The sequence below is a fragment of the Abramis brama genome, assembly GCF_963993115.1.
Source record: "Abramis brama genome assembly, chromosome: 22".
Lineage (NCBI taxonomy): Eukaryota > Metazoa > Chordata > Actinopteri > Cypriniformes > Leuciscidae > Abramis > Abramis brama.
In genome coordinates, this window is record NC_139984.1 from 3390294 (window position 1) to 3462382 (window position 72089).

Sequence of the window (72089 nt, forward strand, 5' to 3'; positions counted from 1 at the left end):
GTTACTGCATTCAGAGATCAAATACAGACATTAAAGAATACATGAAAAGAACATTTCAGTAATCACACTGGTAACTTCTATAACAAAGTAAAATCTCCAGAGAAGTCATTCAACTCATTTGATATTTAGAAGGAAAAATATTGATTAATACCTTGATTATAATCACTCATTACATATTGAAGCAGCAGTGGATTCCAATCCCCCCCCTCAGTCCCCAGTTTTAGACCAATGTGGAGTCCGATACCTCCACATCTGGTCTTTCCATAAAGGCTGCTTCAAAATGTTAGGTTTCTGACCCATGCTTTACAGGTTACATAAAACAGACAACATATTTTTCCTTCAAGGACTTAACATGAACAAAATATCCCACACTGTACCTTATTGATCTCCAGAACCTTTGGACATAGCTGTCTTTACATGTCTTACACGGCTGTTATTCATCTTGGCAAATTTGGTATTATCATCCACTAACTGATACAAAACATTTATTATTATTAATGTGATTCATAGAACTGCTGCACTGAATAACATGAATTGTGATATCTGTCATAATCTATACACGAGTTTAATCTGTAAATGTGTACATATTTATTATACATATTTGTGTACATATAAACATATTTATTCTCTGGAAGCCGGGCTAAATAAGCAAGCACTGTTGCTGTATTCCTAGCATGGGCTAGACCCACAGTCACTACTCAGATCCTAAATACAGACATTGTTTATAATCATAAATGCCAAGATATATGCACTAGTTTTTATAAAACTATAATTTCCCATTAAATAAACTAAGATAATCAATTATTTTCACTACCCCCATTATAGACCCTTTAGGTTCAAAACACAATGGTTGTCAGACTCAAAATAAAAAGCCGATCTGACTGGAACAATCTCCCTCCTCTTCTCAGATCAGTCACATCTTTCTGTCTTTATAGGACTATTTTCTCACTTGAAACAACCTGCTCATGTTTCTAAATCAAGGCTTCTACACCAACGCTTATCAATTATGATGTTCATTTTATTTATTTCTGTTATCTGTCAGGGTGGAGGTACATTTTGATTTTCATGTTTGCACTAAAATGCATGTCTTCTGTTTGTTTAATACAGTTGGAGACTGTAGGAGGGAGAATAGGGGAGTGAGCTGTTTGTCTAAGTGATATTTTTTTTGTTTGCTTTAAATGTGTTGTATTTTGTATTGTTGTTTGTATGTTATTGGGACCCCCTAGAAAATGAGATGTTACATCTCAAGGTGCTATCCTTTCAATAAACCTATTAAATTAGCCTTACTTTCCTCATGTACAAAAATGGAAACGTCTTCTGCCAGTGTGCCTGCTTCAGTTATCAGGACCTGAACGCTTCCTCGGCTTTAGCCAATCAATGACTGCACAGTTAAAGGCCAACATAAGAATGAACTGCATAAAGAAAAGTTGGCTGCACAGTACAGAAGGAAAGTTATAAATCTGTAACTGCTAATTATATTTTGTTGGTCAATGCACAACTCCCTCATAATATTATATACTAATTAGACTTAATTAGACATTCACATCAATAACTGAAAGAAGCTGGACTCAAGAATTCTTCAAAATATTAAAACTCAACATATTATTGTCCACGTAATGAAACGACTGGCCGTTAGTAAAGACAGACCTTAATAGTGATATAAGCAATACATGTATGATGTTTTTTTTATATTGTAAGAAAATTAGGTTGACATGCATCTAATGTGCAAATAAATTGTTTGCATCGTTAGGAAAAGAAACAAGTGTTTTCGAAATTCACTTTTAATTTCATCCTTGTAATGAAGTTATTTCCTCTGCTTATGCAACACTAACCAATCATGAAATAAAACGCTTTTATTTATTTATGTATTATTATTATTCAAAGGGACAATAAGTGATTTTTCAGAACCTAAAAAAAAAAAATGCACTCAGGTGATAGTAGAAAAAGAGCATATTTAATGTTTATAGATCCACATGCTGCAAAAAAGCACAATGTTCTCAAAGCACAAGCTATTATTATTATTTTTGAGGGAGGTATGATAGACAGAAGATCAAACACAATGACAAAGGCTCAGAAGTGGTTTCATATACAGATTAAACTCGTGTATAGATTATGAAAGATATCACAATTCATGTTATTCAGTGCAGCAGTTCTATGAATCACATTATGGCTCTTGCTTTTAATTATTCATTAAAACAGTATTTCTGTCTCACTTAAACAGGCTTCACAAGGCTGAGGATTTATTCTATCAAAAATGGTCACAATGTTGAATCAGACTCAAACTCACAGTAACAGAATTATCAGTATCAGTATCAATGATCATGTAAAATGCTGCTGTAGGTTCAAGAGAAACTTAACTTCTGTCCTTACAGAACCACTTTATCTGCCAAAGCAAGTCAACTGAACTAAGCCCTAAAACATCTGAACATTCACATCAATAACTGAAAGAAGCTGCACTCAAGAATTCTTCAAAATATTAAAACTCAACATATTATTGTCCACGAAATGAAACAACTGGCCGTTAGTTTTCTGCAGATCAAACACTTGTAAGAGCACTTTGGACGGAATCAGTGGTTGCACCATTCACACAATAACATGTTTAAACTGATCACATTAGTTTCCAAAGGTTGTCCTGAGCTTCAAAGAAAAAAAAGACACGTTTAACATCACAACTCACTAAAACTTAGACTATCTCAAGCTATGAAAACTACTGAAGATAATAATGGCAATAATAATAAATGAGTGCACACATCAAACATTTAAATAATCAAACAAAAGCAGACAAAACTATGCAGCCCTGGCATATTCAATCAGATATGATGCAGCATTTCAACAAACTGGGATTGAAATGAGAAAGCTATTGTTTTAAGCATGTAAGCGATACTCTTGCGCAAGTATCCAGCACGCTTATACTCCTGTATTCAGTGGTAAGGCACTTTCTTCGGTCTTCAGGTGGAGGAGGTTTATCTGGAGTTGTAGTCTGGAGAATACAAGCGTAATCTTGGGCTTCCCTTCATGTCTGAAGACATGCTGTTGCTGAAGGGGCTCTCAGTCAGCTTAGCTACGCCTGAAAAACACAAGCATTTACAATTCAGTGAGTAATCAAGGTTACAAATATTCCTAAACCAGAAGAAATAATAATAATACAAGCAAAATGTGGTAAAGTCCATCAGATCAGTTGCCACTTCTGTCTGTGTGCAGGTTGTGTTCTGAACAGCAAGAGATAAAGTAGATTCTGCTGCCGGATAAAGACAGTCAAACTCAAATGTTGCTCTGTCAGTGGATGTAAAGAAACGATAGGTTACTGTTCGTAACGGTTTCTCTGGAGAGTAGGGGTGTGCAAAGCAGCCGGTATTTGTATCTGTATTTGTATTTGTTGAGGGGGGAAAAGTATTTGTATTTGAGTAAAATTAAAAATAGGTGTAAAAATCCAATTTTTTTTTCCGTTACACTTCTAATTTACGTTATAGTGTAAGTATTCTTTAATTATATCCATTATAATAATGGATATGCAATATTGGTTGATGTTTTTCCATAAATCCAGCAATGAACATGTAACAAGGAACGTCATTGAAAAGAAAATAACATAACAGCCATTACCAACGTTAACGTTACTCTGTCAACAGCCTATTGTCTAAATTACCGAGCTAACAGAGCTACTAGTGTTGTCACGGTACCAAAATTTCAGTATTCGGTACCAATACCAGTGAAAATCCACGGTTCTCGGTACCAATTTACATATATTAAAGTGTATATCATGGTTACAAAGATGGAAACTGTAGTATTAAAAACACTTTACAATAAGATTCCATTTGTTAGATAACATTAGATAAAATGACCTAACAATAAACAATATATATACTGTCGCAATTATTCTCCTTGGGGTTAATTTAAAAATACATTTTTAAAATCAAAAGTTAACATTATTTATGTTAACATTATTTAATGCACAATGACTGAAGTGAACAAACATGACCAATCAAGTGTTTGTATTAAATAACATTCACAAACATCAATTAATGTTGTAAAAATATATTGTTCACTCAATGTGTTGATGTTAGATGCGCATTAAGTAATGTTAATGAATGGTATCTTATTGTAGTGTTACCAAACTATACAGGAGATAAAACGTGTTTTATTTGACTTGGCTGTACTTTTATTTAATCCAAAACTGCATTCATATTTAATTTTAAAAGGGCTTTTTAAACCTGCTAAGAGTTATCCAGCCAAGAATAAGCTTAGAACTGCTTTTCTGATGGACTGATATTAATGACATGATGACGGCTTTTTATTTCATTTCTCATCTCCATAAATATATCTAAAGCTAATGCAAGGACTAGAAATCAATTAATTCTTTGCTGATACTTCCTCGTCATCATGAAGAGCGCAGTTCGCACCGCGTCTGTCGTTGCTATGCAACCAACATAGGCGCGCCTGGAAAAACGAGTGCGCCGTTCGCTTCTATTTTAAGCGTCCAACATTTGAAATCTGCACGGGCAAAAAACGCGCTATGTGAACGACCCCTTATGGCAACGTGACATTAGCCTAATCCAAAATATTTCCGTGTCATTTCCTCCTTTTTTATCAACAAGTGGATTTACAGCCGGAGGAAACGCATCTTTTTGATATAAAGTTTTTCTTGTTCCCGAATACAAATATTTTTTAAGTATTTGTTCGAAATAATTATTCGTAAAAAACACATTATTTGTGCCTTTCCGAATACCGTATTCGGGTTCGGCTCCACCCCTACTGGAGAGATCCACTTATAGAAAGGCCATCCGTACCTGACCTCTGCAGAAGCATCCATTTAATTCATTTGTTGCATTTATATAAATTGCTTTTCTCCGCACTCAAAGTGCTTTGCATAGCGTGGGGAATCTCCTCAACCACCACTTATTGAACCACACTTATACATTTACAGCAGCATCACCTAGATGATGCGACGGTGGCCATATTGCCCCAGAACGCCCACCACACACCAGCTTCACCAGTCTGGCTTTGACAGGCAGGAGTGTGTGCTCAATGACCGATGAGGAACAGTATCAGTATCAGAGTGAAGCCGAGAGCAGAGAGATGTTCAGGGCTCTGAAGGCTAACTGTACGTTCACAACGCCGCCGACTTGAGCTTCCAAAGTTACCGGAAGTCATTCATTTTCAATGGAAGCTGGCTTCTCTCAGCTGCAAGGAGCGTCAAATCCATCGGCGTCGCGTTTTGAGCGTCAATCTGAAAGTTGAAAGTAGCTCAACTTTATGGTAATGAGCTGTGACGCGGTTCAGCGGCAAGCAGCGGCAAACATAGATATCATATATAAACGCTAGATGTCTTATGGCGCAGTCACTTCCGGCATCACCGTTCGGCCATCTTGTCACAGTGAAGCTGTGAATTAAGGTGAGTGATCAGCATTGCACACAAATCCTCTTATCTCGCTGAAATCTTGACGGATTTACAAACGGTTTGGTTTCTTACAAACGTTATTAACGTGGCTATAATTCCGAATGCTTGAACATGTATGTTATAATTATTCATATGTATGCAGTGTATGTATGTAGTGTCATAACTACATCTCTGACGTTTATAACAAACCAAAACGTTTGAAAATCGGTAGAAAATTGAGCAAGTTATGGTTATTTAAAAGTACATGCACCATTAAACGAGTGAGTGAGCACACTGTGGCAAGATGGCCGCCACGTGCGGACGTCGACCTCCATTGGCCAGCAGCGCGCGCGAGACATCTAGCGTTTATATACGATATCTATGGTGGCAAACGCCAGCAACCAATCGGAATATAGACGTCCTTTGCGCTGGTTGATTCCGGAGAAATATACGATGTAAACTTTCGTTCCTACCAAAACATTAGTTCCGAGAAAACAGAGGAGAAACTGATCATCGCCGTTGTTGGGTTTCCTATCATTATCGGATTAATTGCACAGTTTAACCATCATAGAGTGAAAGTTTATCATTTGAATGGGTTTTTAAGTCCTGTCAGTTTAACAGGGCGCGCTTGACAGGGCATAAGAACGAGAAGAGAGAGAGAGAGAGCGAGTGAGCAAGAGAGCCCCGGCCGCGCGCGCGCACTTACTATTAATAATAATAAATGATAATAGCTAATTATTCTTTTTTCCCGACCAAATGTGACCAAAACGGTTATACAAATGCTGTCATTATAAAAGGTTTCTAGTGTCAATGTATTGCTTGTTTATTCTGTTTACATTTCATGGTGTGACACTTCTCTTCTCCCATGATCGAACATAGAATGCTGCTACGTCAGAGCGGCCAAAGCGTCAACAAGCTTCCTCGTACTTTTTGACAAGCGTCCTTGACAGGGCGGCCAGAGCTTCTTTGCAGCTCAAGTCGGCGGCGGTGTGAACGTACAGTAACTGTGAAGGCTAACTCTAACTGCTAACTGTGAAGGCTAACTCTAACTGCTAACTGTGAAGGTTAACTCTAACTGCTAACTGTGAAGGCTAACTCTAACTGCTAACTGTGAAGGTTAACTCTAACTGCTAACTGTGAAGGTTAACTCTAACTGCTAACTGTGAAGGCTAACTCTAACTGCTAACTGTGAAGGCTAACTCTAACTGCTAACTGTGAAGGCTAACTCTAACTGCTAACTGTGAAGGCTAACTCTAACTGCTAACTGTGAAGGCTAACTCTAACGGCTAACTGTGAAGGTTAACTCTAACGGCTAACTGTGAAGGCTAACTCTAACTGCTAACTGTGAAGGTTAACTCTAACTGCTAACTGTGAAGGCTAACTCTAACTGCTAACTGTGAAGGTTAACTCTAACTGCTAACTGTGAAGGCTAACTCTAACTGCTAACTGTGAAGGTTAACTCTAACTGCTAACTGTGAAGGCTAACTGTGAAGGCTAACTCTAACTGCTAACTGTGAAGGTTAACTAACTGTTAACTGTGAAGGCTAACTCTAACTGCTAACTGTGAAGGCTAACTGTGAAGGTTAACTAACTGCTAACTGTGAAGGCTAACTCTAACTGCTAACTGTGAAGGCTAACTGTGAAAGCTAACTCTAACTGCTAACTGTGAAGGCTAACTCTAACTGCTAACTGTGAAGGTTAACTCTAACTGCTAACTGTGAAGGTTAACTAACTGCTAACTGTGAAGGCTAACTCTAACTGCTAACTGTGAAGGCTAACTCTAACTGCTAACTGTGAAGGCTAACTGTGAAGGCTAACTGTGAAGGCTAACTGTGAAGGCTAACTGTGAAGGCTAACTCTAACTGCTAACTGTGAAGGTTAACTCTAACTGCTAACTGTGAAGGCTAACTCTAACTGCTAACTGTGAAGGCTAACTGTGAAGGCTAACTCTAACTGCTAACTGTGAAGGCTAACTGTGAAGGCTAACTCTGACTGCTAACTGTGAAGGCTAACTCTAACTGCTAACTGTGAAGGTTAACTCTAACTGCTAACTGTGAAGGCTAACTCTAACTGCTAACTGTGAAGGTTAACTGTGAAGGCTAACTCTAACTGCTAACTGTGGAGGCTAACTCTAACTGCTAACTGTGAAGGCTAACTCTAACTGCTAACTGTGGAGGCTAACTCTAACTGCTAACTGTGAAGGCTAACTGCTAACTGTGAAGGCTAACTATGAAGGCTAACTCTAACTGCTAACTGTGAAGGTTAACTGTGAAGGCTAACTGTGAAGGCTAACTGTGAAGGCTAACTGTGAAGGCTAACTGTGAAGGCTAACTCTAACTGCTAACTGTGAAGGTTAACTAACTGCTAACTGTGAAGGCTAACTAACTGCTAACTGTGAAGGCTAACTGTGAAGGTTAACTAACTGCTAACTGTGAAGGCTAACTCTAACTGCTAACTGTGAAGGTTAACTCTAACTGCTAACTGTGAAGGTTAACTCTAACTGCTAACTGTGAAAGCTAACTCTAACTGCTAACTGTGAAGGCTAACTCTAACTGCTAACTGTGAAGGTTAACTCTAACTGCTAACTGTGAAGGTTAACTCTAACTGCTAACTGTGAAGGCTAACTCTAACTGTTAACTGTGAAGGCTAACTCTAACTGCTAACTGTGAAGGCTAACTCTAACTGCTAACTGTGAAGGTTAACTCTAACTGCTAACTGTGAAGGTTAACTCTAACTGCTAACTGTGAAGGTTAACTCTAACTGCTAACTGTGAAGGTTAACTCTAACTGCTAACTGTGAAGGCTAACTCTAACTGCTAACTGTGAAGGCTAACTCTAACTGCTAACTGTGAAGGTTAACTCTAACTGCTAACTGTGAAGGCTAACTCTAACTGCTAACTGTGAAGGTTAACTCTAACTGCTAACTGTGAAGGCTAACTAACTGCTAACTGTGAAGGTTAACTCTAACTGCTAACTGTGAAGGCTAACTCTAACTGCTAACTGTGAAGGCTAACTGTGAAGGCTAACTCTAACTGCTAACTGTGAAGGCTGACTCTAACTGCTAACTGTGAAGGTTAACTCTAACTGCTAACTGCTAACTGTGAAGGCTAACTCTAACTGCTAACTGTGAAGGCTAACTCTAACTGTTAACTGTGAAGGCTAACTCTAACTGCTAACTGTGAAGGTTAACTCTAACTGCTAACTGTGAAGGCTAACTCTAACTGTTAACTGTGAAGGTTAACTCTAACTGTTAACTGTGAAGGCTAACTCTAACTGCTAACTGTGAAGGCTAACTGTGAAGGCTAACTCTAACTGTGAAGGTTAACTGTGAAGGCTAACTCTAACTGTGGAGGCTAACTCTAACTGCTAACTGTGAAGGCTAACTCTAACTGCTAACTGTGGAGGCTAACTAACTGCTAACTGTGAAGGCTAACTGCTAACTGTGAAGGCTAACTATGAAGGCTAACTGTGAAGGCTAACTCTAACTGCTAACTGTGAAGGCTAACTCTAACTGCTAACTGTGAAGGCTAACTCTAACTGCTAACTGTGAAGGTTAACTCTAACTGTTAACTGTGAAGGCTAACTCTAACTGTTAACTGTGAAGGCTAACTGTGAAGGCTAACTCTAACTGCTAACTGTGAAGGTTAACTGTGAAGGCTAACTCTAACTGCTAACTGTGGAGGCTAACTAACTGCTAACTGTGAAGGCTAACTCTAACTGCTAACTGTGAAGGCTAACTCTAACTGCTAACTGTGAAGGCTAACTCTAACTGCTAACTGTGGAGGCTAACTAACTGCTAACGGTGAAGGCTAACTGCTAACTGTGAAGGCTAACTATGAAGGCTAACTCTAACTGCTAACTGTGAAGGCTAACTCTAACTGCTAACGGTGAAGGCTAACTGCTAACTGTGAAGGCTAACTATGAAGGCTAACTCTAACTGCTAACTGTGAAGGCTAACTAACTGCTAACTGTGAAGGTTAACTCTAACTGCTAACTGTGAAGGCTAACTCTAACTGCTAACTGTGAAGGTTAACTCTAACTGTTAACTGTGAAGGCTAACTCTAACTGCTAACTGTGTAGGTTAACTCTAACTGCTAACTGTGAAGGCTAACTGTGAAGGCTAACTCTAACTGTGAAGGTTAACTGTGAAGGCTAACTCTAACTGCTAACTGTGGAGGCTAACTCTAACTGCTAACTGTGAAGGTTAACTCTAACTGCTAACTGTGAAGGCTAACTCTAACTGCTAACTGTGAAGGCTAACTCTAACTGTTAACTGTGAAGGCTAACTGTGAAAGCTAACTCTAACTGCTAACTGTGAAGGCTAACTCTAACTGCTAACTGTGAAGGTTAACTAACTGCTAACTGTGAAGGTTAACTAACTGCTAACTGTGAAGGTTAACTCTAACTGCTAACTGTGAAGGCTAACTCTAACTGCTAACTGTGAAGGTTAACTCTAACTGCTAACTGTGAAGGCTAACTCTAACTGCTAACTGTGAAGGCTAACTGTGAAGGCTAACTCTAACTGCTAACTGTGAAGGTTAACTGTGAAGGCTAACTCTAACTGCTAACTGTGAAGGTTAACTCTAACTGCTAACTGTGAAGGTTAACTCTAACTGCTAACTGTGAAGGCTAACTCTAACTGCTAACTGTGAAGGTTAACTCTAACTGCTAACTGTGAAGGCTAACTCTAACTGCTAACTGTGAAGGCTAACTGTGAAGGCTAACTCTAACTGCTAACTGTGAAGGTTAACTGTGAAGGCTAACTCTAACTGCTAACTGTGGAGGCTAACTCTAACTGCTAACTGTGAAGGCTAACTCTAACTGCTAACTGTGGAGGCTAACTCTAACTGCTAACTGTGAAGGCTAACTGCTAACTGTGAAGGCTAACTATGAAGGCTAACTCTAACTGCTAACTGTGAAGGCTAACTCTAACTGCTAACTGTGAAGGATAACTAACTGCTAACTGTGAAGGTTAACTCTAACTGCTAACTGTGAAGGCTAACTCTAACTGCTAACTGTGAAGGTTAACTCTAACTGTTAACTGTGAAGGCTAACTCTAACTGCTAACTGTGAAGGCTAACTCTAACTGCTAACTGTGAAGGCTAACTCTAACTGTTAACTGTGAAGGCTAACTCTAACTGCTAACTGTGAAGGCTAACTCTAACTGCTAACTGTGAAGGCTAACTCTAACTGCTAACTGTGAAGGTTAACTCTAACTGCTAACTGTGAAGGTTAACTCTAACTGTTAACTGTGAAGGTTAACTCTAACTGCTAACTGTGAAGGTTAACTCTAACTGCTAACTGTGAAGGTTAACTCTAACTGCTAACTGTGAAGGCTAACTCTAACTGTTAACTGTGAAGGCTAACTCTAACTGCTAACTGTGAAGGTTAACTGTGAAGGCTAACTCTAACTGCTAACTGTGGAGGCTAACTCTAACTGCTAACTGTGGAGGCTAACTCTAACTGCTAACTGTGAAGGCTAACTCTAACTGCTAACTGTGGAGGCTAACTCTAACTGCTAACTGTGGAGGCTAACTCTAACTGCTAACTGTGAAGGCTAACTGCTAACTGTGAAGGCTAACTATGAAGGCTAACTCTAACTGCTAACTGTGAAGGCTAACTCTAACTGTTAACTGTGAAGGCTAACTCTAACTGCTAACTGTGAAGGATAACTCTAACTGCTAACTGTGAAGGTTAACTCTAACTGCTAACTGTGAAGGCTAACTCTAACTGCTAACTGTGAAGGTTAACTAACTGTTAACTGTGAAGGCTAACTCTAACTGCTAACTGTGAAGGCTAACTGTGAAGGCTAACTCTAACTGCTAACTGTGAAGGTTAACTGTGAAGGCTAACTCTAACTGCTAACTGTGGAGGCTAACTAACTGCTAACGGTGAAGGCTAACTGCTAACTGTGAAGGCTAACTATGAAGGCTAACTCTAACTGCTAACTGTGAAGGCTAACTCTAACTGTTAACTGTGAAGGTTAACTAACTGTGAAGGCTAACTCTAACTGCTAACTGTGAAGGTTAACTCTAACTGTTAACTGTGAAGGCTAACTCTAACTGCTAACTGTGAAGGCTAACTGTGAAGGCTAACTCTAACTGCTAACTGTGGAGGCTAACTCTAACTGCTAACTGTGAAGGCTAACTCTAACTGCTAACTGTGGAGGCTAACTAACTGCTAACTGTGAAGGCTAACTGCTAACTGTGAAGGCTAACTATGAAGGCTAACTGCTAACTGTGAAGGCTAACTCTAACTGCTAACTGTGAAGGCTAACTCTAACTGTTAACTGTGAAGGCTAACTCTAACTGCTAACTGTGAAGGCTAACTGTGAAGGCTAACTCTAACTGCTAACTGTGAAGGTTAACTGTGGAGGCTAACTCTAACTGCTAACTGTGAAGGCTAACTCTAACTGCTAACTGTGGAGGCTAACTAACTGCTAACTGTGAAGGCTAACTGCTAACTGTGAAGGCTAACTATGAAGGCTAACTGCTAACTGTGAAGGCTAACTCTAACTGCTAACTGTGAAGGCTAACTCTAACTGCTAACTGTGAAGGCTAACTCTAACTGTTAACTGTGAAGGCTAACTCTAACTGTTAACTGTGAAGGCTAACTCTAACTGTTAACTGTGAAGGCTAACTCTAACTGCTAACTGTGAAGGCTAACTGTGAAGGCTAACTCTAACTGCTAACTGTAAAGGTTAACTGTGAAGGCCAACTCTAACGGCTAACTGTGAAGGCTAACTCTAACTGTGGAGGCTAACTCTCTAACTGCTAACTGTGAAGGCTAACTCTAACTGCTAACTGTGAAGGCTAACTGTGAAGGCTAACCATGAAGGCTAACTCTAACTGCTAACTGTGAAGGCTAACTCTAACTGTAGAGTTTAACTTAATTTTTTTTTGCAAACATTATAAACTAACCTTGAAAAACGTAATAGATAAAGGAGTTATGAAATTCTTTTATAAGGAGAGGGTGGAAAAAGGGTCCATTTATAATAAATGATATGAATGTTGTGATTGAAAAAATAAACATCCCTTAAAGGTGCACTGTGTCATTTTTAGCGGCATCTAGTGGGGAGGTTGCGAATTGCAACCAACAGTAGTTACTGTGGCCGACAGGAAATGATGTCGTCGTCTGAGACTGTACTCTCAACGCTACTGAGAGTAGCCAGTTAATCAATGAAGTTTCTTTACAAAGATAAAGAAATTAGGTTTACTTAATTATTCAGTAAAACGATATGTTGTTGCGAATATTAATTGTTGATCATTGTGTCAGTGTTTTGCATGAAGAACAACACAGTGACGAACTGCGTTTGTCTGTTCAGGGCCACCGTAGAAACATGTCGATGTAAGCGGACCCGCGGTGTGTGTAGATAGAAATGGCTCATTTTAAGGTAGTAAAACATAACGGTTCATTATGTAAGGTCTTTATACACCACTGAAAACATAGTTATGTTTTATTACCTTAGAATGCAATATCATATTTATAACTATGTTTTCAGTGGTGTATAAAGACCTTACATAATGAAGCATTATGTTTTTATTACCTTAGAATGAGCATTTCTGTCAACAGATCCTCCTAAATATTACACAATGCACCTTTAACTTCCTTTAGCACACAAAGAATTGTGTTGCACATGTTATTCTGCATAAAGAGGTCAGGTGTTAATCGGGCAGCATTTATTGGGGTTATACTTGGTTACAGTCTTGCAGGGTCATCTCCAGACGCATGTACCTGTGGGAGGCGGAGTCTTCTGGATGAATGCAGGATGATTGACAGGATCTCTTGGAGAAAACAGCAAATGGCACACTATAGAATAAAGATAGATAATTGTTCAAATGAAAAAGACATAAAAAAAGGGAATGATCACTGTCCTAAAACCCATTATCCGTGATATTAGAAAGTGTTGCAGGATATATGAAAGCATTTACCGATGATGACAACAGCAGTGGCAGCCAAAAGAGCGAATAAAGTGAAGAACATCACTTGATAGGAGTCAATAAACTGCTGAAGAATATTGGGCCCATCTGCTCCATCTACCATTTGTGCTACAAGAAAAGGTGAAGAAGCATGCGTTTATGAGCAGTCTGGAGTAAACCGGTGACAGCCATTATGAGACTGAATGCCAGTGGACGGTGCGATAATGTATAACCATTTATACATTATCAATAGTTATACATTATAAATAACTGCTCTAACTGAATATGAATTCATTTGCTTGTGTGACATCCTAACAAGCCATCTTTGGAGCTTGGTTAAATAAATGCTGTTTTCTGAAGAGGATGAGCTTAAGCTAAGAAACATGCAAGGTCTTTGCACTAATAAAAAATCCTGCAAATGTTAAAGGATAATCATATTTCTCATGTCGTGACCCCTTTAACTACATGGCTACTACATAATTATATCTTCTGAAACAGCTATTTTTGGCCATTCAATTGGGTGCCCAATAAGATACTACAATAAAAGACTACTTGTTAGTGTAGTCTTAACCTTAAAAACACTTCTTCCCATGCTGTCAGACTGGTGTGGAGTAACAAACCTTGCACAGAAGTGCCGCTGGCTGCCAGATGCATGACGGACACTGGGATGAGCAGCACCTGATCACTGGACCCGCTGCTCACGGACACCGATGCTGTCAGAGCTCCCTGCGGCTTCACCACACTGACCGTGTATCTGATATAGCTGGGAAAGCTCTGGGAAACCTCCTTCTGCTCCAACACAACTGCAGGAGAACTGCTCTTCACCTAAGCGTCACAGAGCCAGTCAGATCCACATGCACACGTTATTTGAGCAATCTCAGACACATCAACACAATGACTGTCCAGACAGCAATAGCAGAGCGAGAGAGAGGTGCAAGCATTACGTCCAGCTGCTGCAGAGCGGCCTGCGTCCCGTAGATGGTCAGATCAGCAGACGTGTGCTGGTTGCTCAGGATGATGTCCGTCTGGTCCGCGTAGATGCCTGGATTGACGGGCAGTCGAGCGCTGATCTGCTGACCGGTGAAGTGACCCTGCACACCGGCCGTGACGTCCACGTCAGTCATGGACATGCTCAGCACCTTCACCTGCTGCTCATTCATGGGCTTGAAGCTCAGCGCACAGCTGTAGAAACCTGACGTTCACAGGAGAGAAAGATGCATCATTAAAACACTGATTCCTTCACTGAAATGGCTGAGGTCCAGGGCAGCCAGAGGTCGGTGGAGAGACCTGTGCTGGGGTCAAACGCGGTGCGAGTGTGGTAGACGTCATGAGCAGAGAAATCCACGGCGCTGCTGGTGAACTGCAGGTGACAGCTGATGGAGGACTCCGGGTGGAGCAGAGCGATGCTGTCCGACTGAGACGAGGAGCAGGTTCCTGAGGACACAACACAACAATCAATGCTATGATGATTAAACACAACACAACACAACACATGTTTAACAATCTTTTACATTTGCATGTTCATTTAGCAGACACTTCCAGTTCATTCACAGAATACAAGTATTCAGCATTTGTGATTCTTAGGAAGCAAATCCATGTGTTGCTAGTCCCATTGAAATCCATTTTCCCCGTTTTATTTCCCCCCTCCAAAATCTTTTTCGGTTTGAATTTTTCTGGATTTAATCAATTGAATTAATAAAACTTAAACAACTTAATCAAGGCCTGGTTGAGCAGCATTAGAGAGGATATAAAGGGGCGGGACATTTCCCTAAGCGCTGCCAATCACAGCACACCGGGCCAGCTAACCAATCACAGCACACCGGGCCAGCTAACCAATCACAGCACACCGGGCCAGCTAACCAATCACAGCACATTTCGTATTTCGGAAGGAGTGGCTTCATCGAAAACAACACGCTCTAGACAGACTGGGCAGAGAGGAGCTGTAATAATGTAAGATATATGAAAAATAATGATTTTGTTTTTAGGGTGGACTATAATATGTTTTCATACTGTTCAAAAAACACATTTATGACTTCATAAAAGGCCATAATAGGACACCTTTAAAGTGACAGTTATTTTCGAATGAATATGAAATAAATGAGCTTAGCTAAATGAACACAAATCAGCTTCAACAGACATGTGAATGGCTGGAATAACTACAATGCCTAAAGCATCAAAAACACGTTTTAATTAGAAATCTCTCACACAAATACGGATCCAAACTTCACTCTCACACAAGTAGTCAAAACTATTTACTTGTGAGACTAACCTTTACTTGTGAGATTAAAAAAGGGGAGTGAAACTGGCTTACTGTCTTTAGAAACCCAAGCTAAACTTTTAACATTATCGAGATAATATTGCAATAATCAATGTATCAGCCTGCCCTATTCTGCACTAAGTTGATGATATTTATTGTTTTTTAAATTATATAGATTAATGTAGCTAATGAGAATTGCAACAAACACTGATTAGTTGTGTTATATGTGAAAACAGATTTGAATTTACATTCTAATCACATTGATCATACACATCAGAAGGTCAGTGCATTAAGGCAGGACACACAACGTCTCGCAAACACAGCACATAAGCATGACCCTCCATGAGCATGAGGTCAGTGTGAGGACTACAGCGATTCAAGCAGAGATCTGTACCAATGAGGTTGCTCCCTGTGTCCCTGGTTGACATCAGGACTTTAGAGTCTCTGTCCTTCTTCACCGAGGGAGACATGACAGATGTCCGAGTTGCACCTTCAATAAAAACCTAAAGAAAACACAATGTTTCAATGCAATTACAATAATGACCGTCTTCAGTTTAACAGGAATCACCATTTAGACCACTGTCTTTTCATGATTTTTCCTAAACATCTTCTTCGAATATCTCCAAACGGAAGGAACTGATTGTGATGAGCTTGGATGTCCCACAAGCGCTCACCTCTCTGTAAGTGCGGAGTTGTCCTGGTATGTCGTAGTAGACGGTGACGGTGCCCTTGTCTCTGGCCACTGCGGCTCCGGTCCTGGGATCGACCTCCAGCACAGCACTGGATGAGGAGCTCCACACACCTGACGCACCTGACCATGACAAACACAACACTACACTCAAACACTCACAGAGAGACAGGCTGAAATAAAGTAGTGTCTGTGTCCTCTCTTACCCTCCTGATTAATAATCTGTGCAGAAAAACACACAACATCTCCCACGAGCAGCCGCTGGGCTTCGGCGGGATGAATGGCATGTTGGACGGGTAGAGCAATGAAGTCAGCGAGTCCCGCTTGCTCCGAGTCCCAAACTCCCAGCAGAGTCAGACCCACATTGACCGTCCGCACCGTCAGCGTGCCGTTACTCGAACCCTTACCGACCTGCACCAAATCATCCCTGCACACACGGTACAGACGCTTAAAATCATTAATAAAAATAAATAAAATAAATACTTTTTTTATTACAATTTAAAATGTATAAGAAAATCATGGATCAAATATTTTTCTTTTGCATAAATATACATTTGAATTGTCTGCAATTACCACCTTTAATATAGCATATTATAATGTTCAGATGCATTTGCAAATAAACATTAATTTGTATAATGCATATGTTTAGATTACTGTTAAATTCAAGCAAACGTCTACACTGCAAGCGTCGTCACTGTAGACAGGTGTGTCTTTCTGGTGGCAAAAGTCAAAATCCACTGAATCCACTGAAAAAGTGGTAACCTGCAACTTATTTCAAGGATCTATTTGTACTTGATCAAACTTTTTTGCATTATTTTCCTCTCTGTGAAGCTGCTTTGAAACTATCTGTATTGTAAAAAGCGCTAGATAAATAAATGTGACTTGACTTGTTCTAACCCAGTCAGTGGGACTGCAGTCATTCCTTTCCCAGTAAGGGACAGTATTTGCCCCCTAAATTGATTTTCCAGTGCATTTTTTTACATTTATGAATAAAATAAAAAAAATGTAAAAACGAAGTGGTACTTTTGAATAGTAAACTAAAACCGCCAGTAGGTGGCAGTAAGTCACTGTCTGTAAGTGAGCAAGTAATTCATTCATGCAGTAATGAAGCAACTGGCTGTATTTATGAATGAATCATTGAATGATTGACTCTCACGATTCGTTCAAAGCTGCAGAATTGTTCACGAAACACAGATGTGTGCTGTAGTTCTGCTGTGGCTTTCGTTGGAACTATTATTTCATTACAAAATAGAGTAAATACTGACCCCAGGTTTAAAGTGTACGTTTTGTCACGTTTGCAATAGTGTGAATCATGTGGATATTTGGGAACAATTGCATTCTTGCTCGTTATCAGCATCATATAAATCGATCTCAATCCACTGTGTCTATATTTGTTCTTCATGCGAGTACGTACTAAATCCACACTTTTACAAAGGTACATTGTGTAGAACGACAGTAATGTAGTGAGATTTGCTAAGGCAGCAATACTCTGCACACAGTCTATAACATGCACACTGCTTGTGTGGATGCAGTCAGTTTTCACTGCAAAGGATGAGATAATTTGATTGGATGTTATGCATTTACAGTATTTTGCCAGTTAGAAATACATGCTCAGTTTTTATATTATTTTAAGGTAGGGTAGAATTAAATTAACGGCAAGACTCAGCATTTTGTACGTGCACCCCCTTCTGTCACCTCACTCACTTGGGAACCACTGATCTAGCCCATAAAAATGACTTCCTTTGATGCACTTTGTCAGGCTAATAATCAGATTAAATGACATTTTAGACGTGCATTCAACAGATAATTTAGATGTTCTCACATAAAGCATATTATTTAGGTAATGTGAAAAAAAACTTTTTATAGCACAAACTGCAAAAACAGTTAACAGTTTCCTGTGATTGTAATTCCTGTGTAAATTCATTGACACAGTCTTGCATTATTAAATCGGCCTACATTAAATGTCCTGTGAAACTGTTCTTTTTGGATTTCCCTGTGTGGTAAAAAGATCATATATTTTAGTATTAAATTACTCAGGATAATTTTATCACAGTATACAGTCGCCCATTCTTATATTCATTTAAAAAATAAAGCCGATTTTATATGGTAGAAATACACTACATAAAATATCAGATTTCCTACTTCGAGTGACACAGAGTTAAAGAGTTTGTGATGGCCTGGGGAGAACAGTCAAGAGAAGTATTAATGCATTAATGCTTACTTGTGCAACAAATGTTTGTTGCGGTTGAATTTTAATGCAAAATATTTAGACCATGCTTGATAATATCTGTAGACATTAAAATATTATTCTATGTTAAATATAAACATGGCCGAGGCAGGCGAGGGGGGGCAGCACTGATCTTGCAGTGTAGGGACTGTGTGAGTGTTGAGTGCTGACGGTGCTGCACCTGTTGGTGGAGAAGCTGAGCAGGGAGTTGTGGCTGTGCAAGGTTTCTCCTGTGCTGTCGTGGAAGTGAACGGTGAAGGTCAGAACGGCTCCCAGCGGGATGGCGGACACAGTCTCTCTGTTGGACGTGTGCATCACTGGACTCGTGCTCAGACGCAGGTATGATACGGTCACCACCTTAAACAACACAACACAAACACTGCGGATTCAGAACAATTACCAAAACATTCAGTTAAGAACTACTGTGAATTGCAAATTTTAAGTGCATTTTACAGAACCTAATAAATGTGTCCTTAATGGAGAACAAAATAGAGGATAAGTAACTGAAATGGCAGATTTCAATAATATTGCTTATTAACGTTTCGGGATTCATTTTTTGTGACTAATGACTGGCTGACTGCACATTATCTCTCGCATATTTATATTTAGCTAAAAAGATCATCTGTTTGAAGACTGTATTGCATCATGCATGTGGTAGTGTTACCTTCACAGCGATGATGATGGTTTGATTGACGCCGAATGTTTCCTGCGAGCTAATCTGTAGGGATGCTGTTCCTGTCAGAGACCCAGATGTCAGAAGACCTTTATCATCCACCTGAATGAGAGCAGCTCTGTCCGGACAATCCAGCACACGGTACGACAGGGACCCCTGTCCATCTCTACAGGAAATAACACACAGTTGACACGCAAACAAATATAAAAGAGAGACAACAAAAAAAATACACAAACTGAACCAATTTTGTCTGTCAAATCACTCAATATTATTAATTGGATCTCTGGAATACTTAAATCTCTGGAAGCTTGTTTCCACCACAGAATAAAATATTTAAAAAAAGGTAATTGCGACTATCTCACAATTCTGACTTTTTTTCTCACAATTGAAAGGTTACATCTCACAGTTCTGTCAGAATTGCGTGATATAAAGTCACAATTGCGAGTTATAAAGTCAGAATTGTGTGATATAAAGTCAGAATTGTGAGATATAAACTCGCAATTGCGAATAATAAACTTGCATGTTTATATCTCGCAATTCTGACATTATAACACACAATTGGGAGATATAAAGTCCGAATTGCGAGTTTATTTCTTGCAATTGCGACTTTATATCACACAATTCTGACTTCATAACACGCAATTCTGAGTATGGTGTAAATGTAAACTCGTAAACTCGTAAATGTACATCTTTTAAAATATTTTATTCTGTGGCGGAAACAAGCTTACAATTAAATATATTAATTAGAATTAAATAGATTTGTATGGAATGTATTTAGGTCAAATATTTCTAAATAATGCCTGTTGTCCAGGGCAACTCCGTATAACTGACCATTATCCAGGAAACCTGTGTTGTCTGTTTCCGCAGTTTTTACACACACACACATTTATGTTAGTTTAGTTAAAAACACTATTTAACTGTGAATCCATAATGAATTTGAATTGAATACACTCCTAATTAAACATAAATTGTGGCCTGTATTGTATTTCACACTAGGTTATTACTGATATGCTGGTCATAATGTGTTTACTGTATTTTGTTTTTGTAGGGCAGTACAGCTCACATTCATGACAAAGCAACATGGATGTGTGATGTTGTCCAGTCCAAACACAGCCCAAGTCAGCTGTATTTCTATGTGTTGAGCTATATCTATACGTGTTAAGCTATATCTATACGTGTTAAGCTATATCTATACGTGTTAAGCTATATCTATGTGTTGAGCTGTATCAATACGTGTTGATCTGTATATATATCTGTAGAGCTATATCTATACGTGTTGATCTGTATCTATAAGTGCTGAGCTGTATCTATATGTGTTGATCTGTATCTATACGTGCTGATCTGTGTCTATACGTGTTGAGCTGAACTGAAGTACCTGTTAGTTTGGAGCTTCAGCAGGGAGTTTGGTGACATCAGTATCTCCTCCGCTTGAACTTCTGGGTTCAAAAGCTGCAGTTTCTCATAGACCTGAAATTCAATGTATGGTAGAGTCAGTCTTTGCTTTCTGTTTAGCAAACAAACGACAGAATGAGTTTCCGTCTACCTGAATCTGTATCTCATCATGGAGTTCAAGGGCATTGTCCTCCAGATGTCCCGCCAGAGGATCAGTGGCCTTCACCACCACCCTCAGTCCAGTGCGGCCTTTACTCCTGCCAAACACACTCATGGCAAAGTTGTGCTCAGCGCTGAGCTGCACAGACGCCTGCAGGAGAGATCACACACACACACACACACTGCTTACACTGAAGCACAACACCACCAGACACTGGAGGAAAGGGTCACCACAGAAATGTGTAAACGCAAACTAACAGACCTGCCACTTGGACCAGGTCATGTGTTTTGTTCTTCAAATAACTGTAGCAACAACCACAAATTTTTGTATAATTTTCACATTTTTAAATTATATTTGGTAACACTTTATTTTAGTCATTGTTACATATGTTACATGTAGTTACTATAGTAATAACGTTATGCATAATAAATACAATAAAGCATAATTACATGCAATTAACCCTAAACCAAACCCTAACCATATAGTAAGTACATGAAGTTACTTAATATTACTCAGTACTTAAATGTATAATTACAGTGTAACAAAGATACATTAAAATAAAGTATAAGTGGTACAGTGTTCATTTTTTATTCATTTATTTTAAAAAAAGGTCTAGATTATTAATTTAACTAAAAGTTTCCTTTGCTTTCTATTATTACAATGCAACAAAGAAACCTTAAAATGAAGTGCAACCGTATATTTTTTACATTGGTACATTGTTCATTTATTTTTTTAAAAGGTCTAGACTATTCCTTTTTTAACTAGTGTTTTGCAGTAAACAATTTGTATGTACATTGTTACAACAGTTGTTCATGTCTTTTTGGTTACACTTGGTAACCCTTTATTTTAAGGTGTCATTGTTACAGTGTAATTATATATTTAAGTACTGAGGATTAATAATTAACAACATGTACTTACTATATGGTTAGAGTAGGATTAGGTTTTAGTTTAGGGGTAATCGCATGTAATTATGCATAATTTACTGTTATTACTACAGTAAGTACATGTAACATATTTAACAAGGACACTGTAAAATAAAGTGTTACCATCTTTTTCCTTTCCTTTCACTTTTTTAAATGTATCGAGATCAAATGCAAAAATATTGAGATATCACACATCGTCAATGCTTGAAAAGAATATTGAGATACCAGCTCTAACTGTGATTAAATGTGGTTAAAATCAACACACGAATAGTGAAAACCAGCAGTGTGCATCAGAGGCAGGGTTTTGTTCTGACCTCTGCGTGGCGTGTGTGTACATCCAGAACGTCTCTCTTCGTCACAGACCAGTGGAAGGTGAGACCGGGAAGAGCGTTCCCGAAAGAGAAGGGCGTCTGACTGCTGCTCAGGCCCATCACATACACCGGCATCTACAGCAAGACACCAAAGCTGAGTAACAAGACCCAATACTCTGTAGACAAACACTGCGCAAGACATGATGTGTGTTTACCAGCGTCCCCGTCTTCATCCTGGTGATGGGAGCTCGGATCCTTATGGCCTTCAGCTGCACCACCTCAATGTCCACTTGATCCTGTCAAGAACAACATCTAAAGGCTTAGTTCACACAAAACTGAACATCTGTCATCAAGCACACACTCTTATGTTGTTCCTCTTCGAAACACAAATGAAGATATTTTTAAGGAAATCTGAGAGATTTCTGTCCCTCCTTTGAAAGTCTGTCCACCCAAAACTCTGCTCGTCATATAAAGCGATCGCGTCTCTTCGGAAGACTTAGATTAAACCGCTAATTTCTTTTGGATTCATTTTACAATCTCTTTATGAACCGTCAAGAGTTTTGGGTGAATAGAGGGACAGAAATTGGGACCAGATTACAATAAATCTACATTGGTGTTTTGGTGCTGAAAGAAAGTCTTCTGGGAGTGGAACGACATGAGGGAGAACAACTGATGAACTATCCCTTTAACTCATTCACCACACAGACCAATGTAGTTTCAACAATCTCCGCATGTGTTTGTGGAGAAGCTTCACCTTTGACACCACCACTAGTTTGCCTGTTTCCGTGTCGACCGCCTGAACCACGCCGGTCACGCTCATGTTGCCCACCGCCAGGCCCTGCACGTGACCCAGGCTGTTGACAGAGGCGATGTGGTCACGGGACAGAGAGAAGAGGATGTTGGACTGCGGCTGCGGGCCTCCCTCTGATGTGATCTATAAATGAGCAGAAGACCGATCATAGACATGTACACGACAGACAGACGTGCGCTGTTTGAGGCGGCACATGAAAACAAGTGTTAGAGAAACACCTCGAAGTGAATGGAAAAGCTGAGATGAGGAGACTGAAAGTGGTTCTCTCTGAAACAGCTCTATAACATTAAGAGATCATCGCAAATCATGTCATCAATGTTGGCTTTCAGGCTGATGATGCGCTTGAGTGCAGTGCTTCTGACAACACTGTGTTATCATTCTTTTCGGCCATCATCCAGTCATCCAGCACAAGACAGTCTCATTCACTGATTATTGTGTGGACTGTTCACTTTTATAAGCACAGGAGAACTTCTCATGGAAAATTTAATGTGAGAACACATGCGTATTCACAATTTGTTCTTAATGAATTTGCAGTATATTCTACATGAGCGACTGCATGCTTGAGGTTAGTAATTTGCATTAAATATTTTTGTACATTTAGAATACATTTTAGTTATGAATCATGAATAATGATTTGTTCGTGAAAACGTACACAAATTTCACACATGCACAGTTAGTGTGTGAGGCCCAATGGCTAGCACATGCATTTTGCATGCAAATCAAAAGATTAATTCAGATTTGAAAAAAATAATTCAGTCATAAATCTGATTACTTTGCATTCCTGTAAACGGTTTCATCAACCAGAATGAATTAATTCTGGACAAAAAAAAAAAAAAAGGTGTCCATGTAAACGCAGCAGCTTCTAGAGTGCAGCATTATGTGTTGTGTGTTCAACAGCTTCATCAGATCTGAGTGCATTAGACAAGAGGAAAGTAACTGAAATGTACTGGAATAAACACAAATTATTACATACCTGCATCATTGCTCCAACTATTAGAGTGACTTTCCTGGGCAGCAGCCTGAAGGGGGGAAACACCTGCAGATCATAACACCACAGTCAAGAAAGAAATCTTCAGGAATTATCATCACCATGAAGGATGAAGAGTTTCCAGAAGTAACCTGTGTGTGTGCAGCGTCAAGAGGGCAAGCATACATTTGTGTTTTTTTCCCCATTTGCTTTAACTAATATTTGCAGTCAATCATTTATATTCAATTACTCAATAATTTTTACCATTTATTATCCATATCATTTAATCGTGTTATTTTTATATTTTATATTACTTACTATTTTTAATCGAAAGGTGATTTTGTGGGGAAAACATGGATATAGTTTGTCATTTTTATCCTAGTGAGTATCTTTGTCGATCTTAAAGGCTGTAAAGACGTTTATAAATAAATTGAATAATTTAGGGAAGTGATATAAAACTGTAATGCGGTCAACTAATGTTGTAATGCGACCTCCCTGGAACAACAATAGCTGTGCGTTTACTGGAAAATAACCGTAGATCGTTCAGTAACCAATCAGAATCAAGCATTCAACAGCCCTGTAGTATAACTATGAAAAAAGTTTGAAGCAATCCTTTCAAAAAGCTGTAAATGACGGCACAGAAGAAGCTTACTTCAATTTGTTGGGGTGCAGAGGTGATCTTCCTGCCGTTTTTGTCAATGACGAAAGCAGACACACTGGTTTGTCCGATCACCAGACCTTTGACCAGAAATGTGGCCGTATCTTCTTCTGATGAATCGGGCAGAGTTCTGACAAACAACAGAGGTTTCTTAGCTTTCACAGACGCCAGCACATCGGGTACAGAAGATCTGGCTTCGGTTACTCACTGCAGAGAGATGATGGACGACGCGGCCCTCAGCTTCAGGTTCATCACGGAGAAATACTTGGACAGGAAAGGCTTCTTGTTGCCATCCAAAACACGAACGTATGCTTTGACGGACTTGCCGATCTCAACCTAAAATGATTGTGTAATCTGAATTTAACCTCCGATTTCAAAACCACTTCATAAAAGATCAAAAGTGCACATGCATGAGGCTTTTATAATTTCAAAACGGATTTGTTAGTGAAATTCCTTAATCTATTTTAAACACATTTAAGTGGATGTCACCAACCTTGTCGACCACACGCACATACACCTCCAGAATATCAGAGATGTGAACTGTAGCCGTAGCGGGGGAAGGAAAGGTCAAACAAAGGTCATGAACCATCACCTGCAAGACCCCCGCCTGAGCTGGGACAACCTGAGTCACAATGACATGAGATTAGATTCAAAACCACACTGATTTTACAGTGTGCAGAAGAAACAAGTTATTACCTGTTTATAGTGTGCAGTCAGCTCTCTAACAGAGTTTGTGAAATACTTTAATGTTCCAGGTTCAACACAAGTTAAGCTTTTAATGGGCATTTCACAGAAAATTAACTCATTCCTCAGTTTACAAAAGTAAAATAAGTGTAACAGAAACACATTAATATTGTCTGTGTAAAGTTACAACTTCTGTTAAGACCATGTAAAGCCACATCATACAAGCAAATACACTTTAGAATACTTTCAGTAGCACTTATTATAAAAATATACTTTTAAAGAATATATTTAATTGCAAACTTAACTTAATGTTTTTGGTATTAGGCTAAATGTTACAATTTAAAATATATAATGCATTTAAAATATATCAACTTTAAATGTAATAACAATATAGTTAAAAATATAATCAAGTACTTAACATGTGCTTTAGTATGTTAGTCAACATCAAAATATGTACACTTCTTCAAAATACAACAAAAGATTAATAAAATAATGAATTAATATGTACTTTAAGGTAAAAGTTTTAATTTAACATTGCAAAGTGGACTTAAGTGTGTTAAGAAACAAACATGAAAGTGTACTCTCTTTAACTACACTGAAGTGCACATTAATTACAATAAAACACACTTATTTTTGAAGGATGAAGGATAGGATGAAGTGAAGGATACCAGAAAGCGACTGTTTACATAAAGGAAAATCCAATCATATAAACGAACCCTTCGCTCCAATCAGTCTCACCTTAAAAACGTGACTGATCAATCTTAACATCTGCAATGTTTGCTGTCTGCTAGTTTATACACTTCCACAAAACTCACAAGCTGAAATTTAATCTGAGACGTTCCCACTCCAGGCTTGTACCCCTAGTATGGGAACAGTTTGAGCTGTTTTAACTGAAAGCAACTACTATCTTTACAATTACCATCTTAAAATATATCAGTGCCATTGTTTTGTCTCAAGATTCACACCAGTAATGTTTTTATCTAAGTTCAATTAGAGCATTTAAGTAGCTTTTATAAATGTGTCGAAGGCCTAATCCTGGCTTAATCTAAGCCCCGTCTGTGAAACCAGGCCTGAGTCTACTGAATAAGTCACCTTTGCTGTCGTCCAGAGCACAGATGTTCAGTATAGGCTCTCCTGGTTAAGACACGGTCAATAACACTTATAAGAACGCACTTGTTTAATTGGAATGGAACAGTTACAGGTCAATGATTACTTAAACCCATGGGATCAAATATGAAGTCCTCTTTTTCTTAGGGTGATTTGTAATATAGTGCATCACTACTGAATTGAGTTCACTTTTGCGTCTTCTTGCGCTTGGACGGACAAATATAAAACTATGACACAAACACACAAATGTACAAATTTAAAACACAAAATTATGTCAAAATATCCTCGTAAACACAGCAAGTTATGTCTTAAGTGAATGTAAACAATGTGTGACAGTGTATTGGATCCTGGATTGCTAATTTGCTTATTTGTTCTTATTGTATTACTGACTGTATACTTGTCTTCAACAATGTTTGAAATTGAGTCTAGTTTATTAGTTGGTTGTTCTTTAGGCTGCTGATTTGTGTTCATGGTATTCAGCTGCAAAATAATGTTTTACAAAAAGACACAATAAATATGTTTGATATCTAAATGTTTGACTATTTTCTACCATATTGGAATCGAAACTGGGAATCGATAAGCAGAATCGGAATCGCTAGAATTCAATCGATACCCAACCCTAATGTTCAGCTGAAATTGTTTTTTGCAATACAAAATACCACCAATACCCCCTGACAGAGCTCATCTCCTGCTGAACCTGGAACGGTCCTGTAAAATGTTACCTGAGCAATCCCCTGGGACTCCTGAAACGTGACCTCTGCGATTCCACCGACGCTCGCATTGATGTAGAAATACCCGGAGCCCTGCTGAAGAGTCAGATCCGCCTGCAGAGAGGGGTGTGTCAGCACACTGGACAAGCTCTTTCAGGCACAGTGTGTGTGTGTGTGTGTGTGAGAGAGATCTCACCGTCACATCGGGGTGGTTGTATATGGTGATGGTGTCAGGGGTCACCCTCACGTCCTCTACCAACAGAAGGTCAAGCGTGGCCGAGACGGGGCTCAGAGGATCAAACTAACACACACGTAAACAAAACACACATGAATCAGAGCTCCAATTAACACTGAAGTTCAAAACGATCCAATCTGCATGAGTAAAAAGGCTGATGCCAATTAAAGCATCTCAAAAACACCACATAGACACTTAACATTAAAAGCTTGATTTTTAACACAGGGGCATTTTAACAATAGTAAATAACATAAGCATTGCAATTATATTTAGATTTATTTTACTAAATATTTACTGCATAATATTTATTTGAAAATGTATCAATCTGAGATTTCTAATTTATACTTTAGATAGCAACTGCTTGATTCTGTAATCTTACTATGGCATTTGTATAAATGAAGCGTGTGTGTCCAGTGCGAGCCGGTCTCTCCTGTGCACATCTGATTCACACAGGTTCAGCCAATCACACGGACAGGGAACATGCGTTTGTAAACGTGTTACAGTGAGCTCTGGGAGGTTTGTGGAATTACATGTTTAACAGGTATTTAAAGACTTCTTTAAATGATATAAATGTTGATTTTCTATTAATAGCCAAATCTGTTAAACAAAGATAGCAAACTAATGAAGACAGAACTGGTGTCTTGGTTCTCAATACTGTCAAAATTAAAGTCCAGCTCACAACATTTAATCGCCCAAAACTTGCCAAGACCAATAATTAGCTGATATATCGTCTTGGTGATATATTGGTGGACCACCAGTAAGAGGACTTTTCCTTATCGTTATCTTAGCAACATGCTAGGAGAATCAGGACAGGAAGAGAATTAACACTATGTGTGGCGCTAATGTGTGACTATTACTGCCAAGAAGAGCCTTTGAAAGCTGAAGCTCCTCTTCAGTTAGCAAGCGTCTGCCAGTCGCTGTAAACTGCTGGCTAGGCGTTAGCACAGAGCTAGCGTGTGCAGTTTCAGCTTCCTGTGCCGTTAGCTCTGTTGTTGGCAACGGTAACTGTGGTGATTGTGTGGTTAGAGACAGCTGGTCATTTCCTGCTGAGGAAACGAGGCGGCTCATGATCTCCAGAAGTGCAGTGCTCATGATTTTGATCTCCAAACGTTGTTACCTTACAGTACCACCTGTGTTAGGAATCTGGGGGTTTGGTTTGATGATATGATATGATATATGAAATGATAAACATGATAAACAGATAAGTGCTATCTTTTAGCCAAGGTTAAGCCATTCTTGTCCGCAAAGAACTTTGAGATTGCTATGCATGCTTTTGTAACGTCCCGATTAGACCACTGTAACTCTTTATATATTGGTGCCCCTCAGATATGCATCACACGTTTGCAATTAGTTTAAAATGCTGCTGCACGGCTTCTCAAAGGGAAGCGTAAATGTGAACACATTACACCGGTTTTGATCTCGCTTCATTGGCTACCGGTTGAATATAGAATTGATTTTAAAGTTTTGTTATTTGTTTTTAAGTCTTTGCAGAAGCAGGCTCCACAGTACCTATCTGAACTACTACATCCGTCAAGATCACTCAGATCGGGGGACTCTGATTTACTATCTGTCCCTAGAACTAGACTTAAAAATAGGGGTGATCGTGCTTTTGCAGTCATCGGCCCTCAGCTATGGAATAGCCCACCGGCTTACATCAGATCCGCCCAAAAATTGTATTGTATTGTCTCTGATGCGGATCGCTCAATCTAAACCAGAGATCCACCGAACCCACGTCCCCCTGCCGCCTACTCTCGTTGCTAACTATATCCACCAGAAGTGAACGAAATGACACTGACATATTACTGTACATCAGAGAGCTGGAGCAGAAATAACATTGCAGTCACATACTTTTATCCTACTTCTATGCTTACTTAAAAAAAAACTACAAAAGCAAGACAGCCACAGTAACTTTACACCTCTGTGCCAGCTTTGCAATTTAACCCATGTCATATTAATACAATAAATATTAATTTGGTTAGCAATAGTTATCCTAATTTAAAAAAAACGTGGCAACAAGAATAAACACAAGCAAGCATCATTGTGTGTATTAGTTATTGTTTTTATCTTGAACTCTGCTGTCCAAGCAGCTTTTTGAACTAATGATGGGCGCTCAGTGCCCTGAACCTGACACTTATAATTAGATAAATTCATTAAAGAAGTTGTTAGCTTTTCTCTTGTTACATTAGCCAGACGGATGTTTGGCCGCTGCGTTCACGTCTACGCCATGACACAGCATTTTAAAAACCTGGCGCTCAAGTAAAAAGAAGTTCAACTTTTTAAAAACGAGTCATTCCACGAGTCATGGCCTCGAAGGCTTTGCGTCAACAAAAACAAAGATAAAAGAATAACCGTGCATATCGACTGCAATCTTGTATTGTATTCCTGACCATGCTTTGATCTGAACTTCTGAAGTAACTGGAGTCGATTTATTGTGGATTTGGCTGAGGCTCAGAGAGCACAGAGGAACTCACTCCACTGGGAACCGCGGCATGCTCCAGGTGAGGCGTCTGATAGCCGACCGCGCTCACAGTGATCGCCGCCACACCCGACTCATGATGCACCAGCACCGTCTGATGACCTGCGGGAAACACACCACATATATGCAGCACACACATTAGGGCTGAGCGGTATGACGGTATAGCGACAGTAGAAGTGTGTGAACCAGTAGATTAAATATGCAGAAAAATAGAATTCAGTACCACTGTTTTTATAATGGTTATGTGCTATATAGGCATGGCAAAATGTATACTTTATGTACGCAATTATGCTTATTCTCATACTTTGATACAGCTATCATGTCACCATTGGCTTTTGTCTTGCTTAGTTGGGGACATTTAATACTCAACAATAATATTGATCTGCCTGCAAACAAAGGTTTCTGTACCAAATATTAAGTTCTGCTTTTCTGATGTATCAAATACTTATGTCATGCAATAAAATGCAAATTAATTACTTAAAAATCATACGATCTGATTTTCTGGATTTTTGTTTTATATTCCGTCACTCACAGTTGAAGTGTACCTATGGTAAAAATTACAGACTTCTACATGCTTTGTAAGTGGGAAAACCTGCAAAATCGGCAGTGTATCAAACACTTGTTCTCCCCACTGTATATGCTATATAATATATGCGTTTATAAAATTACTCAATGTTAGGATTTTTGCCATACCATCCTTCCCTAATACATATTTGTACCTCATAATCATCAATGATCTCAGTATTAGTTATAAGGTACCGTGAAGTTTTTTCTGCTTGCTGTCGTCCTCGTGCACGTGCAGCTTCATGGGCATGGTCGGTTCGATGCTGGCCAGGGAAACTCTGGAGGACTCCCAGATCATACTCAAAGAGCTGAAGTTATCAAACCTCCGGCCCTGCTGGTCGAACGCCGACACGTCCAGCTCCGGGTTGTGATAGTTTGAAACGGGCACCTGCAGAACAAGCACACAAGTACTGAACTTCCTGTCATGTTAAAGGGGAGCTTGATTATGATTTCACTTTTCTAACTTTAGTTAGTGTGTAATGTTGCTGTTTGAGCAGAAACAACATCTGCAAAGTCACGACGCTCAAAGTTCAAAGCAAAGGAAGATATTTGCTTTTACAGAAATAATTTTTTAAGGACTACAACAAACGGCTGGTAGGAACTACAACAAGCTTCTTCACGGGTTAGTGACATCACCAACCCTAGAATTTACATAAACCCCGCCCCCGGGAACGCGATTTATAGATTATCATGACAGAATATGCTAATCAATGACTAGAAGATAACTACACATAGGCTACATAAATTCATCAACTAACCATTCACAAATGTTATCTACATGTTGTCACTTCTTCTTGAGTCTCTCCATCATTGTCCGACCTCCGGTTTGAACATAAAAGGCTAAAAGTTTTTGAAATTTTCAACCCAATTTTCACATGCTATAATAATATCTGTGGGGTATTTTGAGCTAAAACTTCACATACACACTCTGGGGACATCAGAGGCTTATTTAACATCTTGTGAAAAGGGCATTATGGGAGGCCTTTAAGAGCGCTGGACTGCTCACCACTTGTTTGTTCTGCTGCAGCAGAGGACAGGACACGTCCAGCTGTGGGCTCGTGTAGATGGGGGTCAGTGTGAGGCGTGATGGAGGAGCACACACGAACTTCACAACAGCTGGTTCCACAGCAGGGAAGGGGTTCGTCATGGTGGGCTGGTTTCCAACAGTCACTGCTAAGATCTGCGAACATTTCAAACATATCAATCCTCATTCCTAGTGGAAAGCCTAGACCAGTGTTGTTCAAAATGACGGACATAATTGCGCCATTTTACTGTTTCTACAGATTAAAGTGAGCATTACGTCAAAACATTGGAGCGGTTCACACCACAAGCACTCAGGGCTGTTTATGGTCATGATCTTTCGGAGCTATATCTATAATATTTTTATCTAGAGCCAAAAGTGCTTCATTCAAGCCCTCTCCGCTATGTGCACATTGCTTCTCCCTTTCCCTCACGACGCGGTTATTTTAACAACAGTGGCAGAAACACGGCGAGCGGCAAAATAGAGACTTTCTCTAAAACACTGCAGAAAACTTTATCTGTCACACAGATTACTCTGACCATTTAACTAAACAAGGTTTGACACAAGTTGATGTGGCGTCTTTAAACATTTTTTTTTTAATACATTTAGCATTATTAATCAGCATTTCATAATAAACAATGTTAGAATTTGGAAAATGATTTAGAGAATTTTTTTTCTATTTTAAATTTATTTACAAAAAAAGCGTATAAATTACTAGTTAACTTTGTTTTGTTCTCATGATAAGAGTTTTGATTACTAAAAACAAACAATGTACGTAATCTTATAGTTTATTGCTTTGAATAAAATTTCTTCAGAGGTAAACCCTGCACCCCCAGTATGTTCCAAAAAAGTATAGTCCGGACCTCCGCTGTGAAGGAGATATAGAGACCGGCGCCCTTGGACCTTTATTTGAATAGCCCTGGTCTGCAGGACATGAGATTATAGGCTCATGTTTATATGTCATGTCATGTCAGTACCTGTTCTCCCAGAGCTCTGCATGTGGCTCTGACCAGATGTCTGGCGTAGGATCGCGAGGCGGGGCCCTGCAGAGACAGCGCAACGCTGCTGTGGTCCTCAGCCGTCAGGTTTCGGAAGAACTTGGATGGCTCTAGCACCCAGGGCCTCGGGCCTCCTTCAAACAGCATGTCTTTGGAGGAGCCCAGCGTCACCACAGCCACAGCCACAGGGTCGACCGGCTGCCGAAGACGACGAGGCACGGTCATCTACAGTTCACTGCTCACTCCGCCATCTTTAAAAGCATATTCACACATCTTACCTTGAGAGGCGGGTAGGCAGCGATGGTGATCTTTGCACTGAGATGAACATTACTATGGGTATAGCTGACCAACAGGTTGGTGTAACCAGGGGTCAAGGCCTTAACGCGAACCCCACTGCAGTGGCCCTGACCTGGAGCAAGTCTTCCTGAAGACACACACACACACACACTCAAAAAATACTGCAAGAGTACAACTGTACACACACTTGGATTACTTGCATAACACTTTGCTTGTTTCTGTTAAAGGGATACTCCACTTTTTTTGGAAATAGGCTCATTTTACAACTCCCCCAGAGTTAAACAGTTGAGTTTTACCGTTTTTTAATCCATTCAGCCGATCTCTGGGTCTGGCGGTACAACTTTTAGCATAGCTTAGCATAGATCATTGAATCGGACAGGACCATTAGCATCTCTCTCAAAAAAATGACCAAAGAGTTTTGATATTTTTCCTATTTAAAACTTGACTCTTCTGTAGTTACATCGTGTACTAAGACCGACGGAAAATGAAAAGTTGCGATTTTCTAGGCTGATATGGCTAGGAACTATACTCTCATTCCTGCGTAATAATCAAGAAACTTTGCTGCCGTACCATGAGTCCAGCAGGCGTAATGATATGACGCAGCGCCTGAAAATACTAGTTATAAAATTACAAATCCTCTCATCGATTCCTGTGTGCACATTTTAATGTGGTTTTAAACCATTCAAGCACAAGAAGACATGAAAGAGATGAGCACATGCACAAAAGGCAGCCTCAGCGCACGAATACTGAATGGAGTTCCCTTTCATGTCTTCTCGCACTTGAACGGACAGATACACAAAATTCTGTAAAAATCTCCTCGTAAACAGTTGTATTTGTCATAAGTGAAAGTAAACAGTGGCTGTTTGGTTACCCATATTCTTCAAAATACCTTCTTTTGTGTTCAGAAGAAGAAAGAAATTCATACAGGTTTGGGAGAGTAATAGATTCATTTGTGGGTGAACGATCCGGTTCTTTTAGCATGAGCTCAACTCACCCTCCAGCAGCTGAAAGATGCCGTGACTCTCCATGTCCACCTGCATGTCGAAGTGTGAGCAGTCACTGAGCGTCACTCTGTCTCCGGCCAGCTGACCGAAGATTCGCAGCGGCAGGTCCAGGCTTAAGCCCACGCGGGCCTCCACTGCACACGGGCTGAACTCCATGCCCACCGGCTCGATCACATACACCTGCAGGAACAACACAGCAGATACATTATTCGTTTATTTCAGGGCTGGGCAACGATTAATCGCATCCAAAATAAAAGTTTGTGTTTACAAAATATGTAAAGTTTGTGTTATAATTATGTAAAGTTTGCGTTTATATAATCTACACTGTTGGAACAATCTACATTGTTAAAAGCGCTATATAAATGAAGATGACTTGACGACTTAATATATGTGTGTGTACTGTGTATAATTATTTTGTATATCGTCACCTTCCTAAAATAATTGCCTAAGTCATTTTTTCAGGTTTCTCAGAAAATACAAAAACGGAACCAATAATTGATATAAATACACACATATGCATGTATTTATTTAAGAAATATTTGTATGTATATGCAGTTTATATATTTAAACAATTTATATTATAAATAAATATAAATATTTTATATGTAAATAAAACATTTTTCTTAAATATGCATGTGTGTGTATTTATATATAAAAAATAATTATACACAGTACACACATGTTACGTAAACAAACTTTTATTTTGGATGCGATTAATCGTTGCACAGCACTAATTAATGATTTAAGGCCATATGAGCAGCGAAGGCTATATTCATGGCAATCAACAGTATTTCAATTTTTACAGATAATTATGATTACAATATTACTTTGATACATTGTTTACAATCATTTAATTTACATAAAGCAGATTATCTAAGAGAAGAGCTCAACATTTCTATGCTCAAACACAATCGGTTATTTAAAAATAATAATAAAAAATAAATAAATTCAAGAATGATAAATCTAGAAGAGCGATTAGAACACATCTTGATTTGTACGAGCATGAGCGTTGGCCTCACCTTCATGTCTCCATAGTGCAGAGGATTTCTCACGTCATGGGCGTAGATCGCACTGACCCCGACGTCCCTGACCGTGGTCATCACTCCTTTCACTGTAACCGTGGCGACCGCCGAGTTAGTGGACGACCAGCTGAAGTTCCCACTCCCTCCAGTCGCCTGAAGCAGACACAACATCACATTAATGCACAGACCACACACATAAGAATATATTCAAACTGTATTTCCTTCCTTATATGCGTTTTTGAAGTTTACAATGCTAAATGATTCATGTCTGACAAAAGAAAAGAAAGCCATGAGACACCTGGATGGTATACTGGTACGCTCCCTCTTTAGGCTGCCATGGGAATGTGAGGATGGCGGGATTGAGGACGATGGGGTCGTAGATCTCCACGTCCTGCTCATTACGCACAGGAACAGAGAGAGCGCGGACACTTCCTGCCTGAAGACACACATGAGGGTACAACAAACTAGAATAGCGTCGACAAACCAACACTGAACACTGGGAAGATCCTTGTAACTGGGCTAAATTATACAATTTTAAATGCTTAAGAAAACAAATGTTCACCTTGTAACAAGACAAAAACCTACTTGATCAACGACTGCTTTCAGTGTGCCGTCGATGCCAGTCTGGCCTCGTTTCAAAGCTTTCACGTGGTGGTAAGATCCATTCACAGACGATTCCAGAACCACAAAGTACTCGCTAGGGAATGTGGTTTCTATACGGATATTCTGTGAAAATAGGAGTTTTCATTAAAAAAAATTATAAAATAGTTTCGAATTTAATTTACACTAAAAAAGATTGTAAAACCAATTGGTTAATAAAGAACCATTTCCATCTCATATGTTCAAAAGAAGAGAAGCATCACTTCACATTTATAGCCTTTGAGGAAACCACTGTTGTTGTTTTTTTAAAATTAAATTAAATTTAATACATTACTTATGTGGTTTAGATTGCACATTCAGAAACCACAGAGTATACCATAAACCATAACTTCACTAGTAGATCATAGCAGCCAATCATCGGAGTTAATTAGTTAATTAGTCCACTGACTTTGATGCGCAGCTAGTACTTTATTCTGTACTTTTGTTATGTTTTCATCAAAGTTTATGTGCATCTTTTAATAATAAATAAAACATTGATCCACCTTAAAGGGTTAGTTTACCTAAAATTTTAATTCTGTCATTCTCCCTAAAGTCGTTCCAAACCCACAAGTCATCGCAACCAAAACTTTCATGCATTAAAAAGTACAAAAAAACATTGAAAAGTCTTCTGATAACTTTATGTGATGAACAGATGTAATTCAGGCTTTTATTAACATATAAACACTGATCAGCAAATGTACTTGGAGCACATAACGTGCTTATGTGTCAGGCGAGAACAATGCTTTTATTTCTGGGTAACTAACCCTTCAAGCGAGTGTAGTGATTTAGTAATTGTTTATGAACTTTTCAGATACCTCTCTACTCATAATGAGCAGATGCATTTAGTGATACTGAAAATAATTAAAAACAAGACATATTTTAAAAGTCCAAACTCAACTTACATCAGACAGATAAATCTTGTGGCCTGACTTATCAAACACTTCAATGAAGATCTCATATTGCCTCCCTGTCTCAAGGACCCAGCGATCCTCAGGATGAATCTTGAACGCTAGCAGAGAAGACGATAAAATAAAGTTTCAATCAATTATAGTCAATCAACTATACTAAAACATATTAAATTACTTATCAATTTATCAACCTAATGAGATTACAAATTGTCAAAATTCCTGACATTTTTCTCCATGCAAAGCTAATGAAGAGACAAACCCAAGTATCCAGGCTCCACAACATAGATGGTGCTGTTGGGAAGTCGGGAAACGCCCTGCATCCCGAGACCTTGGCGTCCAGAATCAAGGAAACCTCAGAGTAAACTGATCAAATCAACTGCTGCAAACACACTCCATCATCTCTACACATGACATGCATCAGATTCCTGTGTTCGGGTCAGTGTGAAGGATACTCTTGTGGTCCAGCACGATGTTGGTGTGTCCGTGCTGAAGGGCGAAGACTGTGGAGCTGCTCTGGTCCAGGTATGCGACAGGAGCCTCAGGGTTTCCATTAGGGGTGACCACACCGTTCTGAAGCTGAAGCTCGTACTGGTCACAGGGCATGGACAGCTCTGGAAGGGAGGAGGACACACTCAGCCACACACACTGGAGTAAAACCCAACATGGACAACCCATATGGACATTTTGGGTCCATTAGATTTTTTCCCAATATTTAAGTAAAAAAGAGAGAGAGTATGTGTAATGCCTTCCTACAGGGTTTAGATGGCAATACAGAGGCCATAGTGCAGCTTTAACTTACATTATTAGACATTGGTAATGGATTATAGCCTGATTAGTTTGTTATTTTTGGCCAAAAATCTCAAACACGCTGTAATAACCAAAGAGTAGGGGTGTAACAATATATCATGTCACAATATATCGTAATACAAAAATGCAACAATTCGTGGATAGTGACATTGAGAGTGTATTGTGTATAGTCCACCCAAAATAAAGTTACTTTGTTTTAGTGTCAGACATTAAACTGCTATATATAATGTTGAATATAATGTATAATAAAACAATGGGGGAATATTTGTGGGTCCTGATAATGTCGAATGTCTGATGTTACCAGTAAAAGTGCCTACATTATTTTTAATATATCTAGTCAGTGACAGAGTTCAAGCATGAATATATCTACAATAATCCTGTATTTTCAGCTTCAGAATCATGAATATTGTTATTCTGGCGTCTCTATTGTCCTGAGCTTTGGGTTTCCAGCATCAGGTCCAAGCCTGTTCATTTACACACACAATGTAATACCAAATTTAGCATTTTAATCAACAGTTTACCTTTTATCATATGTCTTGGAGTATCGCAATAATATTGTATTTGTGAGTTCAATATCGTGATATGTATCGAATCATTACACAAAGACAAAATCATTTATTGATAAAGTAATAAAAGCTTACCTGTAATCTTTCCTTGACGGATTTTCTGGACTTTGTATGTGATGGAGGTGCCAGCCAGCAGATAAACATCATACGCAGGACTCAGGAGAATGTTTTCCAGAATCAGCAACCTGACCTCGGCAGCACCAACATCCTGAGAACAGTCAGCCAGAAGTGTGCCACCATCAGGAGAACACACTCATGCGGACAACAGGACTATTGCTAACATATTCATATCTATGCCATAACATCTTTATTCGCAGAACTATTCATATGAAGTCTAAAATGACATGGACCTTATAGATTGTCTCTTGTATTTTGGCTTTGAGTTTGGCGTGGCCGGTTTTGATTCCTGAAACGAGGATGATATCGCCCTGATGTCCAACTCGCTCCATCTCAGAGATATACGCTGGAGGAGTGTACGCTGACTCCGCGAACCTCAGGACCCTGCACACACACACGCACACACACACACACACACACACACACACGGCAACATGACACACGCAGGCAAGCTTGAACAGAGCACAGTTGAGGAAGACGACATAACATTTTAATGAATGTAAAATGAGGATGTGAAGAATAGATCCTTCACTTCAATAAATGGAGCCATCTTATGGTTGTCTAATATTTTGTCACAAGGAATGTTTTTTTTAAAGATATATCTTTAAGCAGATTACAATCAGAACTGGCTGTTTTCATTCACATTTAATTAAAAGGATAGTTCACCAAGAATTCATAATTCATAATTTCCCCACCCTCGTGTCGTACCAAACCTTTATGACTATCTTTGTTCCATAAAAGAAAAGAAAAAAATATATTTTGGTGTTTTTTTTTGTCTATATAATGAGTGTTAATGAAGTCCCCACTAAATTCCACTGTGTGGACAAAAACAGTTCACACACTCTTTAAAATATCTTCTTGTGTGCTTCGGAGAAGTTGAGGATGAGTAAATTACATTTATTTTTTATTTTTTGGGTGAACGATCCATATAAATATTGTGTTTACCCCAGCTAAGGGATTAAAAAACACTCTTCAGAGCTTATAATGAAATTCATGTTTTTGTTTTGTTATGCTTAAGAAAATTCAATTTTAAATATTCCAACATGAGGAAATGGGATAAAACAGGACTGCGAAGTAAAAGACGTGAGCTCTTACTGTAGGGTGTTGTAGGAATCAGGGAAACCTGCCATTTCAGCATCCTTCACGATAGTCCAGTCGAACAACAGACTGGCTAGAGTACTGAAGGTGTTTCCTGACGACAGAACGAGGAACACTTTTACCCAGACTGCACATGAATGACACGAGGACAGTCCTTCTTCACTGTCAGAGTCATCCTGGAAGCTTCAAATAGTACCTTTATGTTTGTGGTAGTTAACAATGATGCATGAGGTAAGTGTAGTATAGTGGTCAATGATGAATTAGAGTGTTATTATGATTTCCATGAAATATTAACCACATATTATACCAAACTATTTTTTTTCCAGATATTTTATTCTTATAATAATGCTCTTTTCCATTATGATATCAAAACAGGTGCATCACCCTGTCCAAAAAATTACATCAAAATGAATTTTAATTTAAGAAATGTTACGCATGCTAGCCATAGAATAGGTATATTCCAATCATTATATGTATAAATTACATTTACAAGTATTTTTAAATAAACGAGTCATGCCAAAAACATTATGATACTGTAAGTGTATCACAATTAGTCATGATAGTCAAAATATTTATATAATTCGTATGCTAGACTTAATCATCTTGTTTCAGCTACTGTAGATTGCACCTAATTTACATACAGAAAAAAAACACTCATCTTGAACGGCTTGTTAGTTTTGTAATCAACTTGTTCACATATTTAGCTTAAATTGGATGAATACAAATGATAAGTAAACGTACAGCTTGGAAAGCTTGAGGTTTGACCTGTGGAAAGATCTGAAAAATCCTGAAAAATCTTAAATCCTGAATGTAAAGAATGTAAGAATGTAAAAAATACATTCAAGATATTTTATGGCATGAATCCTTAAAACTCATCTTTGATCACCAAAATGACACATTTAAAAAAAAAAAATTGACTACTGGGGGACTTTAATAGACGTTTTCATTTTATGATAACTTTACATATTCTATTTCATTCGAAAGTGAAGCAGGAATGGTATAGCGCAACAAATTACATCCTTATAGAGTTAAGTTTCAATTTCCTTATAAAACAGACAAAGTGTTGTTTTTGCTTGGCGATTAAGCTAAAGAAGAACAGGAGTGAGCCGGTGTGCACGAAGACTCACCCTCTGAATCGAGCGCATGGATCTTCAGCTCCAGTGGAGAATCCTCCAGGTGAAGCTCGCGCGTGGTGGACTCGATCTGGATCTCACTGATCACATCCACTATAGCATCACAGCGCAGCACCTGTCCTGTCACTGAACACAGATCAACAGGAGGACTGAGCCTCAGCCATTCTACACAGGAGGACAATCACCCTGAAACTACATCGCTAATAATATGCTCAAACAACAGAAATATGTAATAGGGAAACAAACTCTTATTTAGGCACTATAAATGATATCAGCTCATTTCCATTCAGAGTAACCCGATCGGAGGATTTTTTGTTTGTCGTTTTGGTCTCTGTTTGTACATTTTTAATATATAGAGACTACTTTGATTATGGTTGCACTTATTGTTTGCTCTCCACTCGGGCGGGAGAGGCGAGCGCGTGCGGCTGCCAGGACCCTTTACCTGGACCATCCCGTCTTAATACTCCCTTTCCTTCACGCGCCCCAGCACAGCGAGGACACCAGATTCCCCATTTATTTGGACACTTTATTCGCCCTTTTTGAACATTTAATGTTTATTTTTATGTTAATAAATGCCTCTCCAAGGCCTGAAACCCACTGCGTCTGTCGTTTGCTCCTCCCGCCACAAATTACATTAATTTCAAGATTAATAGGGAAAACATTTCAAAATGCACCTGCAGACTATTTTTCCAGTCATGAATTTTGTCATTGAGGATTTCTATAAAATATTGTGCAAAAATCTCATCTCGTCTCGTTCTCATGAGATAAGCATCTCGTTTATTGTTAACCAATTATGGTTGAAAGTTCCGTCGTTACCAACATTTCAATGATTTGGCCTTTCCCAAACACCGTCATTTCACAATAGTTTTTTATCGACATTTAGAAAATATCGCAAAAGTTTTGCACAAATCTGTGATGGAAACGCACCCCTGAAGGAGCTGCTCACAAACCAGACGGATCCAGTTCTAATGATCCAATAGCAGTGGATGATTATCAATAATTCATTATTTTAATTTGCGTCACACAAAGTTACACTGCCTGGACTGTTTGGATTTAAATAGACAAGAGCTTATCATTATTGCAGTGTTCATTATGTTTCTGGCATGTTTGGCAACAGTTCTTCTAACCCTAATTGAAGAAGTGTGCAGCTTTTCATTTCTTAAACCCCATGTAGGAAACACATCATGGCCATATTCCAGGATGACAATGTCAAGATTCATCAGGCTCAGATTGTGAACGAATGGTTGTGAGGAGTATGAAGATTCACTTTCACACATGAATCGGCTCCCCATCAAGTCCAGACCCAAAATGTTGTGATGTTATTACCATCAAGAGGAGCATCAATCCTTGGTCAAAATCTTGTGTTTTGGACAATGCAGGAGTACAGCACTCTGTAAAGATTCATGTGTGAAAGTGATTCTTCATGCTCCCTCCATCAATAAATGTTAGACGAACTGTTGCCAAACGCATAACATGCTAGAAACATAACAATCACAGCAATAATGATCCAATCATAGACTCTTAAGCATTTGCCTATTCATTCCAAACAGTGACTTTTTTGGCCGGGCAGTGTATATCATCATTTTAGATGGCTTGTAATACAGCACCCAGGTCATTTGGACTACTTTTATACATTTACGGTGCTTATACGCATCCTTTCTGAAGCTCAAAAGCTCCAGTCTCAGTTCACTGTAATTGTGTGTGAGAGATGGGTTAATAACTGATATAAGAGTGCATAGCACATTGTCTGTTAGTTTGTAATCTTATGATTGATAATTACAAGGACTGACACAGCTACAGCAACAGTGTGTGTGACTCACAGACGTCTTCAGCGAGGATGATGCTGGTGTGTCGGGAGGGCTGTGTGGAGCGGGCCTGCAGGACGGCCCTCTGAGAGCACTGACGCTCGTCCACCTCCACCGCCTCCACGCTGGCCACCTCCGGCCGGTTGGAGGACCTGAGGACACAACACACATCAATACAGCATAATACACCACCTCCGGCCGGTTGGAGGACCTGAGGACACAACACACATCAACACCGACATAATACACCACCTCCGGCCGGTTGGAGGACATGAGGACACAACACACATCAATACAGCATAATACACCACCTCCGGCCGGTTGGAGGACCTGAGGACACAACACACATCAACACCGACATAATACACCACCTCCGGCCGGTTGGAGGACCTGAGGACACAACACACATCAACACTGGCATAATACACCACCTCAGGCCGGTTGGAGGACCTGAGGACACAACACACATCAACACCGACATAATACACCACCTCCGGCCGGTTGGAGGACCTGAGGACACAACACACATCAATACCGACATAATACACCACCTCCGGCCGGTTGGAGGACCTGAGGACACAACACACATCAATACCGACATAATACACCACCTCCGGCCGGTTGGAGGACCTGAGGACACAACACACATTAACACCGGCATAATACACCACCTCCGGCCGGTTGGAGAACCTGAGGACACAACACACATCAACACCGGCATAATACACCACCTCCGGAGAGTGACCTAGCAGGGTTCCCACACCTTGGTTAACTTCAAATTCAAGGACCTTTCAAGGACTTTCCAGGTCCAATACCCTCAAACTCAAGGACGTAATGTGGGGACACACTTCAAGTGAGAGCAAGGTTACATCGTGTTACCTTGTAAGATACATTGTTACAGTTTTGCACGCGTGAACGTCATGGCAACATACCATATGTGGGAAACACAACGTAACACATAAATGCGCGTAACTAACGTAAATTAAGCATGCTAGTGCGCATAGGCCACAAAGTGTTGGCGAAATAACACATTAGCGGACCGGAGGGAATAATATGGAGTTTTTTCCAGAAAACGTATAAATTCAAATTATAAATTCAAGCACTTTATTTATTTTCAAAAACTTTCCAGGGCCTTGACTTTTTCTTTTTCAGATTTACAAACTTTAAAGGATTTCACGGACCTGTGGGAACCCTGGACCTAGCGTTCGAGAAGTCTATGCATTGTGACAGGATGTAACACACATTTCACCGGTAACACTTCACAATAAGGTTCCATTTTTACTACATTGTTTCAATTACAAGGAAAATACTTCTTCAGCATTTATTATCTTAGCTAATTTCAACATTTAGTAATACATTATTAAAATCAAAAGTTGTATTTGTTAATATTATGTAATGGACCTGAGCTAACAAGAACTGAATGAACAGTTGTAACTAACATTAACTAACATTAATTAATACAGTAGCAAATATATTGACCATTGTGAGACAATGTTAGTTAATGCATTAGTTAAACTTATCTAATGAGATGTGATAATACTTTATTTGTCCCTTTTAAGGGAAATTTGTTTTCGGCAATACCAATGAAGCTGCATAGTTCGAATTAAAGGGACAGAAATATCAGTTTTGGGGGGGGTCAGATAATTTTTCTGATATTGTGAAAAAAATATAATTACAGTTACAATACAAGTCAACTCCTATTTTCACTGTAGGAACATTTTAATGTAAAGCAATTTCAGACACCCCTATTGTGGACCGTACCATTTTTAACCACCATGGCTAGAAGCAACGGAGATAGAGAACGAATTCAACTTCTCAAGTAGTGTCAATGTTGAATGACAAAACGCTAGTTTCATAAAGTATCATTCTTTTCAACATTCCTTATTTGTATATTCAAAAATATTTAAAATAATCTAATTTAATACAGTTATAATTTTTCAATGTAAATTATTTAATTTTATTGGTAACAGCCTAGTGTCTAATTATTTTAATTGAATATATTTATCAAATTTAAGAATTTGAAATGAAAGATGGAGCATACATTTAATAAAATTAGGGGAAAATGCCCTTTATAAAGGTACAAAAAATTATTCTGAGTGTTTTCAAACAGTGATGTAATGAAACATTGTCAATTTAAGCTTGAAGGGAGTAAAGCCTTTGTTTAGGCTATTAAGGAAATGTAATTTTGCCAAAAGAAGAACTATTATTTTAAATAAATGTTCATTTTAAATCAGCCTACTTCAGTGTGATATGTTACCATATGCTTAATACTGAGAATTTGAATAATTGTAATGTGATGATCAGATGCAGATATCTAAATCAAAGAATATAGGTGGTTTGCGGGTGGATTATTTATTTTTAATAGTGGATTCGGGTGACTCAAAGTGCACCAGATTAATGAATTTATTTTTAAAATTTACAAAATTTTCTTCCGGGGGGGCATGCCCCCGGACCCCCCTAGAGATACCGAGCTCCACCATCAACAAAATGTGGGCATTAGGCTTTATGATGATCTACAAAAAAATACACATTTAATTATCTTATTATTAAAATACATTATTATGATTTTACCACCTCCACCTCATTTTGAGCCAGGAAAAACCCTGAAATAGGCAATAGGCTTCTTGTAAAGGTATTACTTTTACTAGTAATTAGAATGGTATTTCAGTGCACTTAACTTCTAACTTTTGGGAGTTGATCAAAACAGTTCTCTTTTGGATATATAATAACAATGAGATATTCTGTAGCCTACTGATTATCAGTTTGTCGCATGTTTAGACCTTGTATGTGTGTTGCACAACACATGTTGCACTTGGCGATCACGGTGGGGATTGATATGGTAGTGGACCATGATGGTCATAGAAGAAGTGAAGGAGCAGTGCCCCCAATTATGGTGGGGTAATTCGCACTCTGTGAAGCTGTATGACAAGATAGCCACAGCAATAACAATCACACAGTCGTGTCCTTCGACTAGAGTTTAACAGTCTTGTAGCCTAAGGAATAAAAGATTTTGTATAGCGGTTGTATCTAAACCTCGAGGTAGAGAAACGTCGACCAGATGGAAGTGGTCCAGAGTCATTTCCCTCGCCTGTTTGAAAATGATTCTGTTGAATATAAACTGAAGAGGAGGTAAAACCTTATTGACCTTATTGTAAAAGTGTCGCCATTTTACCAGTAGTTGAGTTTTCCTAGCAAGCAAAGTGCAACGTACAATCTGATATTAATAATAAACTAAACTTATACATATTTAAAGAAAGAACTGATACAAATGAGAGAGATAGCTGTGCAAAAAAAGAGTGCAATAATGTTTTAACATAAAATGCAACTCTTAGTATTTAGCATATGACATTTATCACACTGATGTAAAATATTTTCTTATCTACAAAGCAATTGTAGTGAAATTTGACCAACTATAAGACACACATCACAACAGCACCACGTGCTTGTGCTTTCTGCATACAGTCACAATACATTTATTGTTATAGTTCCTCTTTTTTAAAAAAAAGTCTAATTATGGTCTAATGTTCTTTATCATTTGACATGTCAAAAACATGTTTGATGTCACAACCGGGCAAGGTATTCAATAGTATTACACTAGACATGCATCAGTATTTCTTTATTACTTTACAGATGCTAATGAACTTACCAGCGATAACATCCTTCAGTTGCTTCCAGTGTAAAATTGATTTTTGTGCTTCTGGCAAGAGGTAATAAAACTTTCGGTATGTTGAGTTTGGCAGCGTTGGTGAAGCTGAAGATGAGCGCAGATGTGAGGATCACGAGCACCGCGCGAGCACGAGCGTTCACCATCATCACAGCTCTTCTGTTCACAGAGATATTTCAAGTTATGGTTATGAGACTATTCGTAGTGAGATGCCGAGTGAGTGTGTCTCCCGCCACATGCCTCACACACACACACCCCTGAACTGAACTAATGTGACAGCAGTGATGGAGTGCAGTCAGTGTGTGTGTCTCATCCTACAGCACGCGCTCCACTTCACACACTTCACGGCGCGCGAGCTGCACAGTCACTGCTGTTACTTTCATTATTGCTTCTCTCTAAACTCAGCGGTTCGGGTGTTCAAATTAGAACAAAAAACGCGAATATCAAAAATACAAGTCAGTAAAATAGGCAAAAACTTTACCGGAGCATGCAACAAATTATACTGTTTGAATACACATAGTCGCATGAAAATACCCGCCGCAGGTTATACTATCGAAGTGGAGTGATGCATGCTGGGACTGATCTTCCGTCATTCTGAAACACAGTGACGAGTTTCCTTAAAGGCACAGTGTAGTGATGCTTTCATTCATTATGCCGGTTTGAAGTGACTTGAGCAGTTTGAGTAGATAATTAGAAATGTTAAAGAACTGGGGCACAACTCTCCTGCTTCATTTCAATCACTTTTGACATTGCATAATATGGTTATAATAAGGTGTATCCTGTACCTTTTTCTGGGTAGATTTGATAAATTTTATGTACTTTTGGTTGGGTAATGTAAGTGTATTTCCTGACGTAACGTTTTATTCAGCACCTCTAACGATGATATATAAATATGTACCTTACATTTTCTGCTATGCAATTAACAGATTTTTGTTGATATCAGTAAATTGAAAGCAGTCATTCTGTTGTGTCAGAATTAGTCCAGTCATTTTAAGCGGGGTCAACCTTGAACAAACTGCAACAGAAGCAAACTCAACTGATTTTGTATCCTCAATATGTCCTGAGTAAGGAAAAAAAAAGCCCCGAAGAATCCCATTAGGGGAAAGTTTTGAAAAATACCCAAATATAGCCTATTCATACGCCTATGCATTATTTTACTCATGCGAATAGGGTAAACAATTTAACCTTTAGATATCACCATGAAAATGACTGAGTTGATTACTTACATCAAGACAAACAAAAATGTATTACAAGTTTTTTTTTAAATTAATTGGTAACATGGGACAAACGGTGCATAATCTAATTATGTATGTGCTAATTTGCATAAATACCACAACAGATCTAAACATTGGGTATAGCCAGGCGAAAATGGTCCGTGCACTTTTTGTTCATTTCATTTCCTGTTTGGAATGGAATAATGAGAAATGAAAACCAGCTCAGCTCGTTTATTCGTTTTTTAGTTTAGTTTAAAAAACGAAAAATGAGATTTTGGCTCGATTTTTCATTTTTCGTTTGTGGTTTACAAATCGGTTTATGGGTTCAATATTTCATTTGCACATGTGGGCGGTGCTTAAACGCCCCTTTCATCTGATTGGTCAAAACGCTCCGCCTTCAGTAGGCTACGAGCTTTTCTTTCTGTCAGGCAGAATAAGAGTCAGTACGAGTGCGGCACTGACAAATGCACTTTAATAAAATAATGTCTGAAACCACCACTCACTGTAAACTACGCACAATATTTGAAGCAGAAGTATGTTGCTGGTCACGTAATTCGTGCTGCTGCAAGCAACCCCAATAATGTGAGCCACAGTAGGCCTATAGCCTATGACAGATTATTTTAGCATGATGTATTTCCCGTTGATAAATACAGTGCAAATAGATCCGTCTTTTTGGATAAAAGGGAAGTGGAAATAAAAATCAATAATAGGCTGAACTGTACCATGATAATATGTCCGTAACATGTAGCCTACCACTCTCGTCTTTTATATAGGCTATAAATAATTTTGAAAATTGAATAGAAATAAAATTTATATTTATGAATGTAAGCATGTGTAGCCTACTCAGTTCACATGAAAAGAAAGAGACAGAAAAGAGAGAAGCTAGAATCAGTGAACGTACATTAATACTGACAAAATTACCAGGTTTGGGATTAATTAAAATCATGTAAATTGAAGAGCACGGCATAGGCTACCTTTAAAATGTTATTAGTTTTATTATAAAACTAATACAATTTTATTACATACTGAGTTTTCTTTATTATGTTGGCTTAAGAAAGCCAGCATGTTTGAACATTAGTATTATTATTTATTATTATTATGAGAAATTGACTCCACCTAGAACTTTAATGCTTCACCAAATTCAGCTCAGACCTTCAGACTGGTCTGACTCGCTTATATCTTTTCTAACTGGTCAGACTTACTTTCCCAAAAAATCCCTTGACTTGCGTTATCTGAGCAGTGAAGGCCGTAATACTCAATGCTGTCCACTAGAGGGGGCGACAGGATAATAAGTGTTTTCTACTCTCTTTCCCTGTTTGCATCAGTTTAAATGACAAATAAATGCATGAATTTCATTCATAAATAGGCCATATCTGTGTATCCGCTCTCTAGTTTATTTTAAGATATTGTTATTCACACTGGTTTTTGCATTTAATGTTTGTCCATCTGGAACTTTTATTTGCCATGAGCTCTATATTTTAAGATAGCCTACTAAAAAAAATAAAATACTTTTTTTTTTTTATTGTTGCATTGTTGTGTGTAATACTTACAGTAGGCTACCTTATGCCTCTGAATCTATGCCTGCCTTTCTACCCTCATATCAATATCAAATTTATTTCTAGAACACAGTTCCAGAGGGATTTAATGTTTTTTGGCTTTTAGTATGAATATGTTTGCCTTACTGTTATCTATAAGTTAGTGTGCACCAAAACAAGGGCAAAATTCACATTTAGAAGACCAAACCCAACGCTGAAAATGAAAATCAGTTTCAAGTACAGTAAAATCAAGTAAAGTACAGATACTCAGAAAGTGTACTTAAGTAGGCCTACAGTACTCAAGTAAATGTACTTTGTTACTGTCCACCTCTGGATGTTTTACACAATAAGGATATATTCCCATTGGGTTGTTGGGTTTTCATGTTTAATGGGAACTTTAGACATAATGATTTCTATACTGTACAAACTGTGTTATCCCCTAACTCTAATGTAACAGTTATGGGTATGTCATCTACGGACATCTAATATTATGGACATATTATCATGGTACAGTTCAGCCTATTATTGATTTTTATTGCCACTTCCCTTTTATCCAAAGAGATATCTGAACTATTTGCACTGTATTTATCAACGGGAAATACATCATGCTAAAATAATCTGTCATAGGCTATACTGTGGCTCACATTATTGGGGTTGCTTGCAGCAGCACAAATTATTTTCAGAATTGCTCTGTTTATCTTTAACCTATTTTTTATGATCTTCATTGAATTTTGCACACTTTTCATTATTTTATTCTTATTTTATTTTATACTTCAACACAGAATATATGGTATTTACAGCGTGTTTAGTCTAAACCCTGAATCAATTTTTTTAATTTGTTTTTTATATATATATATATATAAAAAACAGCATAGGTCAAAGTGCACTGCTGGGTCTTTACTAACACTCACAAACAGACTCTGGAACAGTTGCTGAATTCAGCAAGTGACTCGATCTGATGTGATTATGATTTACGGCTAAGAAAACCACATAAATATTTATATAATGCATTGTATGTTGCGTTGGATAAAAATGGCTGGCAAACACATACATGTAAATGAAAACCTTTATTTCACTGATGACTCTTCAGATAATTCCTTGAAAACAATATGAGAGCATGACAAAGACTTAACTGGAATCTGGATCAATATATCAGACTATATGAAGTCAAGTCAAGTCAGCTTATATAGCACTTTTACAATAGATTGTTTCAAAGCAGCTTTATACAGTGATAATAGGAAATTACAGTAACAGAGATTGTTTTGGCTTTATAGCAGATCTAGAATAAAGTTATTGTCTAAAGTTAGTTTTGAAAGATCATTAATAAACTTAGGGGCCGCTAACGCGACACTGCACTAACAGAAAACCCTTAACGCGCTCCGGCCGCTCATCCGCACAAAACAGTGTCTGGTGGCTCGAGAACGCAAACCCTGAAATAGGTTTCAAGGAGCAAGCCTTGAAAAATTTGAGAGAAACAAAAAAGTTTATCTCTGCGCAAACTTCGGAAACGCAAACCTGTGAAAACGCTGACGGCGTGAACATGCGCATCACGTGTTTAGTCTATAGGTATGCGCATTTGAATATATATGTGCGCAGGCGTGTAGTCCTTCTGTACAAACCAACCCTCAACAAACTATTTGGCTGGCCTTAAAAATGTATAATAAAGAATTATTCATCACTTCCACGTATCCACGTGAACCGGAATTTTCCCGACAACGTTTTATCTGTTCAGAGGTAAAGGGAAGGGAAGGAGGCCTTCACACATATATTTGGCTCGATCACAAAATATTTTTTTGGTAATTCTTTAGCATTTTTAGGTTTTTCTATGTGTACTGAAGCATTCCTCGCACTCCATTCATTCCTAAGGGAGTCAAATTGACCCGTGAGGGAAGGATTTGTTACTTTTTAAAAATTAGTTTAAAAAGACTACGCAATCGTGCTCTCTCTCCATGAGATGCGAAATACCTCTAGTTTTGTTTTCTTCAGATGCTGAGATGATGAAACTGATCAGGAAGATTATTAATAAAGCAATCTTGAACTAACCACATGATTATTACAGAATTCCCCATAATATGCATACGTTCATATAGAATGCCAACAGAATTGTGGTATTTGTTTTTCTTTCTTTCTTTCTTTCTTTCTTTCTTTCTTTCTTTCTTTCTTTCTTTCTTTCACAGGTCAAAATGACCCGAAGGCCAAAAATTATACTTATTTTTTATAAAATGAATTTTATTTAATTTTGATAATATTTTTTTCTATTTTTATTTTTCTATTTACCATAGAATTACTAGATTTGATCAATAAACAATAAATAAATAGTAATTTAAGCACTTTCCTCACCATTTCATACATAACCCATATAATTCAGCTCAAAATATCTTACGTTGGGTGTCTTTGCCGACCTCTTGTGGAAATAAAATAATATATCATGATATTTCATGACTTGCCACTAGATGGCCTCATAGCTCTATATGAAGGAAATGAGCTGTTCCACTGGGTCCTGAAGTCAGTTTTTCTTCAGTATGCTTTCAGATACAGATACACATGCAGACATTATAAAATATTTTTTTGGTAATTCTTTAGCATTTTTAGGTTTTTCGATGTGTACTGAAGCATTCCTCGCACTCCATTCATTCCTAAGGGAGTCAAATTGACCCGTGAGGGAAGGATTTGTTACTTTTTAAAAATTTCAACCACAAAACTCTTCGAATCCATAAAAAAAAATGTTGGTGTGTATTTGTGGTTTAAGTGCGACAAAAGTCCTAGGGTGTTCTGATGAACATTCAATTTTTATTTTTATTTTAAAAATGAGTTTCATGTAAAAATGACCCGAGGGAAGGATGAGAAACAATGTGGACACTACATTATTATCTCAATAGTGTAAACTAATTCCCATATTTGCCTTTAGATATTTCTGATTACTGACAAGTTGCATTAGAAAGTGTTTAATTGTTTCGGGTGAGTAATCTTTTGTGTTTGTAGTCTGTTGGGTTTCTACCGTAGTCAACATTTGAAGAGGATCAAAACCTTTCATCAAAGATATACATGAATTTTGAACAATACCCGTTCTTGTCTTAGGACAACTTTGATGAACTTTTTTTGTTCCACTTCAAATGTTGACTACTGTAGTTCTACTTCTGTGTTTAAAGCTTTTGTTCGTTGTTGCTTATTTTTTGTAGCTGTGTGTTGTAGTGGACTTGTGTCGGCTGTAATTTTGTGTAGGAAGTAGTGTAAGTACATTAGTGAAGTTGGTGATGAGTTTAGTAATGGCTTCTTTAGAGGACTTCCTAAAGGAACCTTCAGAAGAGTTACTTGAGCTTTTCACCAAGGATCAACTCTTGCCTCTCATTATGATATTCCCATCACAAGTAGTGAGAAGCGACTGAAGGATAGTGTGAAGGAAATCATTAGTGCTTTGATTGACAATGGTGTTTTGAAAGTTAAACAGGTTTCCCTACAATCCATGACTGTTCCTTAAGCTGGAATTGACCTTAGGCTCAGCTCGAGGTTAATAGACTATTAAGAGAAAAGCAAATGCATCTTGAACATGAACAGTTTCTTAAAGAGTTGGAATTAAAATCTGCCACTGTAACTCCTAGAGGAGATGTGGGTAGACATATTAGATTAGTGCCTCCTTTTTCTGAGAAACACGTTGAAAGAGATTTTTCTCATTTTGAGCGTCTGGCAAACACATGAAAGTGGTCTAGAACTGTGTGGACTTTGCTTTAAAGTGTTTTGGTGGGTAAAGCTCAGGAAGCTTATTCTGCTTTAAGCCTTGAGAAGATGCTAAATATGATGAGGTTAAAGCTGCTATATTGAAGGCATACGAGCTAGTTCCTGAAGCTTACCGCCAGCGCTTTCCAAGTCGTACCAAGCTTGCTTACAACACTTATGTGGAGTCTGCAAAACAGAAGGATAATCTGTTTGATCGATGGTGTACACCGCAGAAGGTGGGAAGTAAGGAACATCTCTGACAACTCATTTTGCTTGAGGAATTTAAAACTGTCTGCCTGAGGTTGTGTCTGTTTATTTAAATGAGCAGAAGGTAGTGACTGTAGAACAAGCTGCAATCTTGGCAGATGAGTTTGTTTTAACCCATAAAGTTAATTTTGGTGACAAACAGGCTGAGTTTCAGGGCCAGAGTAAGCATCTATTGTAAGAGACCAGGCCATCTTATCGCAGACTGTCCTGCTCTATGTATGAAACAGAAATCCGCACAAACTGTAGCGTTTGTAAGCCCTGTACCAAGTCTTTCTCTGGCATGCTCGGTTGCTAATGTTTCATGCAAGAAAGGCGAGTTAGTTTGGCTCATTTTTGATGGATGGTTTTGTGTATCTGTCTTCTGACAAAAGCAAGCTATCCAGATCTGCAGAGATACAGGAGCTTTTCAATCTGTAATTTTACATGATGTCTTGTCCTTCAGTGAAAATTCAGCTCAAGGTTCAGAGGTAATTGTCAAAGGCTTTGGTGGAGGTTTTTTGAATATGCCTTTGCACACAGTAGCATTAATCTCCAATCGGATTTATTCTCTGGGGATGTTGTTGTGGCACTTTTTCCCCAGATTCCTATAGATGGTGTGTCCTTTATTCTAGGGAATGATTTAGCTGGTGATAAGGTGCTAGCTGTCCCTGAAGTTATCTTGTTAATATTCGACAAGTCAGATGGTCCAGATGAGCTTGAATTGACATTTCCAGAAGCGTTTCCTGTCTGTGCAACTACTCGTGCCATGTCAGCAGAGAGGCATGCTGAAGATAAACATTCCTGCAGTCAATCTGTGATTCCACTTTATGATACGTTCATGGCCCAAGGTGACATGAACTTGTTAAGGTTCGGAAAGATGTTTCCATCCAGTGAGCAAATACTACTTGAACAATAATACAAAAACAAGACCCCACTCTGTCACCAATGTTTGAAGATGTAGTGTCAGATGAAACTTCACCAAATGTAGCTTTTGGCTTTTTTGTCATTGATGGTGTTTTGATGCAAAAGTGGACAGATCCAAAAATGTCAAGTGAGGATGACTGGAGTAGTCTTTCAAGTGGTGGTTTCAGAAGTTTATAAGTCTGATATATTGTATCTTGCACATGATCATTGTCTGTCTGGCCACTTGGGTATCAGGAAAACTTTGGATCATGTGTTAAGACATTTTTTTCTGGTCTGGTGTGAGGTCAGACATGGCACAATATTGTAGATCATGTCATGTTTGTCAGGTTGTAGGCAAACCTAACCAGTCTATCCCTGCAGCTTCATTACATCCTATTCCTGCCATTGGAGAGCCATTTGAACATGTATTGATTGATTGTGTTGGACCTCTTTCACGTACCAAGTCAGGTAATCAATAGCTTCTCACAATTATGTGTGCAGCAACAAGGTTTCCTGAAGCTGTCCTTTTGCTCAAGCTCACAGCCCCTGCCATTTCAAGAGCCCTTAAGCTTTTCACAGTGTTTGGGCTACCAAGATTTGTTCAGGCTTATCAAGGGTCTAATTTTATGTCTCGCCTTTTCTCCCAGGTGTTGTCTATTCAGTACAACATCTCGTCTGCGTATCATCCAAGACTATGCTGAGGACCTACTGCAGTGAGTTTGAGAGAGATGGGATGATGGCGTTCCACTACTCCTCTTCACAGTTAGAGAGGTGCTTCAGGAATCCCTTGGTTTCAGTCCAGCTGAAGTGGTGTTTGGCCATACTGTGAGGCGGCCCTTGAAACTGGTAAAGGAGAAATGGTTGGATGTTGAGAATTCTGCTCCTACTAACCTCTTGGACTACGTGTCTAACTTTTGTTTCAGGCTTAGCCTGTGAACTGGCCAAAGAAAATCTGAAAGCAGCTCAGGAGAAGATGAAGACTTGGTATGATCAAAAGGCTAAGCATTGTATGTTTTGTTCAGGAGACCAAGTACTTGTGCTCTTACCAATACTGGGTTCTGCGTGGCTCAATACAGTGGTCCATGTACCATTGATCGGAAAGTTTGTGAGTGCAACTATTTAGTTAAGACTCCAGATTGTAAAAGGAAAACCTGAATGTGCCATGTTAATTTACTCAAGCCTTAATTTGACCGTAATCAAACAGTGTCTACAGAGGTCAAGACCTCGGCTGTACTGAATGCTCCATCTACTGAGACAGAAGGAGGTGTTGCTGTCTCTGAGATTGCTCAGAGTAGATTGCCAAATTCTAAAATCTTGGCTGTTTGGACTTTCATTTGTCTTATCTGAATCTTTCTGAGCGCTCTGTTATTCAGTTAATTGGTCAGCATTTGCAGGAGTGAGGCCTACCTTGATGATTTGGTTATTTATAGTTCTACCTGGTCTCAACACTTGGCCCAGCTTGGGGATGTGTTCAAGCGGTTAATGGCTGCAAACCTTGAACCTCTCTAAGTGTAAGTTTGGACAAGCCACAGTAACTTACTTGGGCAAAGTTGTTGGCCATGGTCATGCGTCTCTAGTATAGGAGCAAAAGTAGAAGCCATTGTGAATTTTGCTGTACCATCATCTCGGAGGGAATTAAAATGGTTCCTAGGCATAGCCAGATACTATAGGAGTTTTTGTAGAAATTGTGCCACTGTTGCTGCACCTTTATCTAACCTGCTTAGACCCAAGTTTACTTTTGTTTGGTCTGAGTCATGTCAGGCGGCCTTAGACAATCTGAAGGCGTTGTTGAGCAGTTCTCCTATTCTTGCTGCCCCTGATTTCAACAGACCCTTCAAGCTAGCTGTAGATGCTAGTGATTTTGCTGTAGGTGCTGTACTTCTCCAAGATGACTCAGTGGGAGTTGAGCATATCCATCAGAAGCACTATTCTACAATTGAATATGAAGCTTTGGCCATTATTCTTACTCTGGATGAAACATACTCATCAAAATGATTCAGTGTTCCACTTATTGTGTACCCTGATCATAATCCTTTAGTTTTTCTCCACAGCATGAGCAATTCCAACCAGCGTTTAATGCGATGGAGTTTGTTTTTGCAGGGTTATAATCTTAAAGTTTGTCACATTCGTGGAAAGGATAATGTGTTGGCAGATGCCTTATCAAGGTCGTAAGTGTCCGCCCTTGTTTACATTTTCCTGTACATGTTGGTGTTGCATTAGGTTGTCCTGTAGCAACATTTTAAGGGTGGGAGTGTTATGTTGTAAAGTGTTATTTGGGAGGGCTCTAACCTGTGTTTTATTGCAGTTGTCTGGTAGCTCACCTGCAATGAACCTGTTAATTGGTGTCACCTGAAGGGAGCCATTTTAAATCCAGCACACATTCTCATTCTCTCTCTCTGGTCTTGCAGCCAACACTGCACTCGCTGTGCTGTCATCTCTACAGTCCCCTTTTCCTTTTAATATTTAATAAACTTAAAATTGTATTGGTCTTTTTGTCCTTTGTGTGTTCTGTGTATGTGTATATGTATGTACTGTGTACCCAGCTAACAGAGTTTTGTTACAAGAACGTTCTCCAAATATTCAGTGTTGGTTCTGGGAACGTAAAAAATGTCCAGTTTTCTTGACGTTAGAGGAACGTGCTTTAGAAGGTATGATGTTCCACATACGTTCTTTCAACTTAATTTGGATTAACAATTCAACATTCTAGGAACGTTGATTTGTAACATTCCAAGAACATAAAAATGTCCAGTTTCCTGAATATTAATAGAATGTTATTTAAAGGTTATTATGATGTTCCTGAAACATTCTTTCAATCATTCAAACACCTGCTGTGAACAAACACAAACTACAACTTTCTTCAGCCACAGTCTTGGAGGAAATCAACTTAAGATAAAAGACATTAAATCTCTCAAGATCTCAGCAGAGGAGGATTAAACCACAAACTGCATTACCAGATTTACTTTATTTGTGTCATACGTTTACAGCAGTTCTTATTGAGAATTAACTAGGTTTAGTTGGTGATTTATTGTTCCGTTTGACGTTACCATCATGGTGATCAGTGTTTGCTTTAGTTGGGCTCTTGAACCTTGATGTTTGATAAGTTATTTTTTTCCTGCCATTGTAGATGTTTTCAGAAAATGCTTCTGGCATTGATAAAGCAGATCAACATGACTGTTTCAATGGTCAAATGATTGCTTTTTCTGTAATTGTTGAGTTATGGATTTGAAGCGTTATTGAAAAGTATCTCAGCTGATTTGATAAAGACTGTAACACCATTGTTGCATTTCAGATGCTGAATGTTGATGTCAGTGAGTGTATAAATAACACTATCATTGTTAACTTTGTTTAAAACGTGTTTTGTGTTGTTTATACACTCAGACATCAACATTTGGCATATGAAACACAACAATGGTGACATTCTTCATGCCAGCATACAAAACACATTAATGCCTCCCAGCATGCATTGTGTCATGAATAAATTATGCAGCTGAATTATTTTTTGATTGTCACCATTGTTGAGGTTTGTGTGATGAGTGTTGATGTCTAAGTGTGTCTTAACATCTTAACTTTCATGGTTGACTTTATTACTTAATTCTCCCAAAAAAAAAAAGAAAAAAGAAAAGTCATCAATTCTAAAAATAAGCAAAACTACAGAAAAAGCAGTTGTTTAAACCACTTTAATGCAATCACTTGACCATTAAGTCATGTTGAACTGCTTTATCAATGCAGAAATGATTTCTGAAAACACCTGTAATGGCTGAAAAAAAGTAACTTAACAAAAGTCAAGGTTCAAGAGCCCAACTAAAGCAAAATAAGCAAACGCTGATCATGATGATAACGTCAAACTAAACAATAAATCATCATCATCTAAACCTCTATTAATTCTCAATAAAAACTGCTGTAGACATCTGACAGAAATAAAGTCAGTCTGGTTAGTAATAAGTGAAGCTGGTAATGCTGTTTGTGGAGTTGTTTAATCAGATCTTGAGAGATGTCATGTCTTCTTTTATGTCTTCTTCAGTTGATTTCATCTAAGCTGAAGTCAGTTGTAGTTCTTGTGTTCTTATTTCTCTTTCTTTCAGTGCTTGTTCACAGCAGGAGTTTGAGTGATTGAAAGAATGTTTCAGGAACATCACACTAACCTTTAAATAACATTCTATTAATATTCAGGAAACTGGACATTTTTATGTTCTTGGAATGTTACAAATCAGAATATTTAATTGTTAATCAAAATTAAGTTGGAAGAATGTTTGTGGAACATCATACCTTCTAAAGCACGTTCCTCTAACATCAAGAAAACTGGACATTTTTTACGTTCCCAGAACCAACACTGAATATTTGGAGAACGTTCTTGTAACAAAACTCTGTTAGCTATGTGTGTGTGTGTGTATATATGTATGTGTATATGTGAGTGTATATATATATATATATATATATATATATGTGTGTGTGTGTGTTTGTGTGTGTGTGTGCTTGTGTGTGTGCTTGTGTGTGTGTGTACTGTGCACATATATGTACTTGTGCATAGCGTGCACTTGTGCATAAGTATGTGTATATGTGAGTGTATATATGTATACTGTGTACTGTGTACAGTATATATGTGAGTGAGTGAGTGAGTGTGAGTGAGCGTGTGTGTGTGTGTGTGTGTGTGTGTGTGTGTGTGTGAGGCAACAGCAGGTCTTTTATTTGAGTTGACGTCAGTGAAATTCAAGAGAAGGAAGGAAGTGTTATTTCTAATGTTCTGTTTCCCCTATACATGACTATCAAAAAATTTGATAGATAATTGTGTCTTTATTCTCTGAATGCAGTCCTGCAGATACAGGCAGGGTTACATATATCATACAAACTGTCATATTTCAGAAACTGAGTTTTGCAAGACACAACAGGCAGGTCTTTCATGCTGCATACCTCAGAAACCACATTCTAACTATTATTTCCTTCATCTTTCCCCTACAGGTCAGGTGACAGTATCCTGTGTACTCCTTCCAAAAGATCTCGGCTTCTGCAGGATACACAGAAACATTTGTGCTTTCCCTCGAGCAAATGCATGAAGTGTCTCCCATTTCAAGAAGTCAGCTATTCAGAGTAAAGATCTGCTTGATGAGGCATGATTTATATATCAGTGATAATGTAGTATTTCTTGAGACGTGGGACAATATAACTTTAATCCCACTTATGTGCTTATAGTGTGTCCCAACCAAAAATGGCAGCGCTGTCATACAATTTGAGATTTGTGGAATAACTTGCATCATGTTAATAGCAAAACCAGAAAAATGTGGGAAATTTCAATTTTAATATTTAAAATTATTTTGTATATATTTATTATAATATTTATATTAATACTGTATCTGTGTTGTCGCATGAAATATAGGTAAATATGTTGGACAGATTGTACATACACTTTTATGTTTTCAGTTTTGCAGTCTGATTTTGTCCCGGGACTGAAGAGTTAGTGTAATATTGGGAAATGTCAGCTTCCACAAACCTGCGTGCACCTGTGCTAAGATTCCACCAGGTGGTGCTGTGCTTCAGGAAAGGACAATGCTGATTTTGGTTTTTATAACTATTTACACATTGAAAACTGTTTACAGGTGAAGTTATCCTATCATTTGAGCACATCTTACCAGATCTGCAGGCTCTATAGGAGATCTGAAACATATACGTCACCTGTGGAAAGCTGCTTTATGATTGGACAGAATTCAACACTGATTTCATCCTCTCATTTTCATGTACTTCAGGCCTACGTTTAAATAACACTTGGTTTGATATTTTGATGTTGTCTTATCAATCAAATGCTGCTAGAGTTTTTATCAGAAGTAGAGTTGCTTTTCCTATGCATTTTTGCAATGACGTTTAATAACCAGGGGCCGTGTTCACAAAACATTTTATCTTACCTCTGAGTTCTCCTAAATCGGCGCTACTTTTAGCCTTAAGATGTAAGATGTACAGCGGAAACAAACATTACTTTCCTGTTATCACTGTAAAGCTGCTTTGAAACAATCAGTATTGTAAAAAGCGCTGTATGAATAAAGGAGACTTGACTTGACTAAAGATTTTAAAATGTAGGCTAAGTGTCACTAATTGAACTAGTAAATGTTCAGCTAATTGTCTCCTCTTACATGTGTGTATCTCGAGAGATTGCAGAATTCAAGTGACAAACAACTGCCACAGGTAATAGGACATTTTTATTTGCCTGTACATAAATGAACGGTAACACTTTAGAATACTGTTAATTTATTAATGAATATCTACACAGGAACAAATGAGTTTACTATTTACTACTGTACGAGTACCATTAACTAACAAGAAACTCTGATGAATGAATTAGTAAGTAATAGCGCTCAGTTGAATGTGGAAGTTCACTATTAGCTAATCAATAATACTATTTTTCACCTCACTCAAGACTACTAAGAACTACTATATACAGGTTCATAATTAATATTAATAATGCATCATGTATAATATAAGGTAATTGTAACCCATTAGTAATGAATCAAGTGTTACTACATCCTTCTAAAGGAACTAGTTATTTGTATCAGTTCTCTAATGTGAAGATCATGGGATTTTCCAGTAATGACTAAAGTGTTTCCAAATGCATCGGAAGGAATTACTATTCAAGATCTTACAAAAATATCAAAAGCTTACAATGACTTCAGTCAATATTAGTTATCATGTTTTTCACTTTATAATACTGATCCAAATTATTAAACATATTAATATTAATTATGAACCTGTATATACACTGCTCAAAAAAAATAAAGGGAACACTTTTTAATCAGAGAATAGCATCAAGTCAGTTAAACTCCTGGGATATTGATCTGGTCAGTTAAGTAACAGAGGGGGTTGGTAATCAGTTTCAACTGCTTTAGTGTTAATGAAATTAACAGCAGGTGCACTAGATGGGCAACAGTGAGACAACCCCCAAAACAGGAATGGTTTTACAGGTGGAGGCCACTGACATTTTTTCCCTACTCATCTTTTCAGACTGTTTTTCACCAGTTTTGCATTTGGCTAGGGTCAGTGTCACTACTGGTAGCATGAGGCGATACCTGGACCCTACAGAGGTTGCGCAGGCAGTCCAGCTCCTTCAGGATGGCTCATCAATACGTGCCATTGCCAGAAGGTTTACTGTGTCTCCCAGCACAGTCTCAAGAGCATGGAGGAGATTCCAGGAAGACAGACAGCTACTCTAGGAGAGCTGGACAGGGCGGTAGAAGGTCCTTAACCCATCAGCAGGACCGGTATCTGCTCCTTTGTGCCAGAACCCTACAAAATGACCTCCAGCAGGCCACTGGTGTGAATGTCTCTGACCAAACAATCAGAAACAGACTTCATGAGGGTGGCCTGAGGGCCCGACGTCTTCTAGTGGGCCCTGTGCTCACTGCCCAGCACCAGGGAGCTCGATTGGCATTTCCCATTGAACACCAGAATTGGCAGGTCCGCCACTGGTGCCCTGTGGTTTTCACAAATGAGAGCAGGTTCACCCTGAGCACGTGACAGACAGGAAAGGGTCTGGAGAAGCCATGGAGAATGTTATGCTGCCTGTAACATCGTTCAGCATGACCGGTTTGGTGGTGGGTCAGTGAGGGTCTGGGGAGGCATATCCATGGAGGGACGCACAGACCTCTGCAGGCTAGACAATGGTACCCTGACTGCCATTAGGTATCGGGATGAAATCCTTGGATCCATTGTCAGACCCTATGCTGGTGCAGTGGGTCCTGGGTTCCTCCTGGTGCACAACAATGCCCGGCCTCATGTGGCGAGAGCATGCAGGCAGTTCCTGGAGGATGAAGGAATGATACCATTGAAGGGCCACCACGCTCACCTGACCTACATCCAATAGAACACCTCTGGGACATTGTGTTTCAGTCTATCTGACATCACCTGGTTGCACCTCAGACTGTCCAGGAGCTCAGTGATGCACTGGTCCAGATCTGGGAGGATATTACCCCAGGACACCATCCGTCGTCTCAGTAGGAGCATGTCCCGACGTTGTCAGGCATGCATACAAGCACGTGGGGGCCATACAAACTACTGAGAACCATTTTGAGTTGCTGCAATGAAATTTCAGCAAAATTGACAAGCCTGCTGCATCATTTTTTCACTTAGATTTCTGGGGTGTCTTTGAATTCAATCCTCTGTAGGTTGATTATTTTCATTTCCATCAAACGATGTGGCATCCTTTCGTTCATAACACGTTACCCAGTTCATATTAGTATAGATATCCAGCATTATATTTTTCCCCGTTGAAATCTGATGTGTTTTCAAAGTGTTCCTTTAATTTTTTTGAGCAGTGTAGTAGTTCTCTGGGAGGTATGAAAAATAGTATTATTGATTAGCTAATAGTGAACTTCCACATAGACTGAGCGCTATTACTTACTAATGTGTTAATCAGAGTTTCTTGTTAGTTAATAGTAGTTACTAGAATGTTAACACTGCGTTACTCATTTGTTTGTGTGTAGTTATTCATTAATGAAGGAACAGTATTCTAAGGTGTTACCAAATTAATATTTATGTTATGTCATCGCAAAATAAAATCTATGAATCACAATATTTATTGCATTTATGAAGAAAAGGCTCTGCACTCTGGCTCTATCGCCTATTGCCTCAATGGTGTTCAGTGTCTTTGGGCGGACTGCGGGCAACAGCCATTAGTCAAGTCAAGTCACCTTTATTTATATAGCGCTTTTTACAATACAGATTGTTTCAGAGCAGATTTACAGTGATAACAGGAAAATAAAGCAACAAAGTTTGTTTCTTCTGTACAGCAGCTCTAGAAGAAAATCACAGTCCAGCTTAAGTAACTTCAGTGATGGTTCATTTTTGTTGTAAAAAAGTTATTCATTTAGTTCATTTATATATATAGCCGCTCTGGAGAAAAAAAGTGATGTCATCGTCCAGCTCAGTTCAGTTCTCATGGTGTCAATGCAGGCAGATCAATATTATTGTTGAGTATTAAATGTCCCCAACTAATCAAGCCTAGAGTCTAGTAGACACAATCTCTGCTGACACTTCAGGGATGCATTATGGTCATGTCTAGGCGCAGGTCCTCCATCTGATCTGGATATGGCCTGGATCCGGCTGACTACATCATGCATTGTGGTCGTGTCTAAGCGCAGGTCCTCGATCTGATCTGGATACGGCCCGGATCCGGCTGACTACATCATGCGTTGTGGTCGTGTCTAGGCGCAGGTCCTCGATCTGATCTGGATACGGCCCGGATCCGGCTGACTACATCATGCGTTGTGGTCTTGTCTAAGCTCAGGTCCTCGATCTGATCTGGATACGGCCCGAATCCGGCTGACTACATCATGCGTTGTGGTCTTGTCTAAACGCAGGTCCTCGATCTGATCTGGATACGGCCTGGATCCGGCTGACTACATCATGCGTTGTGGTCGTGTCTAAACGCAGGTCCTCGATCTGATCTGGATACGGCCTGGATCCGGCTGACTACATCATGCGTTGTGGTCGTGTCTAAACGCAGGTCCTCGATCTGATCTGGATACGGCCTGGATCCGGCTGACTACATCATGCGTTGTGGTCGTGTCTAAACGCAGGTCCTCGATCTGATCTGGATACGGCCTGGATCCGGCTGACTACATCATGCGTTGTGGTCGTGTCTAAACGCAGGTCCTCGATCTGATCTGGATACGGCCTGGATCCGGCTGACTACATCATGCGTTGTGGTCGTGTCTAAACGCAGGTCCTCGATCTGATCTGGATACGGCCTGGATCCGGCTGACTACATCATGCGTTGTGGTCGTGTCTAAACGCAGGTCCTCGATCTGATCTGGATACTACATCATGCGTTGTGGTCGCGTCTAAACGCAGGTCCTCGGTCTGATCTGGATACGGCCCGGATCCAGCTGACTACATCATGCGTTGTGGTCGTGTCTAAGCGCAGGTCCTCGATCTGATCTGGATACGGCCCGGATCCGGCTGACTACATCATGCGTTGTGGTCGTGTCTAAGCGCAGGTCCTCGATCTGATCTGGATACGGCCCGGATCCGGCTGACTACATCATGCGTTGTGGTCGTGTCTAGGCGCAGGTCCTCGATCTGATCTGGATACGGCCCGGATCCGGCTGACTACATCATGCGTTGTGGTCTTGTCTAAGCTCAGGTCCTCGATCTGATCTGGATACGGCCCGAATCCGGCTGACTACATCATGCGTTGTGGTCTTGTCTAAGCGCAGGTCCTCGATCTGATCTGGATACGGCCCGGATCCGGCTGACTACATCATACGTTGTGGTCGTGTCTAAGCGCAGGTCCTCGATCTGATCTGGATACGGCCTGGATCCGGCTGACTACATCATGCGTTGTGGTCTTGTCTAAACGCAGGTCCTCGATCTGATCTGGAGACGGCCTGGATCCGGCTGACTACATCATGCGTTGTGGTCTTGTCTAAACGCAGGTCCTCGATCTGATCTGGATACGGCCTGGATCCGGCTGACTACATCATGCGTTGTGGTCGTGTCTAAACGCAGGTCCTCGATCTGATCTGGATACGGCCTGGATCCGGCTGACTACATCATGCGTTGTGGTCGTGTCTAAACGCAGGTCCTCGATCTGATCTGGATACGGCCTGGATCCGGCTGACTACATCATGCGTTGTGGTCGTGTCTAAACGCAGGTCCTCGATCTGATCTGGATACGGCCTGGATCCGGCTGACTACATCATGCGTTGTGGTCGTGTCTAAACACAGGTCCTCGATCTGATCTGGATACTACATCATACGTTGTGGTCTTGTCTAAAGGCAGGTCCTCGATCTGATCTGGATACGGCCTGGATCCGGCTGACTACATCATACGTTGTGGTCGTGTCTAAGCGCAGGTCCTTCATCTGATCTGGATACGGCCCGGATCCGGCTGACTACATCATGCGTTGTGGTCGTGTCTAAATGCAGGTCCTCGATCTGATCTGGATACGGCCTGGATCCGGCTGACTACATCATACGTTGTGGTCGTGTCTAAGCGCAGGTCCTCGATCTGATCTGGATACGGCCCGGATCCGGCTGACTACATCATGCGTTGTGGTCGTGTCTAAGCGCAGGTCCTCGATCTGATCTGGATGCGGCCCGGATCCGGCTGACTACATCATGCGTTGTGGTCGTGTCTAAGCGCAGGTCCTCGATCTGATCTGGATGCGGCCCGGATCCGGCTGACTACATCATGCGTTGTGGTCGTGTCTAAGCGCAGGTCCTTGATCTGATCTGGATGCGGCCCGGATCCGGCTGACTACATCATACACAACGTATGATGTAGTCAGCCGGATCCGGATCCGGTCGTGTCTAAGCGCAGGTCCTCGATCTGATCTGGATACGGCCTGGATCCGGCTGACTACATCATACGTTGTGGTCTTGTCTAAAGGCAGGTCCTCGATCTGATCTGGATACGGCCTGGATCCGACTGACTACATCATACGCTGTGGTCGTGTCTAAGCGCAGGTCCTTCATCTGATCTGGATACGGCCCGGATCCGGCTGACTACATCATGCGTTGTGGTCGTGTCTAAATGCAGGTCCTCGATCTGATCTGGATACGGCCTGGATCCGGCTGACTACATCATACGTTGTGGTCGTGTCTAAGCGCAAGTCCTCGATCTGATCTGGATACGGCCCGGATCCGGCTAACTACGGATTATTTTATTTCTTTAAAATAAATGACAGTTTTTTTGTCATCTATTACAATGCCATTCAGATATTTTAATGTGCGAGTCCGAAATATTTGTTTGGCCACTGTAAGTGTTTAGACGACATGGCATTACAGGCTGGGACGTTTGGCAGCTCAAACTGAGGTCAGATGGCAGGACTGCCTCTTCAAAGGGCCGCTTTTTGGTGGAGGTGCAGGTGAAATCTTATGAAAAGGGAGTGAGAAAGCGTGAGATAAAAGGAGAGGAAAATGACGGATGAATTTAATGAATGTGATCATTGTTTCCCTCCGCTTTGCTGTTTCACATCATAACGCTCATGGAATGTGTAGCTTTAACTCATTCACTGATCTCAGAGTAGTTTCCCTATTCACACTCACCACTATCAGCCATCTGCCCTGTGTGCTGATCCCAGAACAGTCCTGTGTCCTTCTGTTGAGGATCTGGAGAGGACAGACTGATCTGAGTTAATCTTCACTGCTTAGGCATGAGATTGTGTTCAAACACTGATAAGAGTCCCGCATTCATGTCTTTCACAGTCACCGGCCTTGTGTCAACAATATAAGAGTCGTTTGACGCTCACGTTTGTTATCTTGCAGAGCAGAGACTTCTGAGATGAGGTCTCTGTGTAGAGGGAAACTAAGTGTGATCAGTGCTGCGTGTGTGTGTGTGATTCCTGCTCACAATATTTTCCTCCAAACAGATTGTGTAACTTACAGGTGACCGTGTGCCTAAAGCTGCTGTGTATGTGTGTGTGTGTGTGTGTGTGTGTGTGTGATTCAAAACTCAGTCTTCAAAACATTGTTCTGTTAGCCAGTTTGCATAGACCCATTTGATTATTAATGCTGTAAAAATAATGAAATACTGTGATAAACTAAAGGCAAAAAACAAAATAAAAGGGTTTTAGCGTTTTTTTTGTTATTTATGTATCTTTTTATTGTCTTTTTTTATAGTCACACCCTTACAAAAAAGAAGTTTATTCAAGTGCGCTATTAGTATAATTATTTTTTAAAAAAGAAGAAAAAAAGAAAGCATACAGTCTTCTTCTTATGTACTTCTCAGAAATATACTTAAAATTACACTTAAGTATACTGACAGAAAGTCTAAGTATATTAATGACAGAAATGTCTGTGTTCAAACCTGTTTGAAGCCTCATTATTATTGGTGCAATACCATTTGGTGCCGCTATTGGCACAGAAATTATACACTGCAATATGAAGAAGAGACATGGTATAGTATAGGCAATCCTTCACATTATGACATTTCCTGCTGATGATTGTTTACACAAGTGCAAGTGAGTGCAGTGAGACACTGTAAAATAAATGAAAACATCTTAAAGACACAAGTTTCATCATGGTAAAGGCCACATCCATAAACATGCATTTAGAGACCAGGCTTTCCTCAGTGTTGATCTTTGCGAGGGAATTTCCGCTCCTTCTAATTTAGAAACCTCAATAGAGACGCTTAATTGTGGTCAAGTCTTTCATCTGCGATGTTTCAGGTGTGAAGGCTCATTACTCGTGACATTGAGGCATTTCAACAAAACTACTTGAAGATGGGAATTTCCTGGAGCACGACGAGCCGACTGCTACCTAAAGACGCCCAGCAAAGTGATTCTTGACTTACAGGATTCTGGTAAATATTCAGATGACAGGGTTTTAATTACAAGATGAATTCTTCAATTGTAAGTCGCTCTGGATAAAAGCGTCTGCTGAATGAATACATGTAAATGTTGAGGAGAAAGATGGAGCAAATATAGCACACACTATTTAATGTCCTATTAATGTATGTAGGACATCCATTAATGTCCTAATGAATACTTGGTATTCTGGTAGGCTATTCCTTATGTGCAAGAAATCCCAAATCATCTGCTTGGAAAACCAATGATTTATTTTTTGACTTTCATTATACAATTTGATTGTGAAAATACACAATTCTCATTACAGTTTTTTCAAATTGCTTAAACACAATTTCTGAAACTATGGCTCAATTTCTTGAAACTCTACACACAAAACCACAAAACACACACACAACATGAAAAACATCAGACATCTCTTGCAAAAGCAAACACATCATTCAAAACTATTTTAACTCTTCCAAATATGGTGTTTTTGCGTAGTGACTCTACACACAAATTATGTTTTATAAACAAAGTTCGGGAGGAGCACGTTCAAATAATCAATCCAATCAACTTGTCATCAAACAATTACTTTGTCTACCCTATCAGCAAGAGAAGAAGCATATATATATATATTCACTCTGTCAACTCACCTACTGTAACATTCCTTGACAGTTTTCAGCATCCCTCCACCACCCCGACTCCTCACTCTTGGCTCATTCTTTTACAGCCAGGAATACGGGGGGAGTACTCTGGGTTTGGGCCGAATACCGAGCCCGGAGCCTCTCCTCGGACATCTGACTTATTTGTAAGTGTGAACTCGTGAAACATAAAATGATCAGCCACATACACAACAAAATACACACAGATATGAAAAATGTAAAACACTACTATCTTGTGTCTTTTGCTTGTTCAGTGTGCAGTGGAGTGTAAAGGAGTTTGTCACACGTACATGTATGTGCACAAATACACTGTATGTTTGCACAACTAATGAATGTTATAGTTATTGAACTGAACTGAATCAACACTGAAGTGACTTGAACTGAATACTGACACTATTGGCTTGTTAGAGCTGTTTCTCGGGCGATTCTGAATTTGTTACTATTGTGAAGCTGCTGTGAAGGTGCAATGTTTTTGCTACTCCTGCTTAAGGCTGCTCTTAGATTTGCTGTATCTGTGCTGTGCTGTTATGCATGGTATTATTGTCTTAATCTTGTAGTTCTGTAAAGCACTTTGGTCAGTCAGTGGCTGTTATAAAATGTGCTATATAAATAAAATGAACTTGAACTTGAACTTGAACGTGAAACAATCTGTATTGTAGCGTATGTATATTCAGTATATATACAGTACTGTGCAAAAGTCGTAGGCATGTTAATACCCCCCCCCCCCCCCCCCCCCAAAAAAAAATGGTTTTAAGTCAGTTATTTATATCTTTTGCTGTAGTGTGTCAGTAGGAAATATCAGATTACATTTCCAAACATTCTTTTTGCCATTAATAGTAATAATCCAGTGAGATTTGTCAATGCACAAGGAGTCTGACAACAGCCGGTATGATCTGATCTCACCATCATCGAGTCCGTCTGTGATTACATGAAGAAACAGAAGAAACTGAGACAGACTAAATCCAGAAGAACTGCGGGAACGTCTCCGAGACGCTTGAAGAAACCTTCCTGCAAAGCTACCTGTAAAACTATGCGCAAGTGTACCTGGACAAAAGCCGTTTTAAACGCAAAGGGTCGTTACACCATATATTATACATACCAAAAATTATTTTAAAATACATTAATTTCATACTAAGCATAGCACAAATCCATTAACATATTTACTGACATATCGCTTGAGACTTGCTGATATAAATATTGTAATTAAACTTTATTGGAGTACTTCTTTACATTTCTAAATATTAAGCCTAAAACGTGTTTTAATATCACTATTAGAATAATATCATTCTTTAAATGCAAGGTATTTAAAGTGTACCTAAAATTTACTTGCAATTGTTGTAGAATCTTGAGTTGGACCTCGGCACTGCTTCTGGATAATTAAAGTGCATTAAGTTCAAAATTAGTTGTTCCAATTTAGCAGACTTTAACTATACCAATTTAGTAAACCAAAAGTACAATTGCAGGGTATTTTTATTAAGCACATAAATATGTAAATGTGTTTGTAGTAAACTTAGCATGAAATAAATCTATTTCAAATACATTTTGGTATATTTATTTTTCACTATAGGAACATTTTAATCCATGAACAACCCCAAAAATACAGTAATGATGTTGTTAAAGCTGTTGAGCTGCTCAAATGAAGGACATGGCTATAAGAAAATACAGTTGGAGAGCTCATTCCCACTAACAGGACAATTATTAAAAAGATGGATAGTGAACCTGGAACAAATGACCTGGAAAAGACATGTTTCCCCACTCATACGAGAAGAGGGATTTGAGTGACCAAACAATCGGTAAGAATCACAGTTAGAAACTGTAGCTGCATCTCTAAAACTACGACCAGACCACCTTTATAACCACAACTTGTTTGGGAAGGTTGTCATTAAACACCAGAGGTGTGTATGGCCTCATCTCTGCATCCCTATCTTTACACTATTTAAATGTGAAATTGTCTCAGTTGAACATGCGTTCATATCTGTAACATGAATTCTCCTTGACGATCAGTAGTTCTCAGTATTAGACGGCGTGGGATAATGGCTACCTGCAGGGCCATGTTTTCTCCTCTGCCTCAGTGAGCAGAATATGGGCTTCCTTTATGGGAGATCTCCAAACTTGTCTCCACAGGACCGAAGAACTCAAACACTATAAAACAAGCATGGTAAGAAGCAAGCAACTACTGAGACGTTCAAACCATTCAGTTCATAACTGTGTAATCCATGATGTCATTAAACACGACATTTCACATGCGCAAAATATATGTACAGAGAATGGTGTTGTGATAAATTCCTATTTTATGAAGCTTTGAAATTGGTGAAACAAGCAACAATAAAGGTGAAGAGAGATTATGGCTTCATCATGCCATTTCCCTTTATCCCACTGGAATCTCTTTCTTCCTCATGCGCATCAGGATAAAAGAAACTCTTGTTATCAAATTACAATCTGAATATGTAATCATGTAAACATCACAAACGTGAAATTCAGTCGCAACTGCAGGTTGTGCTTAAACACATATATGATAACAGAGAGTTAATACATTAAAAAAACAAGACAAATCATATACATAAGTGTAATCCATAATAACTTACAGTCTTTCAGGACAGTGAAATAAACATGCAATGTGAAATCAATCATGCATTCATCAAACCCAGTAAAATGTGACCTAAAATGTGTGTGTTTATGGAAATTATGGAAATTTTATGGAAACAACTTGAGAACACTGCCATCTGTCTAGTGTGAGAAACTGTGCTTTGTCTAAATGTTATAAATGTCTACACTCTATAATGTTAAAGTTACATAGAAATGTTTGACAGAAGGACTTTACAGGTAACTCGGAGTATGAATATATAATTATCAGCAATTATAATTTAATTGTTTAATTTCTGCACAGATTTATTCAGATCTTTCTTAAAACACGTTGATTATCCAACACTCTGTTAGCATGATAGGTGTGTGTGAAGGTGTGTGTGAAGCAGTGACAGTGGAGTGCATGCCGGTTCACATCGCTCTGCCGGCGCTGGGCTCAAAGCCTCCAGGGACTGAGGCCATTTTTCACATAATTACAGCAAACCTGCCTGACGAGCTTTCTGAGCTCAAAGAGTTTCTTTCCACTGTATGAGGGAGAACACAAGACTTTGCTCACTGTCTCTGACTTCTAGTAGCAAAATGTTATAATACAATTTTTATTTTAACTTACAAAAAGTAACAGTATTGCCATGCTTTTTTGTGCATAGTGTACCATTTAAATATGGTAATCATCCTGTACCATCCTATACTATGCCATGATAACAATACAGTGCTTTTTTTTGTTTTTTGTAATGGTTTTGAGGGTGAGAGACAACACACACGAGACTGAAGTACTTGAAACGTTGTTTATTGCATTAATGTCTAACCAGTCAAAAACATCTGATCCTGTAGCTCCAACAGCAAAGGAATTATCAACCTGTAAAATGGTAACACGTTACAATAAGGTCACAGTAGTTAACGCTAGTTAATGCATTAAGTAAGATTAATTCACAATGAGCAATGAAATTTTTAATTTCATTTTACATTAATTTTTATTTTTAATTGTATTTATTTTTTATGTTATAAAACCTTATTCTTAAGTGATAGCCTCCTGAAAAAATACATAGCTTTAATACAATCTATGTTGCTTTGGATAAACACATCTGTCAAATGCATTAATGTGAATTTTTCTTCACATTTATTTATATAGCGCTTTTTACAATACAGATTGTTTCAAAGCAGCTTTACAGAGAGGAAAATAATGCAACAACGTTTGTTTCTAGAAGAAAATAGAAACAATTTTGTTTCTTTTGACACAGTCCAGCTTAAGTAAGTTCAGTGATGGTTCATTTTTGTTTTAAAATAGTTATAAATTTAGTTATATAGCCGCTCTGGAGTAAACGCTCATCGTCCAGCTCAGTTCAGTTCTTGTATAATAGTGTCAATGCAGGCAGATCAATAATATTTAATTAAATGTTAAATTTAATGTCCCTATTACATGTGAACTATAGTTCACAATATTAGTTCAAACAAGGTACATCAGAGACTGCCTGTTGTTTCTATAGTGAACTACAATGAAAAACTGAAATTGTTCTCAATCAGTGCAATGCTCTTTTCAAAAAGCGAATGCTCTTTAGCATGCTTGTTTTTAGGCCCACTTTACACCAGGTAATGCCGTTTCAGCTGTTAATGCACAAGTCTATGCTTTATAGAGAAATATAATAATGTAGAGCACCCTTTCTCTTTCCCTTTGTGTTTTTTCCCAAAGCCCAAACTTCATGTCATCGATGCCACTTTATTACAGTAATTCGTGAAGTTCTGGCAATGAGCTTGACAGTTTAGGACTGATGCACCACCTTGAACTTCAGTGTTCAAGTACAGGATTATGCGTCTGGTGTGTCTTTGAGTTCTTGGGCACCTCTTCCTTAACATCAGATCTGATGGAGTCAACAACCATCAACATATACTGTACCTTTTCTGAAAGTCATTTTGAATAAAAGCATCAGTTTCGTGACTACTTAACACATTGCCTTGAAAACATGTGTACTTTATGTTTCAGAGGTGAGACTTCCAAGACACTTGCAGTTGGTTTTGCTTTTTACAAGCTATTCTAAAAATAAACAGCATTAAAATTGTAGTGTGAATGTGACAATGGCCTGAATCCAAAAGCAGTCTATATGTAACATCCAGCGTGTTTTTATTATGTGCAAACTTGTTTCTCTTTCCAGGATTCTGAGCGACTGTCACCTGCAGCAACACTTCACCTGTTTGGGCCCAACAAGAAAGCTTCACTCTTTTCCAAACCTGCAAAATATTGTCAGGCTTCTTCTTGCAAAGGATTTAGATTGTCTTGCCAATTTAAGCCTAGCCATAAAAAATTATTTGTCTTAACAAGTATGATGTGCACTGAAAGCGTCTCAGTCTTGGCCAAGCATATCTCTGAAAACAAAAAAGGTCTTTCAAGGGTCATATTTGTTAATGAGAGTACAGTCTTCATATCAGGAGCGATTATCTGACAGGCTTCGAAGCAGCAAATGAACCAAGGCGTGAACCAACCTGTCCATTTCGCTCAGATCAATCTACAACACACATTCAACATTTTAATGACACACATTTGAAAAGTATATTTAAAGAAACATTTTTCGCAACATGTGCTGAAAATAGTAGATGTCTAGAAATGTACTTTCAAACATCCCTAAGAAATAACTGAAGTAAAAAGTGTGACATGGTTTAGCTCTGACATTACTGGCACACAAAACAATTATGAAACAAAAAAACAATTCAGAAAACAGTCAAATGTAAAAGGCATCATAAAACATTTTAAAACAAAT

General features: G+C 38.9%; 1 protein-coding gene across 1 annotated transcript; it reads right to left on the reverse strand.

Moving 5' to 3' along the window:
- Positions 1-1935: 1935 nt before the first annotated feature.
- On the reverse strand, positions 1936-45810 carry nup210 (nucleoporin 210). Its single transcript, XM_084098512.1, has 40 exons — positions 45197-45810; positions 41566-41702; positions 39740-39871; positions 38610-38706; positions 37748-37898; positions 37473-37605; positions 36477-36635; positions 36284-36352; positions 36019-36125; positions 35063-35203; positions 34776-34913; positions 34475-34630; positions 33446-33635; positions 32433-32578; positions 32134-32352; positions 31142-31315; positions 30331-30523; positions 29567-29673; positions 27057-27161; positions 26873-26974; positions 24853-24981; positions 24568-24695; positions 24354-24489; positions 23708-23770; positions 22678-22857; positions 22139-22219; positions 21927-22058; positions 20681-20839; positions 20513-20604; positions 19129-19303; positions 18646-18821; positions 16444-16664; positions 16224-16360; positions 15944-16052; positions 14580-14726; positions 14237-14484; positions 13913-14117; positions 13305-13421; positions 13108-13182; positions 1936-3067 (listed from the first exon to the last, which is right to left on the reverse strand). The coding sequence occupies exons 1-40, from the start codon at positions 45361-45363 to the stop codon at positions 2964-2966; spliced, it is 5637 nt and encodes a 1878-aa protein (XP_083954638.1). The 5' UTR covers positions 45364-45810; the 3' UTR covers positions 1936-2963.
- Positions 45811-72089: the final 26279 nt, after the last annotated feature.

Coding starts and splice junctions, on each gene's coding strand:
- nup210 (XM_084098512.1), bottom strand. CDS start 45,363: ATGATGGTGAACGCTCGTGCTCGCGCGGTGCTCGTGATCCTCACATCT. Junction 41,703..45,196: donor ACTGAAGGATGTTATCGCTG/GTAAGTTCATTA, acceptor TTGTGTCCTCAG/GTCCTCCAACCGGCCGGAGG. Junction 14,727..15,943: donor CACAGGGAGCAACCTCATTG/GTACAGATCTCT, acceptor TTGTGTCCTCAG/GAACCTGCTCCTCGTCTCAG.